The 72,089-nt window shown below is 40.3% G+C and overlaps 1 protein-coding gene across 2 annotated transcripts; it reads right to left on the bottom strand.

The window, feature by feature from the left end:
* Positions 1 to 26,170: 26,170 nt before the first annotated feature.
* On the bottom strand, positions 26,171 to 57,904 carry SPARC (secreted protein acidic and cysteine rich). Of its 2 annotated transcripts, none has more exons than XM_042453723.1 (10): positions 57,722 to 57,904; positions 40,015 to 40,075; positions 38,712 to 38,759; positions 38,084 to 38,168; positions 35,884 to 36,005; positions 33,603 to 33,723; positions 30,384 to 30,517; positions 29,357 to 29,505; positions 27,548 to 27,696; positions 26,171 to 26,887 (listed from the first exon to the last, which is right to left on the bottom strand). In XM_042453723.1, the coding sequence occupies exons 2-10, from the start codon at positions 40,069 to 40,071 to the stop codon at positions 26,859 to 26,861; spliced, it is 894 nt and encodes a 297-aa protein (XP_042309657.1). In that variant the 5' UTR covers positions 40,072 to 40,075; positions 57,722 to 57,904; the 3' UTR covers positions 26,171 to 26,858. The 2 variants fall into 2 exon arrangements, with proteins under 2 accessions (XP_042309657.1, XP_042309656.1); XM_042453722.1 differs by having other exon boundaries at positions 38,712 to 38,762; positions 57,722 to 57,902.
* Between the last annotated feature and the right edge of the window lie 14,185 nt (positions 57,905 to 72,089).

Raw genomic sequence — 72,089 nt, 5'->3', positions numbered from 1 at the left:
GGAGTTTTCTTCAGAGATGTTTATAGAACTGCACTGTTAGTTTGGATTCAACCAACTGACCGAACAGTTTAGAGCTAGTTCACCTTCAATTATCTCTATGGCTTCATTCCCACTTACCTCTTGATTCGCTTCCTGCACCGATCCCTGTATGTTTGTAAATTTCTTTTACTAAAATTTAGAGTAATTTTAAAGTAGTACAGTAAAATCTTTGGCACCACTGGGGTTTGGCTCCTGGGCCTCCCAGATGTATCAAAAATCTCTTCCCATTATATACAGTGGAGTAGTAACATTGCATTCCTTACATAAAATGGCAAAATCAAGATTTGCTTTTTGGATTTTTTTTAAAAAAATGTTTTCACATTGTGACTAGTGGAATCAGTGGACACAGATGCATGGGTATGAAATGCCAACTATATAACCTTCAAACATTTTTCTAAGTCCTGCAGAGGTTATGGTTATTTAATTTTCATGCAAAACTCAAAGCTGCATGTAATAATTATCTTACTAATATTGCATCAACTACTGTATTACGTTAGAAATCCATAGGATACATTTTATCAAGGAATAATGAGTAAAAGCATTTTTAATTATACAAAGTGAATATGACTGGTTTCAATGGGAAAAAATATAATTACCTAAGGTGTCTGTTTATTGTAACGACTTCAGCACAGAATGAGGTATATGGCAAACTTATTGGTGAAACCTTAGCAATGAAATGATAATTAAATGGCCAGTCTTCATAAAAGCTATCAATGAGCAAATATAAGCACTGTGCTTCACCAGGGTAATGTGCACTGTATGTGGAAATGGGCCTCTGTGCATGGATTCACTGTGAGATGACCATTTGACTCTCACAAGTAATATGATGCTTAGATTCGGATTGAAAATGTAAGCACTAGGCCTGAAAGATTAATCCGTATTTATTATTTATTAATTACATAGCTCTGCTCTTCTGTACTTTAACTTCTCAAGGACTCTTGGGGCATGTCTGTATTACCTATATTCCTACTGGGCTGGCTGTGCATTGTTTATACCACACAACCCTCACACCCAAATTTGGGTCCATGCTATTTATACAATACCCAGACCGAATTCAGGGTTTCCACTCCTTGTCCCACACACAAAAAAGACTTATCTCTTGCTTCAGGCTGCTGTCTTCCTATGTGAGTCTTGCGAGCATCTCTGCCAAGTTGTTTTGAGGTCAGAACAAGGTTGGGTGGCCAGCCAGCTTGCAGGGATCACGTGGGAAGACAGCCACCCATTGTTGCCACATTTTGCTGCAGCAGGTCGGCATAGGGATTTAGGTGGAATTCAGGGCCAGAATACTCTGGGAGCAGCTTAGAGTATTCTGGCAAATGTAGATGGGCCTTGAGGTTAGTCACCCAATAGGTTTCATGATCAATGGGAATTAGAAAATAAACCTTTCACATCCCAGTCCTGCTCTAGCTGTCTGACCACTATATTACACTGCATGCTGTCATTTCAAAAATAATTTTCAAAGCCCAGCTATGGTCTGAAACAAGTTATTATGGTTTGTTTATTCCTTTTCTTTTCAACTAGAATATCAAGTCAACATACATTTTTTTCTTCATCAATTTAATCTCCTATAAAGTACAATCTGCCCTCCCCTTACTCGGGGGATCCTTTCTGGATCCCCCTGCACAAGGGAAAAAATGTGGTGCATGTGCACCACTGCTTCTTCCGGCACGGTTTCCAGGGTATGCTGGAAGCTGCGTAAGAGGTGCCCGCGTATGACACAGGCACACTGTAAATTATGCTAAGAGATAGTGAATGGGCCAAGCTCCTCCTCACCATGAACTGCCAATATCAAAAATTAGAGTAAAGCTAAAAAAAACAACAACCTTGTGCCAAAATGCAGCCTGAAGAATATCCCTGTAGAATTTAAATTTAATGGTCTTATAAAAAAAAAAGTTTACATTATTAAGCCTAATTGACTGGGAGCAAGAAGAATTCTCGACTGAAGCCTGGGAAATTGTCAAAGAGGCATTCAAAAAGACACTATCTGCAGACAAAGAGAGGGGAAAGCCTCACTGAATGACAGATTAAACTCTTTAAGCAGTTTGGGAAAAATAAAAAGCAAAAGTAAAGGGGGTGAGAAATAGGCTCATAACCCTAAACACAGATCTTCAATTGCTTATGTGCAGGGACAAAAAGAATTACTATAACAATCAGTGTAGTAGAGAAACAGAAGATGACAGCAAAAAAGATAGAACAAGAGGCCTCTTCCACAAGATCTGATAAATCAAAGGCAAATTTAAATCAAGAGTGGGGATGCTCTGTATCAAGCAGGGAAACACACTGCATGATGAAGAAATAAAAAAAAATGTAAACAGCACACTGTAAACTAATATAAACAACAACAAAGAGATGAAAGGATGAGAGATTTCTTCAAGGAAGAAGCACTTGAAGATGAAACTACAATTTTAAAAAGTGAAGTGGAAGCTGCACTCAAAGCACTTAGGAGAAATGTATCACAAGGAACAAATGGCATCAACTTCAAACTACAGAGACAGAATCTATTAATATTCTAACTAAAATCTGCCAGCAAATAAAGAAAACAAAAGAATGGCCCATAGACTGGAAACACTCAATATACATTCAAATCCTCAAGAAAGAGGATTGCAGTAACCACAGGACCATTGCGTTAATCTCCCAGGCAAACAAGGTGATGCTCAAAATTCTACAACAAAGACTTTTATCATATATGGAGTGAGAAATGCCAGATGTCCAAGCTAGGTTTGGAGGAGGAAGAGGCACAAGTGATGTATTTGCAAACATACATTGGATAACGGACCACTTCAAAGAATTTCAGATGAAATTCTTTAAGCCGTTAAGGAAAGACAAAAAGCAAAGCAAAGCCTTTGTAACAAAGCCTTTATTTGTGTAGATCATAAAAAACTATGGATCACTTTTAAAGAAATAGTTGTATCACAACATAGAACACATTCCAGACTTTAGGAAAGCTTATTTCAGTGAACTTAGGGAATAACTGAGTGTGATCCCATGGTCAGGAATACTAAAGGTGAAGGGAGTTCAGGATAGATGGGAGTTTCTCAAAAGGGAAATATTGTAGGTTCCAATGAGGAGGAGAAATAGGAGGTGCCTCAAGAAACCAGGATGGATGTTTAAAGAACTTTCAGTTGGGCTGAGTTTTAAAAGAGACATATATAAGAAATGGAAAAGGGAGAAAATCACCAAAGAGGAATTCAAACAAATAACCAGTACATGTACAGGTGAAGTCAGAAAAGCTAAAGCACAGAATGAGCTCAGGCTTGCTAGAAAGGTTAAGAACATTAAAAAGGGTTTTTTGTTTGTTTGTTATATTTGTAGCAAAAGGATGAAGAAGGATATGGTAGGGCGATTGCATGGTGAAGATGGCAAAATGATAACAGGGGACAGCAAAAAGACAGAACTACTTAACACTTACTTTGCCTCCATCTTCTCACAAAAGGAAAAGAGTGCTCAATCTGAGGAAAATGGAGCAGATGATGCAGTAGGGGAAATACAGCAGAGAATAAGTAAAGAGCTAGTGCAGGAATAGCTGGTTAATCTAAATGAATTTAAGTCTCCGGGGCCAGAGGAACTATATCCAGGGGTGTTTTTAAAAACTGGCAGACGTAACCTCAGAGCCACTGGCAATAATCTTGGAGAATTCCTGGAGAACAGGAGATGTCCTAGTGGATTGGAGGAGAGCAAATTTTATCCCCATCTTCAAAAAGAGAAAAAAAGAGGACACAAAGAATTACCACCCAGTTAGTCTGACATCAATACCAGGAAAGATTCTAGAACAGACCATTAAATGGAAAATCTGCAAGCATTTAGAAAAGAATGCCATATTCGCAAAAATCAACATGGGTTTCTGAAAAACAAGTCATGCTAGACTAATCTTATCTCTTTTAAAAATAAAATTACCAGCTTGGTAGATGAAGCATATCTTGATTTCACTAAGGCCTTTGACAAGGTCCCCCATTTTATTCTTACAAACAAATTAGTAAAATGTTAGGTGGATTTGCAATTGGTTGACTGGCTGGACCCAAAGGGTGCTCAGCAATGGCTCCTTTTCATCCTGGAGAGAAGTGAGCAGTGGGGTCCCTCAGGGGTCTATCCTGGGCCCAGTGCTATTCAACATCTTTATCAATGACTTGGACAAAAGAACAGAGGGCAGGGTTAGCAAATTTCAAGATTACACCAAATTAGGTGGAGTAGCTAATACCCCAGAGGAGATCAAAATTCAAAACTCAAAATTACTGGAATAGATTAGAAAGCAGGAACAAAATTAACAAAATGAAAGTCAGCAGGGAGAAATGTAAGGTTTTGTTGCACTTAGATTAAAAGAAGAAGAAGAGGAGGAGGAGGAGGAGGAGGAGGAGGGAAAGAAAGGAAAAGAAAGCAAAAAAAAAAAAAAAAAGAAATGCATAGATTTAGGATGGGGGACACCTGTCTTAACAACAGTACAGTGGGGCCTTAGTATCCATGGACTTGCCATCCATGTATTTAAACATCCGCAGGCAGCAAGCTCCTGTTGTCCCGAGTGGTGGCATGTGCAGTCACACCACCAGTGGGGACAATGGAACTTGAGCATCCACAGATTTTGGTATCTGCGGGGGTGGGTGGGTCCGGAACGGATCCCCTGTCAATACTGAGGTCTCACTGTACATGAGTCAACAGTGTGATGTAGCAGCTAAAAAAGCCAATGTGATTCCAGTCTGCATCAATTGAAGTATAGTGTGTAGATCAAGGGAAGAAATAGTTCTATCCTGTTTTGATCAGGTGTCACCTGGAATAGAGCATCCGGTTCTGGGCACCACAATTCAAGAAGGATGTTGACAAGTTGGAGTATGTCAGAGGAGGGTGACTAAAATGGTGAAGAGTCTGGAAATCATGCCATATGAAGACAGACTTAGGGAGCTGGGTATGTTTAGCCTGGAGAAGAGATGGTTAAGAGGTGGTATGATAGCCCTGTTTAAATATTGGAAGGGGTGTCATAGGGAGGATGGAGCCAGCTTGTTTTCTGCTGCTCCAGAGAATAGGACCAAGAACAATGGATGCAAGCTACAGGAAAAGAGATTTCACTTCAACATCAGGAGGAACTTTTTGACAGTAAGGGCTGTTTGACAGTAGAACATACTCCCTCGAAGTGTAGTGGGGTCTATTCTGCTTTGGTCAGGCCTCACCTGGAATACTGTATTCAGTCCTGGGCACCACAATTCAAGGAGGATATTGACAAGTCGGAGCGTGTCCAGAGGAGGGTGACCAAAATGGTGAAGGGTCTGGAAACCAGGCCATATGAGGAGTGACTTAGGGAGCTGTGTATGTTTAGCCTGGAGAAGAGAAGGATAAGAAGTGATATGATAGCCCTGTTTAAATATTTGAAAGCATGCCATATTGAGGATGGAACAAGCTTGTTTTCTGCTGTTCCATAGACTAGGATACAGAGTGATGGATGCAAACTACAGGAAAAGAGACTCCACCTCAAGATTGGGTAAAATGGTAAGAGCTGATTGACAATGGAACACACTCCCTTGGAGAGTGATGGAGCCTCCTTCTTTGAAGATTTTTAAATACAGTCCACCCTTCCCTTATGTGGGGGATTGGTTCCAGACTCCCCGTCCATTTAAGGGGAATTCCATGTATGCTTGAGCCCTATTTAAATTAATGGGGCTTGTGCATGCGGTGGTGCGGCAGCGCATGCACACTATTACCCATTATGGGGTGCACCACCCCTTTTCCCAGTGCGGCTTTCAGCGTATGCTGGAAGCCATGTAAGGTGCACCCATGTATGACGCGGGTGCACTGTAGAACCATCTGTCAGGGATGTATTGCTTGTGTGTTGCTGCATGGCAGGGGGCTGGACATGATGACCCTTGCAGTCTCTTTGAACTCTATGATTCTATTTAATTATTCTAAGGCATAACCTGTGCTCAGGACAAGAGGTTATTGTTATGACAGAATATCGAGAAATTGAATGGTTTCCAGTTGGCAAGGGGGTTAAACAAGGCTATTTATAATCTTTATAACTTGTATGCTGATTATATCATATAGGATTCTATTCCGAAGAAGGAAGTGTGAAAATTGGGGGAAGGAACATCAACAATTTTAGATATGCAGAAGATACCATGATACTAGTAAAATATAGTAAGAACTTGGAAGAAAGTCAATGAAGAAAGTGCAAAGGCAGGTTTACTGCTGAATATTAAGAAACCAAAAATAATGATCACAGATATATAAATTTAAAGTAAACAGTGAAGACATCAAGATAGTCAAAAGTCTCCTATACTTTGGTTCAGTAATTAACCAAAATGGGGGCTGTAGTAAAAAAAAAAAATCAGAAGACAAGGATTTGGAAGGGCAGCTGTGAAGGAACTAGACAAGATCCTCAAGTGTAGGTCAGAATTGTCCATGCCAATCCATTTCCCATTTCTATGTATGGTTGTGAAAGCTGGACAATGAAGAAAGATGGTAAGAAGAAAAGAAACGTATTTGAAATGTGGTACTGGAGAAGAGTTCTGTGGATACCCTAGACTGCTAAAAAGACAAATAATGGGCCCTAGAGCAAATCAAGCCTGTACTCTTCCTAGAAGCCAAGATGGCTAAACTGGACAAAACATGAGAAGCCGTGACTCACTTGAAAAGATAGTAAAGCTTGGTGGAAGGCAGCAGGAAACGAGGAAGACCACATTACAGATGTATCCACTCAATCAATGAAGCCACAGACCTGAGTTTGCAAGACCTGAGCAGGGCTGTTGATATGGAGGTCACCATAAGTGGAAATTGGTATGGTAACAGTTAACAACAACAACAACAACAGGACTATACAGTTTGGTAGATTTTCTGTACATATCCCCCTCCTCAGTAACAGTCAGAAGAAAAGTGTTTGATCTGATGCAAGTGACTCTGGTTGTAAATGCCCTAAAGGCACCAGCTCCAGTCTGATCTTGGAAGCTAAGCAGGGCCACTACTGGTTACTACTTGTATAGGAGACCTCCAATGAATACCAAACAAACAAAAAAACAAACAAACTTCATTTATATACTGCTTCATACCACCTAAGCAGTGTCTAAGCAGTTTACAATTGTAACCAGGTGTTGTAGACTACACTTCAGATGAAGAAATGGGTAAAAGCACCTCTGACTATTCCATGACTTAAAAAACCCTGTGAAATCCATGGGGCTGCCATAAATTGGCAGACAATTTTAAGGCTCACCACAAATGCATATAAGTGACTCTGAAGTTTGATTTATTACATGGATTCCTACTGCCCCACCTACATTTCACATCCCTGTCTAACAGCTAATCTCATTTTGGGGTGAAAAAAGTGTGTTACAGAGAACAAATGGAGTTCTTTGGGGGATTTACCTACATCTGGATTAAATCTAGACACACCAAGTCAATGCCTGTATGTCAGGTAAAGGATTAGAGGAAGGATTTCAGCTTTCATCCACGTAGATTAATCTTGATCCTGACTGCTGGTCTCAACTTCAATTTAAAACAGTGAAATCATACAGTTGAGATTAACTTTGTTTGTCCTATGGAATATATTTTTCTTTATAAATATTTTGACGGGAGAGTAGAAACAAAACATTTGATTCCTGAGCCATAGTTACAACCAGTTTCATTTCTTTCTGGCCTGTGCAGGTACTCTCATGGCCTCCTGTCAAGACAATCTTTCCAATACAAGAAATATATGTAGAAGTGGAGAGTCCTTTTCCTCTTCTTACTGGTAAATTTGCCAACTTTAGCAATAGCAATAGCAAGTACATTTCTATACCATTTATCAATGCAATTAAGCACTCCCTAAGCAGTTTACAAAGTGTAAACTAATTGCCCCCAACAAGCTGGGTACTCATTTTAGCAACCTCGGAAGGATGCAAGCCTGAGTCGAGCTTGAGCCCTTTTGCTGGTATTGAGCTTGCAACCTTATGGATTGTGAGTGAGTGGCTGCAGTACAGGCATTTAACCACTGCCCCATCAGGGCTCCTTTAAAACTGGTTGTGCTCCTATTCTTGAAAGAAACCTATCATGCTCAAGTTTTGCTCATGGCAATTTTGGTACTTACTGGCCCTTGAGGAAAACACAAAATCCATAACTGGGCAATAGCTTTTATTGTCCTTCAGATGGAAGAAGCTCTCTTTCCTCTGGGGCTGTAACGATTTCATCCAGGCACTAGGTAAAAATCACCATATGACCTCAGTTGGCTTTTTTACCTAGTGCATCGTTCTAAAATTAATTTCCAGCTTTGCTTATATAAAGACTGTCATGTTTGTCTCTACCTCTGTTCTGCTGACTCAGGAACCTGTGTGTTTTGCCCAGGGCAATGGACAGATTTGAGTTACAACCAGCCATCAGTTCTATGTCCAACTATGCATTGCTAGGTTGTAACCTGATGCCTACACACCTTCATGATTCATTTACTTATTCAGCCTCCATCTTGAGTATGAGTTTAACATCTGGCCTAATTTTTTGGGGGGGGGGGTTCTTTTCCATCTGCCTAGTCTGCAAAGAGTTCAAGAGAACTCAAACTTTCTTGGTATCTTGGTTGCTCCTCATAAATATGGTTTGAGTATGGATTCTAGTTATTGCAGGCATTGGTTTTTCCAGGACACAAGGCATAACTCACTTGTAACCATTTTCTTTATTTCTGACAGAGGTTAAAGCTGAGAAGTAATACTATCCTGGGTGGGATGGGGATACTCACAGTTCTTCATCATAATAAGCCTATGTTTTTCTGGGGATCTTTTGCAGACAGCTTTTCAAGAGCATCCCCCCTCCCCCACTATGCCCTATGTTCATTCATGCCACCCGCATGCCTCTATTTGCTGAAAGATTTGTGAGATGTAATGCATCTGAGACAAAGAACTTTCAAACACATTTTAATTATTACTTTCAAGGCATGAAAAGCCTGAACAAATCAGAAAACAAGTTCAGCCTGCTTTGGTTTGGGGATTTTTTTTGTACAGCTCTGTCTCTTCACATTTACATAGTTCCCAGATTTTTATTGATCTTGTATCTGCTGTTATTGTTTGTGTATCTCTATGGATGAGCACTGTGCATTGATTTGGATTTGGTAACTGAGATGAAGACATATGGGTGGCATCATGTTAGAGACACAAACAGGCATAAAACCAATTTATGCCTGCCTCTGTCCTCTCTTTTTTTCTTGTGGCAATCAGAATTCTCTTTCTTCCTTGTGCAGTGACCACTATACCTCCTTAGCCATTTAGTGGCCAATGGAAAGTGAGGAATGGCTGAGAAATATCTGGCTATTTCTCTACAGCCAGATACATGACCATAAAGGCACTCACTGAGACCTCCAGAAGTCCTGGAAAAAGACGTCATCATTGTATGTCTGGCAACACTCAAATAGTGGCTGTGTAGCAGGGCACAGGAGGATGGTAAATCCTGTAGGAGGGGAGAGGGGAGACGTTTTATAGTTCTACCACTTTAACAATCTACCTCCCAGTGCAGGATCTTGGCCATCCTGGAACCATCTTACTTATACGTTTCACTGCTAAACTTTGTGTCCTCAACAGAATATTTCTGTGGGCATATAAAGTAAAGCACAACTTTACAACAGGGGGTTATTTCCCCACTTCCGACTGGGAGATAAGATCCTTCTCTTTCAGAAATGAAGAAATGTGTGGCCCTCCTTATATTGCTGGACTTCAGCTTCAACTTTCATCATCCCTTACTCCTGAGTATGCTGTCTGGGGCTGATGGAATTTGCCATCCAATAACATCTGGAAGGCTATGTGTTCTCCTATTCCATTTTAAATAAACTTGTGCAATTAAAGTAAAATGGGAAATGAGAAAATTCCAGGTAACTGAAAGAAGGAACAAGATGTTAAATAAATAAATAAATAAATAAATAAATGTTCGTTCAGTTTGGCTGTAGTCAAGCAACATGATCATCTAATGAACTCTGGCTTATTAGGTATAAGCCATGTTCTAGTTCATGGTACCCTATTACTCCTACTTGCAACAGGACAGGCTAAACTTAATAAGTGTTTTGTTCTAATGGGAATACTGTACTTTCTTTTCTCTGGATTTATTTTCTCCCAGCATGCCAGAGAAAGAATCCAAGACTTGTTTTAGGCTTGTTGGAAGGGAAGGGGACACGTTTGCATTCAGACAACACATGAAAGTGGCAGTGATCAGATGATATGCTGCAAGTGGAAGCCATTGGGGAATGCACATGCTCACACTCATAACCAATATGCTTAGGCCCCCATAGTTTGTTGACTTATCATGTGGTCTTGTCATTTTATGCATGTGTTTAATTTTCTGAAAGTTTGTTCCCTCTATCATAAGGTAAAAGAATCTATTTGGCTCTTATTGAAATGCTTTTCCTGTTGCAATTTCTGACAGCAACCTTCCTAAGAGATTCTGTCTATGAAGGAGCCGAGAGTTTCATACAGGATAGAGGCAGACCCAGATCTCAAAATGGGAAGAAAAAAAATGTTGCTTTTCTTTTAATGCTTTTGTTCCCAGTCACCTTATGAACATGGGGGGCAATGACCTTCTCGTTAAAAATGGTTGCTGTCTGTACCACACTCTGTTGTGGCTTGATCACACATGTCTCTAAATTCATCTGTGAAATGTTGGAGGGTTGATTGACTGGAATGATTCACTTAATAATCACCTTGGGTTGATCAACTCGAGGGCAGTTAACAACAACAAACAGCAACATTTAAAAATAACTGTTAGAGAGTTCTAGCCTGCTTCCCTGGCCCACAGGACAGAATTCAAAGTACTTCTACATAGGATGAAGCCACAGAAGCAAAAATGGTATAAAACTATAGTCAGGGCTCTGTATCCACAATTTCTGTACCACAGATTCAACCATCCACAACTTGAATGTGTGTGCATGCGTGTGTGCATCTGTGTGTATACCAAAATTCCAAAAAGCAAACCTTGATTTTATGTCTGGGGTCTAGCAACAATATCAGATTTGTATCTGTTGCTGGAGTTCAGACATGTGGGTGAGAAAGATGGAAAAATGCAAATCTAATCTAATTTTGCAATTCTTTTATTATTTTTTTGAGAAAGAAAATCTAGCATGAAAGGTGAAAACCTCCATAACAAATAGATATATAGAGGCTTTGTGTTTTTAAAAGAAATTATATTCAATGTTTTGGTTCCCATTTAAGCTCAGTAGAGTCTTTGTGATGTATTTGTTCATTCATCTAGGAACAGATACATCATACAGATTCTGCTGATCACACAGCTTGTTCCTAATGTTTTTGCATTTTGGATTGTACTGACTGGAAGTGAGTTTGTGGGTTATATTCCCCATGCTATATGTGCATCAAAGGCTGAGGTTGTACGCACAGCTTTACTTATTTGATAGTAGCCCCACCATTCTATCTGAAAAGTGTAGGGTTGTTTCCCCCTTCCAAAAAGGTGTATTTGACTACAGGCTCAGGATTTTATCACATCAGCCCTCTGTACCACCAAAATACTGCTAGTTTAAGAATGGAAGCATACTGGTTTGGCATCATGTATTATCACACTTTTTTCTCCAATAGTACTTTGACAACTCATGGTTATGCAATCTCGCTTCTGCCCAGCCTTTATAACCATGCCTTCCTGCCTATGTCCTACCCTTTCAGTATCTTTCGGCGGTTGTTGTTGCTGTTGTTATTATTACCACAACTGGAAATGTGGTGACATAAAAAACATTTAAAAAAAGTAAAACCAAGGGGAAGAAGTACAGAATGATCCCACTCATATCACACGACTGTCTGAGAAGTGGAACTGTAGCAGAAAGGACCTATGAAATGGAAATTCATAGTAGAAAAGCAGAGCAATTGGGAGGCATCGACAAAAACCTGTAAATGAAAAGGAGCACTCCAGCAATGGATGGAACGCAAAGAAGCAGCAGGACAGTCACAGCATCATGTGATAAGTATAGGCTAAACACATTTTTATACTGTTGAAATTCCGACTTCTAACCTCATGTGATAAAGTCCTCAGTCACTTTCTCTCTGTTTACAGAGGCTGATCCTTAGAATTCCATTAGTCCATTTCTCTGACATGATGTTGCTTATGTGAGACACCTGAATGATCTCTTAAATGCCTGAGAAAATAAATATGATGTATCCCTCATACCTCCTCTTCTGGAACCAGAAATGAAGTCAGCAAAGAAGACTGTTATACTGCAAGTATCAGAAGACTTAAGTAATATCTTCTGTGAACTTCTTTCAAAAATGATTTGTGAAAATAATATACTAGTTATGGCACTTGTTATTGTTGGTTAAGAAAACCTATTATTCACAGGTGTATGCAGTGCCAGGTAATGTGGTACAGTGGTTTGAGCATTGGATTATGACTCTGGAGAATGGAATTTGATTCCTCATTCAGCCCTGAAAACATGATCTTAAGTGAGTCTGAGCCCTGAAAACTCTATTAAAGGGTTGCCTTGAAGGCACACAACCAAGTATGTGGTGCAACCCCGTTGCTTTTAATTAGGTAAAAAAGTAAAATTAATTTTTAAAATCGTGCTCTTGGAAAGAAAATTTGAAACAGAAAAGCAACAGCTTAGCTGATGTTATGGAAAATATTTCCAGCTTTTATCTAATGGTTATGCAATCTTTTGTGGTCAAAATTCAGCTCTGGGCCACACCCAACCTACATTTTTGGCCAGCAAAGCAACACCTTATCCAGACTAGTCTCAACTTTAGACTGTGTATGGATGTGGTGGTGGTGGTGGGAACAGAACCACGCCTGCTGGCATAATTTCTGAGTATGAAACTGAAGTTGTGAATGGTCTACATGTACAGAGCTGTAAGTCAGTAGACTCTGTATGTGCATTTAAGAATCTTAGCCTGAATAGTTGTAGAGTCCCAACTAGAGTTTGTTATCATTGGCCTGTTACAGACAGCCAAAATAAAGCTGCTTCGAGTCACAGTCGAGGTATGGTGTTTCAATGATGCATGCATCCTAAGAGTCCAGAATTCGCACCAAAGCCACGCTCCAGCCCTAAGGACTGGAGCGTGGCTTTGGTGTGGCTTCTGGACTCTTAGGATGCATGCATCATTGAAACACCATACCTCCACTGTGACTCAAAGCAGCTTTATTTTGGCTGTCTGTAACAGGCCATCGTTATTTGCCACTAAGTCAGATTCAACCTATGGTGATCCTATGAATGAGGGACCTCCATGACCCATGGTCATCAACAGTCATGCTCAGGTCTTATAAAACCAGGGACCTTTTATTGAATCCATCTATAATTCCTCTTTTCCTATTCTCTCCCAGATTACCAAGCATTATTGTCTTTTCCAGTGAATCTTGACATCTCATACACTTGACCAAAGTACAACAGCCTCAAGTTTAGTCATCTTGTCTTCCAGGGAGAGTTCATGGTTGATTTGTTTTATGACCCATTCATTTTTCTTTTTAGCAGTCCACTGTGTCTGCAGAATTGTGTCCAGCACCAGAATTGGTGTCTTATTTATTTACTTGATTCATATCCTACCTTTCTCCTAAAATAGGGACCAAAGCTGTTAGGAAGTGGGAATTTTCACACATCAAGAAAAACAGAATTCAACTCTAGTATTTCATATATTATCAGTGGCTAGAATGGGAGGAGGGTTTGGTGATCTCTACTGTCAAAGGCTTTGCTATAGTCAATAAAGCTCATTCTCAAGGCTTGGGGATGGAGGATTCATGGTAAAAATTCACTGTGACATAATGTTTAAAGCTGGGGAGTCCTGTCTATATTAGCTATCCACTGTTCACTTCATGCTGCAATGACACTCCTCAGAAAGAGAAGAACGTACCTGAGAGAAATGTGTAAACTGAATCCTGATCTATGGAAGGGCGGTATAAAAATAATAAATTTATTATTTATTTATTATTATGTGAACAAGAACATTGTCTGTCAGTTTAGGAAAGAAAGAAACAAGAGGGAACTTGTTAGCAAACAAAAAGGAATGAAAACTTGTGTGTGTTGCATTTATTTATAACGTAGGTAAATAAGGGGTGAAAAGAAATGTTTGCTTTTTTTCTAGGAAAGAAAAAGAACAAACATTTTTGAAAGCACGGTTTGGGGTTGTTTATTCTTGATTGGCATGAGATAGCGATAGACCAATTTCTGCTTGGGTCAAAATAATTTCATAGACTTTCTTTCCTCCTTTTCTGCTTCCTCTTTCAGTTTGTTTAGATTCATTGCACTTGAAGTTCAGCAAGATGTTCCTTAGGGTGTTTTAAAAAAATGGATCAGACAGTAGTAGGGTGGCTATTCTTCCTGACACATCCTGTGTTCCTGTGCATATTTACTCAAAAGTAAAGTTTCACAGAATTTTGTGTATGCAAGGGAAGATAATTTCTGCTTTAGGCCCTTGGCAGAAAGCATGTCCTCCCTTTCTGCAGGGAACTTTGGTGCTCCTTGCCTTTTGCAGAGTCTATTGGGCTGTGCCCACACATGTTAAAGTTGCAGCCAGAGGCTAAACACAAGGGAAGCCAGTCACAGTTTGAGCATTCCCTGCCCAAACGGAAAAAGGTTTTACTCTGAAGAGTGGCTGGGGGTAGTTAAGCATGGCTGTCAAAGACATCTATGTATTAGTGTATTAGCAGATAGGTAGCTTTACCTGGTAGAGCAGCTGTTCTCTCTCAGAGTGTCAGACCTATGGGGATTTCCTCTCCAATGCACCTCTCCCCCCCTCCCGTGTGTGTGTGTGTGTGTGTGTGTGTGTGTGTGTGTGTGTGTGTATGAGAGAGAGAGAAAGAGAAAGATGGGGAGAAGGAATGGAATTAATCCTGTTCTATATTACAGCAGTGGGAGTGGCTTCCACATTAGTGGAATGGTGAACTGATTCCAGATTTTAGAGCAAGCTGTAAAGGAGTTACACAAAGGGATTAACCTTATCTCCCAAACAGCTTCAGTGCCTTGGAGAACTCTTTTAAAGTTTGGACTAAAACTGGGAGCAGCTACACTATGCCACATTTGAGCCACTAGTTACCACTGCTGTAGTACACTTGGCGCATCCAATCCAACTCAGCACCTCCACAACCACTGCAACTGCCTAGAACTGCTTGCCATTGGTGATTTTGTTTTGGTGCTTCAGAATAATAAGATTTGTGAAATAGTTTCTGACTTGCTGCCTCTCCTCGCTCTTCTCCAGCCTTGCTGGATCACATCCCAAAGCTCATCTTATCCTACCCAGCACTCAGTTTCCCATAGTGACCAATCACATGACTACAACTAAGCATGCAAGCTGGACTTTAGCCCTTAATCTTTTTTCCCCCACTGGTCCCCAGTAAGGTCTATGCAGTGGTATCTGCCTCTGAATACACTTTCCTCAGAGTCATCCTGACTATGGGTGCATCTACATTGACAGGAAAATCCAGTTTACCTTCAAGTTACCCTGATTTACAGTGACTATTGAGGGGAGTTTGGGAGAACTGTCCACCTAATTCTCTCTTTTGAACACATTCTGGTCTGAGAAATCACAGTATGCTGTGGCTACTCCAGGATTTGTCATGTGTTGTGACCAGGCAGCACCTGGCTACAAGGGGAAGAGAGCTATGGTTTTCCTCCTCAATGTCCAGCCACTTACTGATGTTCTAAGAGAGTGAGGTCACTTTCCTTGTCTAGCTTCAGAACTGCAGTTGGACTGCTTTGTGATTGAAAAGGGCTAGTATATCACCATATAGTATTTTGCAGCCTGAAAAGGGCTAATATATCACAGTATAATACCTTGCACAAAGTTACAAAGTTACATTTACTAACATCATCAAACAGAGAGGCTATTTTTAATCTCCTTGTGGCTGGTCCCTTGCCTTTGATCTGGTGTAAAAGCAGAGGTCATTACAGTTATTTTTCTGGACTTCAACTCCCAAACTTCCCCAGCCATTACAAGCAGTGGACATGTTGGCTGGAAGATTTTGGTAGCTGTCATCCAAAAAGGATCTTTTACCAGCTCTGCAAGAGACTGAGACATTTAACCCCATAGAAACATTTTTGAGAACCATCTTCCATGACTGATGTGGGCAGTTTTTTTCAGAAAAGACTAACTTTTTGAATCTCTCTCTCCAGCCAGTAACTTAGTTAGTAACATATATTCTGAACTTTTACTGACACCTTGTGGACATTTTTACGAAATAAAAAGCCTGCTTGCATTGTATTGTTCCCTTGCATAGACGGGAGAAAAGGAGGCATTGTTTAGTAGTAAAGCACTTGTTTGATGTATCCAGAAAAAATAGTTTTAATTTCATTTTGCGAATAACAGGAGGGAAATCTCATTTTCTCCCTGTCTCTCTTTCGTGTTCTTTCTGACATATTCACTAATCTCATCACTGTAACTCTGGAATTGTAGGGCCATTTGTTTGTCTACTTAGGTTCATATCACAACAAAAGTTTGGGCAATGACAGAGACAAATTACATACTCTTCAACATTTCACAGATGAAAACCAAGACATATGAACATCAGTGCGTATTTAAGATTTCAAAAGTTATTTAATTAGGAAGAACACGCCAGCTAGCAGAGGCTGCAGTGGTTTATTTTTGCCTGAGACTCCTGGGAAGAGCAAGACTCCAATCCCTTTTCCCTTCCTACCCCACTGAGTTAATTAGAATTCATTTTGCAGCAATGGAAATAAGACGAAGGACAAAGAGGGAAAGTGAGAGGAGGAGACAGAAACAGGAGCATTTTATATGAAATTGAAAAAGTGGAATGACAGAGATTGGGATTGCCAAATTGGGACAGTTAGAGAGTATGAAATTATGAGGTGTTGTAGAAGTGGTGTCGACACAAGTTCTCTCTACTTTGAAAACAAAGGCTTTGCAATGCAGCAAGTGTGTATTAAAACCACTTCTGCTACACTTTAGTACTCCAAATGTTTTTGGAATACAAACCCCAGCACCCCAACCAATTTAGCCAATGATGAAGAATTTTGAGGGCTTCAAGCCCAGAAACATCTGCAGTCAGCCTTGAATGTGCCTATGATGCTTGCCTAGAGAAGTGGTAAAAATGGCACAAAAGCAATAATAGGTGTCAAGAAACAACACATTTCTGCATGGTAGGGGGTTGAACTGGATGGCCGTGGTCTCTTCCAATTCTTTCATTCTATGATTCTATGATTAACTGTATGGCACAAACTGGCACAAACCCCCAGTCTGGAAGAGCTCAAAGAACTCAACAAACTATTAACTTCAAAACAACTAAGGAAACATTGGGAAGATAAACTGAGATTCTCTGGAGACCTGGTCTGTGTGAGATAACTGTTCTATATTTCTTAAAGCAAAGGGGCTGCCAATCAACTAAGTAAAAGGGGTCCCATCAAATATCTAGAAGTGTTTTGGGGTATCTTTGGATCTTCATTTATGCTGGTCTGCATAATAAGGTTATACCAAACTGTACTGTCTTTGTCAATGTAAACTCATCTCATTCACTGAGTTAGTTTTTTCTAACATGGTTGTTAATAGCCTTTTATGGCATGAGTTTACTGTTTGGTCAGTTTTCCATTCCCTGGCTACTATCAGCAAAAAAGGAAATTAGCTCTTTTTCCAGAACTTTTAAAATTATCTCCTATGAAAATGTAAAATACAGTAATTCTATGCAAAAGTCCCATACAGTTGAGAATTTTTATAAAGCTGAGAGAAAACCTTTTGAACTTGCCTCCTGGGAAAGGACTAGATATTCAAAAGCTTGGAGACTTCTAGTAGTTTGATAACATCAGCAAAATGCACTACCTGGTGGATATGAAACCATGATATTGGCATTTCTTGAAAATTTCTTGTAGAATTAATGCAGTTTGTCATCACTTTGAGTGTCATAACTCAATATTATGGAATGCTGGGATTTGTAGTTTTTTGAAATACAGTGCGCCCTTGCCTTATGCAAGGATCTGTTCCAGACCCCTCCGCATAAGGCAAATAGCATGCATGCTCAAGCCCCATTGAAAATAATGGAGCTTGTGCATGATGCACGGAGTGCACCATGAACATAAGATGAAAGCCGCGTATGACACGGATGCACTGTATTTAGTGTTCTCTGTCAGAGAATTCTGGTGCCACAATAGACTATAAAACCCAGCATTCTATAAGAAGGAGCCATGGTAATTCTGAAGTGTGGCAGCTATCCCCTGAGAGAGTTGCATCACATATTACAGCCTCTGTGCCCTTTACAATCTTGGGAGTCTCTAGGATAGCAAAAATAAACAAAAACAATTTCTATTTTTCCCTAACCAGGGGAGAATTTGATATGGCTTGATGTCATCTGGGGAGGTGACAGAAATGGATTTTATATTTTACATTTACATCCTGTTGAATTCAAGCAGTTGGTGAATTCCTTCCTTTAGCCCATTATGAATCCTAATGATGGGTTTGAATCATGGAAAATCCCTTTCTTGTACTTAGAGATCCCAGTTAGGAGCAGAGGCATCACTAGGTGGTGTGGACAGTGTGGGCCACACCAGGTGACAGCCTAAAGGGGGTGATACCACCGCTTCTTTTGGCAGGAACAGAAATGGATTTTATATTTTTGCTTGCATTTCTTTAAAATGCTGAAGAAATGGTATGAGCGAGGAAAGGCTCAGTGGGAGGAGAAATGAAAAGCCCCAGGTTTTTTTATTCTTAAAATTCTATTTATATTTATAAATATAGATCATAAATTTTATGTAATTTTATATCAAAATAAAGTTGATAAAATTACTTTAAATTCTTTTAAATGTTTCTTAAAAGACATCACATCTTACCAAATTTTCACTTTAACCACATGAAACAATGTACATCTAAATACATTTTGGCTGTGCCTAGGATATTGTAAGTTAAAGGTATAACTTTAATTTTGCTAGTTTTTATGTTGCATCTATTGTCATTACTTTCTGTGATACGTGGCAATTATGATTTATGCATAACATTACTAGAAAAAAAATTACTAAGGATTTTGTATGGTGTTGTGTCAGAGGAGATCAAGGGGGGTGGGTGGGTGACACTATGAGTTCCTCCACTGGGTGACCCCAACCCTAGTGACACCACTGATTAGGAGGATTCTGGGCATGACAATCAAAACCACCCTAAGTCTCCCTGCCCACTTTGCATTCCTGACAACTTTTGATTTGGAAAGCAGATGTGAAGACAATGAATAGTCCACCAGAGAGAGCTCTCTTCCATTTCTCCAGAGCTGCTTACTCTACATGTGTTAAGGGACCAGCTGACTCAGGAGAAGGAAGGAAGGGAGGGGGAAGAGGCCAGGAAAAGTTTTCCTTTAAAGGAAGCCCTTTGGATGGGTGGGGTGGGAGGCGGAGGGATGGAGTTGCTCAGATGGAGTCTTGTTCGCTTAGAGGAAGAGAATACAGACAACTCAGTGCAATGGAATGTTAGCCCTTGTTTTGGCTGCTGCTGCTGGAGATAGATAGGGAGCTCTAGGCTGTGAGGGTGCAGCTGGAGAGCAGGTTGCTGCTCCTCGTTTCTCGTTTCTCTTTTTTCCCCATCCCTTCCTCTAAATCAGAGTTTGCAAACATTACAAAGGTTTGCAACCTTTTTTGGGAGGATGATTCCTAGAACGTCCCATAGCCAGCATAGGAAAGTATTGTATATACTCATGTATAAGTCTAGAAATGTTTGGCAAAAAATTGTCCCAAAACTCCCAGCTTATCCACGGGTTAATGTAAATATTTCAATTCATATTAAAAAAAAAATCCCCTGATGAAAGACAAGAATAGTATCGGTAGCACCGATCCCCCTCTACTCTTTCATCCATCCAGCTTTTAGGGTGAGTACAGTTATGCCTGCTGGACTTTTGTAATCACTTTGGCATTGTTTTCCTTTGCCTCATCCTTTATAGCCTTTGTTACATATCCCTAGGTTTTACCCTCAACTTATCCACAGGTCATATCAAGATCCACATTTTTGGCCCCAAAACCTGGTCTTGACTTATACATGGGATCAACTTATAGTCGAGTGTATATTTAACATTTCCATGATTAGTGGGAAAGCAAAGGACATCGAAGGGAGGCCTGTTTCATTCTCCTTTGGTTGTTGGGTTCCTTCATCAGCTGCATCTGCACTGGAGAAATAAAGAGGTTTGACACTACTTTAGGTATTATGGCTGCATTCTGTGAAATCCTGGAATTTGTAGTTTATTGTGGCACCAGAACTCCCTCACAGGGGAGACTGAACATCTCACAAAACTACAGACCCCAGAATTCCATAGCACTGAGCCATGGCATTTGACGTAGTGTCAAATAGCATTATTTCTGCTGTGCAGATGCAGCCCCTGTCTTCATTGACTTTGAAGCAGACTTTCAGAACCAAGGAAATCCATGCTTTCTCAGTATTTGAATTGGGCTGAATTGGGCTGGCATGATGTCAGAGTATGGGAAGTATGTTACCTCATCGAAAAGATTTCTTGGTACAGCAGCCAATTGATTCAGGCCAATGACAGGGCACTTCAAAAAATTTATTTGTTGATCTTTCTGTTCATGGCTCATTGGTTGCTCAATTCTCAAGGCTTGCTCAGTGATAAAAACTGTGCAGCACACCAGATGTCATTGGACTCCAACTCCCATCAACTCCCCAGCCAGCATAGTCAGTAATGAAGAATGCTGAAAGGGCCCAGCTGTAGCGGTGCCAGGCACAGCCTTCCTAAAACAAGATAGGAGAGCCAATAAAGTGGGGGAAGGAGGGGAGATCCCCTTTTGTGAACAATTTGTGAAAACTTAATGTACAAGTTTTACTACTATGGTGAGGGATCATCTCTCTTTTTGGCCCCCATCATCAAAATGTATTGGATTGTCCAGAACACGCAGCGCTATATAGTTTGCTAGCCATTTTACTTTAGATTTAAAACACATTATGTACTCTCTTTTTTCAGTGCAAGGATAATTTTTTAAAAAGAAATGGTCATAGGCAATGACAATAAAGACCCTTATATAGAAACAATTACCTTTTGAATCAGTGGTTCTAAAACAGTGGTAGAAGGCTTTGGTGGGTCTGGGGGCTACTTTTCTGCCCCGGGACCCCCACCCCTTCCAACAGTTGGAAATGTGCAAAAAATGAAACCAGAATCTACTCGTTTTTGGAAAAGTGTGTTTTTTTATTTTGAAGGGTGGGGGAAGAGGATTTGTGACATGTATAAAAGGGACTCCAGGAAGAAGCAATTTACTTTTTCTTTTCTTGAGGAAAGGGGCAGGAGCACAAAAAAAGCCTTGGAGAGCTGTCCATTTTAGGCTGCATCCGCACTGCAGAAATAATCCAGTTACACACGACTTTAACTGCCATGGCTCAGTGCTATGAAATTCTGGCAACTGTAGTTTTGGAAGACATTTAGCCTTCTCTGTCAGAAACATCTGGTGCCACAATAAATTACAGGCCCCAGGATTCCATAGCATTGAGCCATGGCAGTTAAAGTGCTGTCAAACTGGATTAATACTGCAGTGCGGATGCTGCCCAATCTATGGACTAAGAGGAGGGTCTTAGTATGCTGTAGTAGCCCTTCAAGTGGTCATTAGTGCCATGAATGCTAATTCCTGCAGTAAACAACTTAGACTAGGATCCATCATTGCTTCAGCATACCATAAATATCCCATTACATTACACAATGTCTATATTGAATACCAGTATAGCGCAATGTATGGGAATCAAAGTTTTACAACTCATTGTGCAACTGCAGTGCATCAGAGCAATGCATAGTGTCAGTGCATACTCACATGCTACTATGTGTATTTTAATGTGCTACTTCAAGTACAATGCATAATGGTCCCACTTGCACAATTCCACTTACAATCGCGGGGTACAGACCGCCAGAAAGAGGGGGTTGGTGGCAGCCTCTCTATTCTGTGTAACAGTGCCGCAGCAACCAAATTGTGCAGTGTGGCTACGCGGAAACAAAAGGACTGCTAAAAAGCGGCTCCTTTTAGCGCCACCACAAACTGCCGGGGGAAGCGTGAGCATGTCACTGTTGCGCGTGCCCATCTGGAAGGCGTGCGACAGTGATGTCACAGCTGTGCGTACTGTGTATACAGTGCTGCACAGCTGTGAAGTCCTGGTGACGTCCTAGGTTGTGGGATGTCTGGAAACAGCGCCCCAAGGCAACCCTAGCACGTCACCAGGACATGCTAAAGGCCCGTGTGTACAGGGCCAAAGTTATCAGCTGAATGTGATAGTTGCAGATTGTAAACAAAATAAAGAAACCATTCTACATGTATATCGTAATTTATACCTCTGTGTATTACTAACAGGATGCTAGCCTAAGACTGGGAATTTATGGGTAAAAATGTACCCAAAGTTGTTGTGTTCTTCAAGTTATTTCCAATTTATGCTGACCCTAAGGCAAAACTCTCATGGGGTTTTCTGGGCAAGATTTATTCAGAGGGGGGTTGTCTTTGGTTTTCTCTAAGGTTGAAGGAGTGTGACTTGCCTAAGATCACCCAGTGGGCTTCCATGTCTGAACAGGGATTCAAATCCTGGTCTCCAGGGTCATTGTCCAATGCTCAAGCCACTACACCATGTTGACTTTTATACCACAAGATTCTTAACTTATTAGGAAAACGCTGAATAGATTTAATATTTTCCACTGACATGATTTGGTTGGTTTATGGGGCTCATCTGACTCTACCAAGACCTATTTCACATGGAATTAGTTATACACTTTAGGACTAAATGAGAAATAACTGTAATGATGTTTTCTGCATGAGTTGGAATTCCTGTTTGTGGCCATGCTTGTCAACTATTTGGGCTTTTAGAAAGAGCATGCTGTATATATAGCAAGAGGTGCAGATTCTTGAAAGCTTGAGACTCAAATAGTTTCATACCTGATAAGACTATATATGGGAAGTCCAGCCCCAAATCCTGTTTTTCCATGAGGGCTAATTAGGTGTGTCATGGGATGCATGGGAAAAAATGAGATCCCTCCAGTGCCTGATATTCAGAGGCATGCTGCTTATGATCTTCAAAGTTTTTTTTTTTGGGGGGGGGGGTCTTATCCCTCCTTAAAACTGCCAAAACAGGTACACTTCATCCAGTCTGGCTGAAATGAACATCATGCAGTTTTATGAGCTATTTCTTGTCTGAAGCTCCCACCAGTAGTTTTCACTGGATGATGTCTAATCCAAATAATTCTGCCTTTTCTTCACACCATTCATACTTTTATATGTTTCCATTATGCTATCCTCTTTTTTCCCCATTAGCCCCATAGCTTGTGACCTATCTTCATAAAAAGGTTGCCCCATTCTCATGACTGACCTTTTCTGTACCATTTCAAGCTCTGCCATGTCCCTTTGGAGAAGTGGTAACAAGACCTATAGAGATTATTCTTGGGCACCATTGATTTACAAAAGGTATATGCTTTACAGTATTATCAGTTTTATCTTCCAACCCCTTGTCTATGACTCCCTAGTATAGAACCATCCACAGCTTTGGTGAATAAATGTTTTGCCGTGCCCAGGCATGGAAAGATGTCCAAACTGATGCCAGCATATAGAAAAACTGGAGATCATATTGCTAGATGGAAATGAATTTTGACAGTTTTATATCCTAGATTAACTCATGGTAGTCATCATGGTTGACCATGGCCCTGAGAATCCCAAGTAAATGCTCCAGGAAATGGTACTGACCCAAAATAACCAAGAGTTAGTTTTTATAACCTGTGAGTTTGTTTTCCTTTCCAGTACTTTTTCATATGCATGGAAATAAAAGGGCAGAGAACATGAAAAGAAACTCTGTGTGAATGACATCCTCAAAGTTGCAAGTGGCAAAACAGGAAATGCAAGCAAGTGATACGTCTATCTTCAGCACTCCAGCTGTAATGTGAGAAGCAAAAGTCCTGTGTTATCCTTCAGCAGAAGAATTTCTAGGCTAAGATTTGTTGCACATGATTCACATACAGTATGCTGTATTTGCTGAAGCAGTCACTGTTGAATTTGGTGGTGTTGGCAGAGCCTTGGTACATTTATGAGTGATGTTTGCTATATACCTAGTTTTCCATCAGAGGTACATTTGTGTTTGACTTTAGAGCAGAGCTTGGAAAGTTCCATTTAAAAAAAAACAGAAAGACAGCGTAAATCATCCATAACTGAGCAGTGGTAGAATGATGCTCTGGGACCCAGGAAGTCATCCTTCCCTTATGGCTGGCTACAGGATGTCATAGGTCCCAAACACACTGCAACAAGAATCCAGTTTGAAACCACTTTACCTGCCATGGCTCAGTGCTAGGAAATTCTGGGAATTGCAGCTTATTGTGGCACCCGAGCTATCTGAAGGCTAAATGTCTCACAAAACTATAGTTCCTAGAATTACCTAGCATTGAGTTAGGGCAGTTAAAGTGGTCTCAAACTGGATTATTTCTGCAGTGTGTTTTGGACCATAGTCATTCTTCTGAAAGATTTTTGCTTGTGAGATTTTTATTTGTAAAATACACACAATGGGAGAAATTATGCCCGCATCCTTCCAAAAAATTCCAATCACATATATGTATAAGTTTGTCTTCCAGGCAAAATACCCCAAAGGCACCTGATCACATCTGTTCTTGGAAGCTAAGAAGGTTCCGGTCTGATTAGTACTTGGATGGGGACTGTCAAGGAACACTAGGTGCTGTTGGCTATATGCCAAAGGAAGGAACTAGCAAACTATCTCTGAGTATTCCTTGCCTAAAACCCCTTTATGAAATTCATAGGGTTGCCATAAGTTGACCAGTGACATGAAGGTATGCAAATACATATAAGCTTATCTTCTCATGCTAATCTTGACAAACTATTTGAGCTCAATATTAATAAAATATGTTGACAAGCTCAACCCTGGTGCTCCTTATGTTTATGTGTTGTTATCAATTGTCCCTGCAAAATTAAAAGGGAGAAGGAAACACATACTGAACAGGGTGCTTCATATAAGCACATCAAGAGTGAAACTCTGACAGCATTACTCTAAAATATCGATTGGCCTGATTGATCCATCATAGTTTACTTCAGAGACCAAAAAACTGGAGTTTGATATAGGAGCTGAAAACTCTGTATTGGACAATTTGGGGAAAGTGCAACTCTTAGGACCACACTGAGCTTTTAGGTGCTCTTTTGAAGTCTCCTGGCTTCCCCAGGACCTCAACAGCTCCTACACAACTATTTTTTTTAATTGTGCATTTTATGTTTTCCCAAAAAACAGCTGAAATTGGCTGGAAAGTACTCCATCAAACTGCCATTCCTGGAAGCCTGGTTTGCCCTTTTGCTTTCCTGACTCCCCAAAACCTAAATGCAAGAAAAGGTTCTACTCCAAATCAAACAGAATAACTGGAAGTCACTTCCAGATTCATTTTGGCTACAAGTTGAGTGAAATCAGGATGATGTTCTCTCTGGGGATGTCAAAATTGGATCCTCTACTGAGTACTGTTGCTCACATTGATCTTTTTACAAGACTACCAATCCACAGATTCATTGCATTCACTGCTGTTCACCGTGTTAAATTATGGAATTTAAGGAGAACCTGAATGTTTCAGTCTTAATGAAAGGAGTTTTGGCTGTATTCAGAGACTAGGCATGGAACTGATTCAGTTGCCCCTTGCTCCACTGCCACATTCACATATAGATGGGTCTATTCAAATCTTAGGATTATTTTTACACAGCAGTATAAGTTTCAGCTTCCAGAAGAGGTGTTCAGTAGCAACCATCTGATAATAAAAATGACCAGAAAATTCATGTGAGACAATAAACTCATTTCAGTCTCAATGGTTTCAAAGAGAATAGGGCAAATATCAGATGAACCACACTACAAAATGTATGAACAAGCTGCCCAGAGAATACTGTATTCAGAAGCAACGAATTGTTACATGAGTTAAATTGCTATTTGCTTTTTGATACTGAAAATATTCATTATCACAAAGGCACTCCTTCCATCAAAACACTAAACCACCTGAACCCAAATGCAAATGCTTAATAACCATATTGCATGTTTTTTCTGAATGGAAACATCACTTCCAATATTAGTTCCCAAAGGTAGGATGGACATTTTGAAGTCACCATCAGTGGGGAAGATACAATATGGGGAAATATGATTTTATCTTTCAGGATATATTTCCACTACAAATTAATCACAGCAAGAAAAAAGACCCAGTAAAAAAAACAATCACAACCAAACATAGGTAAGCACCAAATCTAACTTTTTAAGGCATAGTAAACAAAGCACCAAACAGTACAGTCATTGAGTAGCAATGAAGCATGTAGCATTTTAAAATTTTTATTTTAGAGGCTGTGGGCATGTTACAAGACTTCCCCCCCATACATGTCCCATATTCTATTTTCATGACTTTTTTATTAGTCTGTTCCCAATTGTTACATTCAAGAACTGTGGAATCAAAAGTTACCATTCTAAATTTTGCAGGCCTCTACCTTTGTTCTCACTTCCTATTCTGGTAGTGAATCAAATCCAAGTCACCTAAACTTTCAAAAAACAATTACATCACCTGACTTTGTAAAGCCCTGTCTCCCAGCTCCTCTTTTTGGTACACCTTCCTTTACTTGCCTTCTATAAATTAGGGACTGAATCCTCTGGAGTTCCTTAGGCTGCAAGTTAAATAGGCAAACACATGAAGATTTTTGTAAAAGTTAGAAAAGGAGTGGATCAGGAGAAGGAGTCGATACCTTGAATAAAAGCAGATTTTTTTCACTGTACTGATATCAAATCAAAAGGTCAACAGAAATGCAGATGAGTGCGTGAGCAGAGTAATCTAGTGGTATAGATTAGGCTACTAACAACTTTCTGTCTTTTTCTCTTTTTTAGCACCGTTAATATATATGTTTAGATCTATATTAGCACCTTGTCCCCAATAAAACAACCAAAATAAAAACTTCAGACTGGTAAAAATGAAAGAAAATGTTGATTTGTGGATAGCGGATGAAGCTGCTGAATTTAGATCACCAGATCTTTGTCAATATCCTCTGTAAATGAAGAAAAAAGAAAGAGGTTAAGAATAGCTTTCATAACTTTTGCATGATTCTAGTCATTCTCTTAGGCTGCATCTGCACTGCAGTTTCAGTGCAGTTTGAGACTGCTTTAACTGCCATGGGTCAATGCCAAGGAATTTGGGGGTTTGCCATTTTTCAAGGTATTTAGCCTTCTCTGTCAGACAGCTCTTATAGACAGTTGTCTGAGAGCAAGCTCCATTGAACTCAATGAGACTGTGTGGAATTTTATAGGAATGCATTGTTTTCTGCTAGTAGTATTTTGTAGACTTGTTTCTGTCCCTGCAACATCTCCCTAATATTCTTGGTCTTTAGAGATCTTCAGAATTAAGGAGACTGAACCTGTGGATCTCTAGATGTTGTTAGACTTCAGTCGCCATCATCCCTGTCTGACTGGTCAGTTGTGAGAGATGATGGCAAATGGCAATTCACCAGCATCTGGAGAGTCACAGGGCATCTGAAGGAGTAAGTTCAAGTTTACAAAAGCTGATACTACCAACTTCTATTTTTCAATTAGTTACAAAGGTGCTGCAAGATCCATTTGCTTAATTTCCAGACTAACACAGCTATGTCTTTGAAGGACCTTTCCCTGTTTCTCTTCCCAGTTGCACTTCAGAACAGATGTATAATACTTACTCTCCTTAATGCCAAAGCAACTGGCCCATTCCTCCAGAGCGATGTACTTGTCATTATCCAGATCACAAGTATCAAAGAAGCGAGTGGTGCAATGCTCCATGGGGATGAGGGGAGCTCTCAGGGGAGCCAACTCAGTATGGGACAGGTATCTGAAAGGAACATCAAAGTGGTTACAATAGCACCCAGAGGATACAATAGATTGGGGCTTTTGCTAGAGCAGAAAGAGTTCCTGTCATCATTTCCTTTGAGTAAAAATGCTATACAAATGGGTCGGAGTGGGATTACACATGGAGAGAGCTTGTAATAAGGGGAAGGCAATTATCTCATCACATTGGTCTACCACTTTCACTCATCTGTATTCTTCCTTTATAGCAATAGCAACAGCAAAAGCAAGTACATTTCTATACTGCTTACAGGTTTATAGGTTTATAGGTTAGGATTAGTGTCTTTGCGTCTGTTCAATAACTCCACTCCATCATCCTTTGTGAAAATGACTGTTTGTTTGTTGACTTTCTGCTGTGTTGGATCACTCCACTGCAGACATTCAAGCACCTGGTATCATCCGCTTCCTTTTTCCTTTCTTTTTAATATGCTTAAATTTTCATTTGATATTAAGCTAGGTCTGATTTATGTGTTACCTGAGAAGCACAGGTTCCAGTTTTCCACATCTGCAACTGTTTATTTAAAGCTAGCATTTTTATTTTATACTTATTTAATTTTATATTTTGCCATTCCAAGTATGTGCTAAATCCAATGGCAGTCCCAACCAGAACAGGCCTATTGAAATGAATGGAACATACATTACTTGTGACTAACAAGTACCATTCACTGCAGTGGGTCTCTTCTGGCTGAGACTAACATTGGATTTACGTGAATAAAATAGAAAAGGAACTAATGCAAAGACTTTTCACAGGCTTTCTCTTCATCTTGTGAAGTTCTCATTTTGTCAGTTTTATTTAAGCAGCCAAAATGTAGCTCTTGGAAGCAGCATTAACATTGTGTAGGTAATATATGGTTGAAGACTTTGGCAAGAGAATCTCCCATTCTGTGGAGGCTACAATTTCCTGCCTATGTGAGAAATGTGATAACAGTAACCAGCGATGGTGATCTCCTTCCCTAGGAAACATCCCATTATCCAGATATGAAGTACATAATTGTGATGGCAACATAAGAGCTGAAAATGAGCTCAGCACATGTACATTATAACGCTGCCAATGAACCCCTTATTCTCTGGTATCAGAACCTTTAGCAATGTGCTTGTAAGAATATATTTGCTTGTATTTTAAATAAAAGTCAGATATCCATGGAATCAGAAGTATGTATTATTCCTCTGCTGAGTACAAAGTACTTGATCTGTGGTAAAGTTATGCAAGTATGTGAAGCAGAGCTTGGGGGGAGGATGTCCACATCTCCCCAAATTACCCATCCTGCATGCCCTGGGCATGTAAGTGTGTAGGTGTAGTCCAAAAAAAGTAACTTTTCCAAGTTCTCTAATGATGGTACCAATTTGTTACAGTACATTTGTTATCACCCTGACCACCATCACCAACTAGCAGTATCTTTGTACATTTATTGTACAAAGTCATCTATTGACCATGCAATCAGAATTATTTTCACAGCTTACATGCAGTAGAGACTGGTGGTTTGGCTTCTGTGTCTCAGGCCTAACAGCAGCATCCAACCATTTTGCTTGTGAGCAGATAGGTTAATACTAATGTATTAGGTCTAATGCAAACATGACTTGTTTATCTAGGGTTTGAGATAGGCCAGGATAACACACCTCTCCTTTATAATCCTGTGGCTACATACCCATCAATGGGATGCTGGTCCAGCTGGCCAAATTGCCAGTGCACAGGGAAGATGTACATGTTGTAGTTCTTCTCAAAGTCACGGGCCAGCAGTTCCACAGTGTGGTCACCAGCTTCCAGGCGCTTCTCGTTCTCGTGAATCTTCTTCACCTGTTCAGCAAGATAAATTTCACATTTCTAAGAATTAGTCTGGGACTGCAGTTGGAGCTTCACTTCCCCTAAAGTGAAAAATACTAATGTTTCATGTTGGGGCAAAAACAAGGAAGAGTTGTGCTATATGAATTATTCACAGAAATGTGCACCAAGGGGTGTGATATGAGATGAACTGCATGTCTTTTTTTTCCCCAAGAGAAACTTGTGTCTGAAGGGACATACTTGCAGATAAATGGAGTGTCACACAAGGTCTTGATGATAATGTGGGAGAAAGCTTTATGACTTGTGTTCTGCTCCATGTTTGAGCATCTAAGGTTATGGTGCAGACAACATGGTTGATTGCCAGAAATGTACACTTCAATGAACCTGCTGCAGCCCATCCTAGATCTAGCATAAGAGTGGGAAATGGCTGTCCAGATGCTGCTGCACTCTAACTCCTATTAGCCCCAGTAAGCATAGCCAATAGGGAGGGATGATGGGAGCTGGAAATACATCAATAAATGTTCATTATCCCTACTGCACTGGATACATCAGTACAATATATGTTTGCAAGCATATATTAAATGACAACAAAATATTTAAAATGCTCTTGAGATAGGTCAGCTTGCAACAGACCAACACTTCCTAAAATGGTGCTCTCCAATGATTAGCATGGCAGGTCAATCATATCCAGGCTCATTGGGACTTATGTGGGGTATAGTCTCAAACTACTGAAAAGTCCCAGTCTGCATTGGACAGTAGTCTGTGTGCTGTGTTGGCCTTGGTAGAGGAAGATAATAGATCTTGTAACCTCAAACATGTCTAATATGAGCAAACTTCCCATTCTCTGCTCAGTGTAAACTCTGGACAGGTGCTTATGGGCTGATCCTACTTACTCTGAGTTTCTGCTTCTCAGTCAACAGGTTATTGTCTTCATCACGCTCATACAAGGTGACCAAGACATTCTTCAGCCAGTCACGCATACGCAGAGGAAATTCACTCAGCTCAGCATCAAGGCAGGGAGGAATGACTGAAATCCAATAAGAGATCCATAATTCCAGAAACACAATTAAAAACAAGTAGCCAGCACTGTACTGATCACAGGGTCATTTGCAGAGTTTAGAGAAGGGGAGATTGGACTACAATTCCCATGTAGAAGTGGGGGTTGAGAGCTGGTTTTTGGGAGCTGTCTGGGAGATTCTGGGGGCTGTAGTCCAAAAAAGGTAATTTAAAGCTCTGCATATTTCAGTGAACAGCCTGCCTAATGGTAGCAAGAAGATGGTTAGATATGCGACATGACACACTTATCAACAGCTACTTTGGTCCAACTTTTATTTATATTTTTGCCAACATTGCAAAAAAAAAAAAAAAAAAAAAAGCTCTCTTTGCAAGTGGTGGATCTAGTCTTTCCTATAGAAACCTCCAAATGCTCCAAGTGCTCTGACTTTCTGTACTCTGTGCTATCTGAGGAAATAATAGGATTAGCTCAATCCATTGCACTTTTTTACTGATCCACATTTGATACTTTAAAAAATCATTATAAATTACAAAAAACAAACCAAAAACCCAAATCCTATAGGTTTAATGCTGTCCATCAGCACCAAAATCTAACATTCTAAGGGACAGCAAAAACATCAAAATTCTCTTGACTTGTGACAGACCCCTGAAATTCCATAAATTCAAACCAAGATTTCATGAATATGATAAACATGCATGCACCCAGCAACAATAGTGGAAGGAAAACATCTATCTAATTCACATTTCCGTAACTGGATACCTTTTAGCTGCATTGAACTAAAACTTTCATCAGAAGCAGCAGCAGCAACAACAGCCACCACCTCCATGTTGCTGGGGATAATGGGATCCTTAGTCCAGCCCATCTGGAAAGCACCAAGTCAGGAAAGCTTGGCCTGACTTAGTTTGCAATCCCTGTAAACTGCTGCTTTAAAAATATTGACTAGCATTCTATATTGTAGTTACAGATTTGTAATCCAGTTTTGGATCTGTAACTGCCCCAAATTCAGTAGACCTAATAGTCACAGTGGTAGCATCATTGCCAGCATTATAAGTGCCCCCAAACCTCCTTAACAACCAGCTGCTGTACTGACCAGCTGCTGTACTGTGTGTGTGTGTGTGTGTGTGTGTGTGTGTGTGTGTGTATACACACATATACATATACATATACATATACACACACACACACACACCCAACTCCTTTCCAGGCAAGCATTCTCTGAAGATACCAGCCATAGATGCTGGCGAAATGTCAGGAATAAATTCGTCTAGAACATGGCCACATAGCCCGAAAAACCCACAAAAAACTATAGATCTCCTTTTGCCTGATGCAGCTGCTGGCTGTTAATTTGGTGTTGTGCAAGTCAGGCCAGAAGACATTACTTGTTACATACAAGTTGAGTTATCCAGAATTATGAAATTAAAAGTATTCCAAAAACCAAAACTTTTTTAATGAGTGACTGAGATAGTGACACCTTTGCTTTCTGATGGTTCAGTGTACACAAACTCTGTTTTATGCACAAAATTATAAAAATATTATACATAAAATTATCTGTAGGCTATGTTCATAAGGTATACATGGAACATAAACAAATGTTCTGTTTAGACATCTCTAAGTTATCCCATTATGTACATGTATGGAAATATAAGTATTCCAATTTTTTTTTTAAAAAAATCCAAAATCCAAAACTCTTCTGATCCCAAGCATTCTGGATAAAGGAGACTCAACCGATGTATGGATGTAGATCATCAATTCTGTTTTCTGACCTGATGTAATTTTACCCTGCCTGCTCAGGATTTTGGCAGAAGATATGCTTTCAGCATGTTTTCCCTGTCATACTCAAATTTATGCAGCTTGTTAGTCAGACATATATGACTAACTATATGCAGCTAAGTAGCTGATGTAGAATATCAGCAATTATTTAGGTTTAACTTGTTGAGTAGTATATTTTCTGAAATGTTAACCACCAGTGTTTCACAGCTTGGGGAAACAGCTATTAATGTATGTCATCATATTGGTAAGCAGCAGCTTCTTACGTTAGTGTCCACATAAAGCCAAAAATAAAAACATTCTGGCAACGCCTAACACCATAAAGCCACCATAGACCATCCATTCTGTTTTCTGACCTGATCTAACTTTACCCTGCCTGCTCAGGATTTTGGCAGGGGATATGTTTATGATTTATTCAGCATGTTTTCCCTGCCACATTCAAACTTAGGGAGCTTGTTAGTCAGACAGGACAGCTACAGAGAAACACTGGAGAACAGGAAATTATCATAGCCACTGGGTGTTCCACAAACATATGGAGCAGCTGCAGATATCTTGAGCCAGGGCAAGAAATAACTGTTACCAGGAAAACACTTGCTAATAAGAAGCAGTCTCATAGCACTCCCAGCCAGACTGTGGGAGCACAATACCAGGCTGTTGAAGATAAAAGTACCTTTGACTGACCTTTTTGTCACTTACTTAACATCTCAAGGAATCTACGTAAGATACATCACAAAGGAAAGATCCTCCAAGGGGAACTCTTTTAGCAAAGTGAATGAAACATTTTGATTTTTTTTTTTAAAAAAAAAAGGTCACTGTTGTTTTAAAATTAAGCTAGATTGATTTAAAATTGAGCTTGATTGTAGGAGAAGACAGGGCCATTGCACTTTTAATGCTTGTGTAGAAGAGGGAAATATTTGCTTCTCATGCAAACTGCACATTTGCCTTTCTACAGAACTATTAAATATGCAGGAGCCTTGTTCGACCTGGCCATGCCAGAAGAAGGTGGATCTCTCTGGGTTATGCCTAACAGAGAAAAGCAATCTTGATCTTACACCCTGGATTCATTTGACCTGAGGAACTGATTTTCCAAATATGCCACCACCCACCTCATAACTGCTACTATTTTGTGTGAAAGCATTTACAGACAACTAGGGTTCATGGTGCCCATCATGAGAGTTACGATGAATGTATACAGAGCTCTTGCTGGATTTGTTTGTCTGACACATCACCATCCATATAAGGATGCAGCTTATTTAAAAAGATGACAGGCTACAAGCTGTTCTTCATGAATTATTTTATACATGGATTGTTCTGTAGCCTAAAAACTTACGTTTGCAAGGTCCAATATAGTCCAGGTGGAGCTTGTGTCCCTTCTTGGTTCCCTCCAAAGTGCATTTGGTGGCAAAGAAGTGGCAAGAAGTGTCATAGGTCTTGTTGTCTGTGGCACACACCTTTATGCAAAAAGGAAGGTTACATTAGTGAGTAGAAAATGTTCAAATGCAGCATGTTTTCTCCCCACCACCACAACCCTTTCAGGATGGGTTAACTAACATCTCTTCAGACACAGGTTAGCTCAAGTGTTGTCATGTCCCGATAAATCTTCTGTTTGTTAGCCCTCATCCAGTCCACAAGTGAAATGAGGATTAATTCCAGGACTCAACTGATAAACAATCATTTCAGCAACTGCATTCAGATCCGAAAGAGCATTGAGTTCAAGTTGGAACATTACAATGCACCTTGAGACAGATGTTAGGAACAGAGTAGCACTCATCCAGTGTTGCCCTTTGGCATGGGACTCAAGAGGTAGAGAAAAACCATGGGCAAGCAGTGTCACCTACCCCATCTACCTTAAGCAGTCTTGAAAGTTGGTGATCAACCTTCAGATGACATAGTTTTTTGTGGTTTTTTTGGGCTATGTGGCCATGTTCTAGCATAGCCCGAAAAACCCACAAAAAACTATGGATGCCGGCCATGAAAGCCTTTGACTTCTCATCATGACAGTCTGCATGGTCATACCTGCTAAGAAGAGTCCAAAAGGCAAGCAACTGTGATGATCCTTTGAGAGGTTCAGAAGAATTTTACTGCCCTGGTTGGTATGAAAAGTTATTTTTATCCCTAGAGGTATCCCACTTCTTCCCATGAAGCAACCTGTTCCAACAAAAGCAATGTTGACACTGTCGGAGCAATGCTCCGAGATTGCCAGTTCTTTCAACACTTTCCTCCAGCAACCAGCCAGTATACTGTATTACCCAGGCTGGGCAAATTTTTGTTAGCCAAGATAAGGAAAACAGTAAGTAGTGTCTTCAAACTTTAAAGAATCCAGTATACTTTTGTGGGGCAGCAATTGTAATTTCCAGTGGCTTGGAACCAATTTCCTTGGTTGCTTCTGTGTGGCAGTAGAATCTGCTCTGTGCTCTATGAATAGGATTCAGCACCTTGAATAGTTCCTTTAAAGTTCATGACGAAACCCAGAACACCATTCCATTGATATAAAAACCACACGCCACCAAAGATTGTTTTTTCACCCAAACTGATTCTATTGACTCACCAGTGTCTTGGAGTCTGTGTGAACCATAAGCAAAGTAAGGCAACACAATGTATTCAGGCAACAGATCCTGGGGGAAATCATTGGCATCTCCCCAGCTGTTGCTCTTGGGCTCCTCAGACATTCCCGTCTCTTAGAGGATGGTGCTCAACCTGTCCCACATCCCTTAATTCAGACATCTGCCTTCAGATGGGGTAGAGGATGATATCCAGATGCCAGTATTACAGAAAGATTCAAGTTGGCTTCTGAGGCTATATTTATATCTTTCCTAGAATTATATGGTTGCTTTTATCCTATAATAGCTACACAACTTTGCTTTTAATGCTTGAAATTTTGATCTGTATTTCCATAGGCTGGATTGTACAGTTACCATTCCATAGTGGAACCAGGTCTTGCAAGGTGAAATTGCCAGGAAATGTTTGATTGACAGGGATGATGTCATCTTCTGTCACCACAGTCCCATCAAACTTTGCTTTCATTTCTGAGATGGCACTCAGTCCTCACAGCACCAGGGTGGAAATGGGAGTTTCCCAGCAACAGTGAATGTTTAACCAGTTTTTTTGCTGTATGAGAGAGGTTCAGAGGAATTGAATGGTTGCAAGGAGGGGTATGTAGCTTGCCAGTTATTCTGTCCTTATCCCTGTTGTAGGCATCACCAAGCACAAACTCAAATAGGTAGAAACCTATTCAGGTTAAAATATAAACAGACCTACAGGTATAAGGAAGTCCATAGGCTGCCATGGTATAATAGTTTGAGTGTTAGATTGGGACTGTGGAGAACAGGGTTCAAATACTTGCTCAGCTATGGAAAGCCACTGGATGACCTTGAGCAGGCTATACTGTTTGAGACTCATAAGAGGAGCGCAATGACAAGCATCCCTTGAATGAATCTTGCCCCCCAGAATCTCCAACCCTATGGGAGAGTTGCCATAAGTCAGAGTCGATGTGAAGGCACATAGCAAAATAAATAAGCAATCACTGTTTCCAAGGCCTCCACTTTTGACTATTTGCTGTACTGGCCCAAATCCACTCCCATCCTGGCTGTGAATCTAAAGCCTCCACTCACCTTCTCAAATACTGCAGTGCTGGCTGGGCAACTGGAGGGATCCTGGCATACACACATAGGGGTGTTGTTCTCATCGAGTTCACAGACTTTGCCGTGCTTGCAGTGATGGTTCTGGCAGGGGTCTAAGCAAGAGGAGAGAAGTCATTTTAGAAGTAAAAATTGTCCAGTGATGCTTCATAAAGACCTGGAGGAACTAGTCATGGAAAAATGTATGTAGTCATTTCACTCAGTGGTAGTGTCTGAACTACACAGCTCAGTGTTTTCTTAGCTTACCAGGAATAGGATATGGTAACATCAATGTTTATGGATGAAGACCTCAATAAGTCACTGGGGGTGTCAAAAAGTAGGGGAGCAGAACTCTTTAGGTGTGAAGTGGCAGCAATTTCTTCTGCTTGCCAACTGATACTGTCCTGAATGTCATAAGTATTTCAAGTCTTCCCTCTTCAGTTCAGTCAATAGTAACAAAACAGTGCTTGGAAAAGTTGGGCTGGAATTTCCTGAATCCTCCAGCCAACAAAGCCTGTAGTCTTGTTGACTGGAGGATTCTGGAAGTGTAATCCAAAGAAGTTTTTGGGGCTCTAAGAATTATAAACCTGTAAAATGAATGCAGAATTGAAATGAGAAAAAATGGAATCGGAAGTATGTTGTCTAAGGACAATTCCCTTTCCCTATGGCCCTTTAAACTGATTCTCTCTTAAAGTTTAAAACATCCTAGAGCTCTTGGGAGGTCTGTAGATCAAGGATTAAGAATCTAACATACTTAGATACCATCAATACAATTGGAAATAGTGCCCTTGATACACAGAAAGACTTGGGTCCCTTCCCCCTCTTGGATTTTTGTTTTTGCAAAATCCACATGTGTTATTTACTATATTTTTTTAAACATGCATTATTTTGGATTACTATGATTATTTAATGAAGAAGGTCATCAAGCAGGATTGTTTCATTTGCTACAGATTACACAACAACATATTCCAATTTCAGCCAGCTAATGGCTGGCATCCTGTTAGTTAGTTACAATGTCAGACTTGTGCATGTGTGTGTCTTCAAGTTGCTTGTCAACCTATGGTGACCCCATGAATATCATAGGGTTTTCTTAGGCAAGGAATACTCAGAAGTGGTTTTGCCAGTTCCTTCCTCTGAACTATAGCCCACAGCACCTGGTATTCATAGGCAATCACCCATCCATGTACTAATCAGTGTTTCTCTGAAGATGCCAGCCACAGATGCTGGCGAAACATCAGGAATAAACTCTTCTAGAACATGGTTACATAGTCCAAAAAAACCACAAAAAATTATGGATGCCGACCATGAAAACCTTTGACTTCACAGTGTTGACTCTGTTTAGCTTCCAAGATCAGATGGGATCTGGTGCCTTTATAGTATTTAGGCTCTTATCAGTGTTATGACTGCATAACATTTCCTAATCACATGTACAATTGTGGTATCATTGCCATAGTTGTAAATGTCCTTAAACTCATCTTAAAAGCCAGTCAGCCATGCCAAATGAAAGAGTTCTGTAGTGCTGCCAAGCAGGGCATTGTATGATGAAATGACCAGGCCCCTCCTACCAAAAAGTGACAGTGCAAGGAGCAGAAGCAGGGACCCCTTGTATAGTCCTGTCACAATTCTTTGTCACATTATCATTCACTGGCAGAAGGCAATTAGTCACATCATCCTTTAGTGCTCTGTTCACCAGCACCACAGAACTCCATTGCTAAGGATGGCTGAGTGGGTTTTGGAGGTCAGACAAGGAGGTGAAGTGTAGCTACAATAATGCAGTTATACCTCTGATGCAGGTTCTTGGACTGACATTTATGTCTGCATAAAATGGTCTTTCTTATTCAAGAGTCAGAGATCTCTTGGTGATTTATGCTACTCTAAGGGGAGGGGTTATGTTAAGAGTACTACTTTTTATGATGTTGAGTTAGAAGCTATCCACGAAACTGTTTCTTCTATGCCAGACTGTACAGTACTTGTCAGAGGGCACCCAAATGTAGTTTTCCCTCAGTGGCCACTGAGGAGGTGATGTGGAGATACTGGCAGCCATTGCTCTCCCAAGTCTCCAATGTCTATATGCTGGTGGAACATGATACTCTGACAGGCCACATAGCTCAGTCCTAATGCTTACACAGAATTTTCTTTTAGGAATTTATATAAAAAATGTAATACAGAAAGTACTGAGGATGACACCACTTACTTTCAGCAACAACCTCCTCCACTTCTTCAACAGGCTCATCAAACTCTCCAACCTCCACCTGAACGGGATTGATTCCCACAGGTTCCTAAGGAGAAGGGTGGAAAGGGTCAGTTAAAGCCATGCATTGATTATTGATCCTGAGATGCCACTCACAAGGCCAGAGCTTGGAAAATTTGTTCTTTTGGTATAAGTCCAGAATTCCCTAAGCAGCATGGTCAGTTAAAAATGTAATGTTTTCCAGCTCTGCAGAAGACATAAGAATATACTAGCCATCTGTTAATGTGGTGCTCTCTAGGCCAGTGCTTCTTAACCTATCTGATGTGGGGAGACTGGAAGATATTTCCTTCCCCTCAATGTGCCAGGGACCAGCAATATATATTTCCCCCATGGGCTTCTTGGTTTCCTGGAAACCTACTTTGGCCTGGCAGCTAACATCTCAGGCTGGCACCAGTTCATGGGCCACCACTTTGAGTAGCACTGTCCTAGACAACAATTCCCATCACCCGAGCTAGTACATCTGCATGGAGTCAGGTGATGACTATAGGCAAAGCCAAACAATTATTTCAGTGCAGCCCTTTCCGGAAAGCACTTGAAAAGGAAAAGGAATCACTTTCACACCAAGTAATACCTCTGTGGCAGGATCCTCTATTACTTCCGTCTCATCTGGCAGAGCCTCCTGCTGAAAGGAAGAAGAAAGGAGGAGGTAAGATGCTGCACCCAGTATGAGCTATTCTTTCTGTTTTCAAGCCTCACTCTGACTGCAGTGATTATAGAAGTCTGTGGCCAAGCCTCATTTGGGCTCCCATCCAAGTGCTATAACATGAAGCCCTCCACTTGTGGCTGAAATGTAGTTCCCATGATCCCTCTAGGTCTGTAGGCCAGCATAGTGGGTTAAGGCTCCTAGGAGTACAGTATTTTCTAACATCTTGAGGAGAGCTTGGGAAAGTTAATTGTTAAGTCAACAACTTCCAGAAGCCGGTTGACAGTGGGGAATTCTGGGGCCTGAAGATCCAAAAATGGAATTTTTCCAAGCTCTGATCTAGATAGCCACACATTCCTCACCCTCTAGTGTAAGTAATGCTTCTCTTTGCCACAGGTGACACTAATGTAGTTATAGTGTAGCTCCTTATCTGGCCACCTTGTTATGGAAGGCAGCCTTATCTTATCTCATACCTCACAGGATGGGAGCATCAAAATTGAAGACATTCAGATATCCTAGACCTGGCACTGCAGACAGACTACCCACTGTTTTGGTAGCAAAGAGATCCTCACGTATCACTTATATTGAGCTAGAATGGTGTAGTGATGGGAGACCACCACAATTTGAATCCTTGCTTAGCCATGGAAAGTCAGGGGGGATCTTGGGCAAATCACTCCTTCTCAGCCTGAGAGCAAGACAATGGCAAACCTCTTCCAAATAGAAGAGCAGAAAGCCAACCATTCAGTGAGATGAAATTCTGAGAAACTGCATAAGACCAGGCTGTCTTTAAAGCAAGAATGGGAGTTGTGTGGCTCTCCAAATGTTGTCAGAAACACTTCTTATCTGCCCACACCAGCATACCCAGTCATGAGGCATGATGGCAGTTGCAGTCCAACAACATCTGAAGGGCAGCCTGATTCCCATCCCTGCTTTAAAGCAGCTCTTGAGAATTCAAGAATTCCTGCTGCTTGTTAATGGTCTTGCAAACTCAGGGCAGCCATGGTTTCCTTGACTGAATCTGTGGCGTGGTCTGTATCTTTTCCTACTGCTTTCCACTGTAACGAACATTATTGTCCTTTCCACTGGAATGGGGTCAGCAGTTGAAGCTTTAGTGAATATGGGCCCCAAAATTCTCCTAACTGTTATAAATAACTGAATGGGAGTCTTTGAAAGAGGAGAGATTAAAATTCATTCTAGAAAAAAGATTTGTAGGGCTGGGCATGATACTCACTGGTGCCGCCAAGGCCTTGCCTGCAAGGCAGAGGAGGAAGAAAACCCAAGCACGCATCTTTCTATGGAAACAGAGAAGAGAAAAAAGGATTAACAATCTTTGGGAAATTATGTGTTGTATTCTGTTGAATTGATTTGTCTGAAAATTGCAAATTTTTTCCCATGACAATTAGATTATTATTATTTCCATATATTACATTGCATTCCACCATTCTTCCAAGGATTTCAGGGCAGCAAACCTGATCAGACTCTCTCAAAACTTTATTCTTAGAACAACCTCATGGGATAGCCATGGGGTAGGTTAACAGATAAAAGAGTAACCTAATATTATAAAATTACCCTTTATTATTGTGTGAGGCTTTAAGCCTTGGTTCTAAAAATACACACTAACTACTGCACAATATTACTACACTACACTAAATTGACATCTGGATTGTTTGTCTTCTCTTTTAGCAGGGGTATGGATTGTGTGAATCTCTGTATGATGTAGAACTGTATTACCCATCAGCCCTAGTTTGAGTAGGCAATACTGAGGAATGCTGGGAGGTGTAGTCCTACAACTTCTGGAGGGTGGCATAATACCCACCCCTGGTTTAAAATAAGTCAGTGGTGCATAACCAGGGGGCCAGGCAACAGCCAAAAGCATGAGAATTTTTACAGTGCTAACGTTAATTATCTTGAAGGTCTTTCTGTGACCACCTTCTCTGGCCAAGGTACATGGCTATATATCACCTCCAGTATCAAACAGTCTGCCTCTGAATACCAGCTGCTAGAGAACATGAACAAGAGTTTCCACTTAAGATCCATTTATGGGTTTCTCATGGACATCTGGTTCACCACTGTAGGAAAGAGTGTTGGACTATGTAGGCCTCTGGTGATCCATCAGAACTCTTCTCAAATTCTTATATTAGAAGAACATAAATCCCATGAAAACAGCACTGCTTGTACTTGTAAAAAAATTCCCAAAGGAAAAAGAAGCATAGGAGTGTGGGGGACATATAGGGGGGGTGATACAATAGCTTCTGGAAGAAGTGAAGTCATGTTTTATTATGACTCACAGATGTTCATCTGGTGTGTTCTATAACCCAGTTGTGAATTTCAGACATAAATGAGTGGAGTTCTCAGATATGAGACCTGTAAACACATTTGATTATTTGAATTTTGCAGCTGCTATTCCAAGCAGGTTACACATCAAGAGTACCCATGAAAACCCTTTTATCCTCTTGGGATATCAGAGTAAGGCACATTAAAGAATCACTTGGTCAGCAAAACAACAGAAAATAATGACTGGATAGGTTAGTTTTCATATTTGGAAGAGGGATAGGCAATTCCACATATTTCGGGCAACAACCTCAATCAGTCCTCAAGAGCATGGCTAATAGCCAGAGATTATCACTGGCCAGGGTGGATGACCACTCCACCAAAATACACTCCAAAATACTGTGAACCATCAAGTTGTCACTTCCTTTTAACTTCATAGTCCTTCAGATAACATAGACACAATGACAGAAATAACAACATGAATAATGACTTCTGCCGTGATCTAGCCATGGTTTAAGAATGATTTAATGCAGAGGATGGATGCTGACTATCCTGCTCTCCCTTACACTCTCCAGAGTGTTCAAAATATAACTTTTGTGTCTTCTTTTGTGGTCAGATGCACAGGCTGTCCTGATGTCAGATGTCTGTATCTCCCACTGTTACTGGAGATACAAAATTCAGTTCCAGACACTACAGATAAGATGGAACCAAGGGAGACAGAATAACATGTGCTTCCTATTCTGTTACATAATGCCCAAAGTCTCTCTTTGCTTTCATACCCTTGCCCCACTATTCATGTTTGCCCAACCTTGTTCAACCAAGTCTTTGCAAAAAGAAAATCCTGAGAGATTACATTCTTTGCTTATCTACAGTCTGGCATACATAGTGAAGAATACAATGGTAAAGTCCTCATCTCAGATTACTATTCTCAGCTGTGATGAGTCTTCAGGCCCTGATTCATACTCTTCCTGTTCTGTTACAGAGGGGTAATTTTTCCATATGTTGGTAATTTTTTCTGCCATCACATAAAGTTTTTAAACTTCAATATCTGTGTTAATACAAAATGGAATGACTATAGTGAAGAAGGTTGCGTCTAGCACCAGGCAAGAATCTGAAGAGGCAGACAGTGAGATAACAAAGGAATTCTTCATGGGGCTGCCTTGACAGCTAGCAAGCCATCCAGGGTCAAAACCTGGGGACTGTTGCCATGCTGCTCATCAGCCAAGTTGCCCAGATAGCATCTATTGTGGAATAATCACTTCCTTCTTATATCAGAGAAGGGATCTCCATGGCAGTTAGGATTTTGTATTAAGATGGATAAAATTGCAGAAATGATCTTTCCTAGAAGGTTTGCATGACAAGACTGGATTTAAAAACAAAGACAATACCGACAGCCAGTTTTTCAGATGTACAGGTTGAGTCTACCTTATCCAGAATTCCAAAATCCAAAATATTCCAAAAACTGACATTTTTTTTTCATGAGTGGCTGAGATAGTGATGCCTTTGCTTTCTGATGGTTTGAGGTAAACAAACATTGTTTCATCCACAAAATTATTAAAAATGTTGAATAAAATTACCTTCAGTCTAAGTGTATATGGTATATATGAAACATAAATGAATTTTGTGTTAGGACCTGGATCATCTCCAAGATATCCCATTATGTGTGTATATGCAAATAAAGGTATTCCAAAATTTTAAAAAATGGATAAAGGAGACTCAAGCTGTAGTACCAACCTGGCTTTTCTCTGACTTTGCAAATAAAAATGCAGGTCTACATGTGAAAAAACAGGCCTATCCAACCCACTGCAGTTGCTCATCCCCTGGCCTAAATTAACTTTCCCTATCTAAAATTTTGAGCACAAATCAAAGTTGAATTTTGGAGGACTAAAAAATCATATAAGAATTAATGTGTCTATTTCATTTAGTGTAGGAGCAAGACCTCCAATACTGATTTTCCTCATGGTAACTGAAATTTAAGAGAAAAGAGAAAAAGATGCTAGTTTCAAATACTGTATTTACATTGAAGTACAAGTTAGGTTGGTGGGAGAAGATTAGCTTTTTATTCTAGTGCAGTCTTATGCATATTCATTTGTAAATTGGTGTCACTGGTTTCAATTAAATATCAAGAAAGTAAGTGTGAATCACATTAAAACCTCACTCATCCAAAATTGAAATCAGGCCTCCAACCCAGAAAAATTCACTTAATGCCACGTTTTGAATGCCAGCTTGGGGACTTTCAAAAGTTCACCTTTGAAACTACGTACATGCAGATTTCATCACCACTTGAAATCTGAGACAAATGTGGGCAGATTTTTCCCATCCCATAATATATTTTAGGTTTAATAAAATATACAAATGCAAATTTCTGACAGACTGCAGTATAAGCCATTTCAACTCACTTCCCTCCCCATTTGAATGTGGGACCACCTTCATAGAATCATAGAATCATAGAGTTGGAAGAGACCGCAAGGGCCATCCAGTCCAACCCCCTGCCATGCAGGAAATCCAAATCAAAGCATTCCCAACAGATGGCCATCCAGCCTCTGCTTAAAGACCTCCAAGGAAGGAGACTCCACAACACTCCGAGGGAGTGTGTTCCACTGTCGAACAGCCCTTTCTGTCAGGAAGTTCTTCCTAATGTTGAGGTGGAATCTCTTTTCCTGTAGCTTGTATACATTGTTCCGGGTCCTGTTCTCTGGAGCAGCAGAAAACAAGCTTGCTCCCTCCTCAATATGACATCCTTTCAAATATTTAAACAGGGATATCATATCACCTCTTAACCTTCTTTTCTCCAGGCTAAACATCCCCAGCTCCCTGAGTCGTTCCTCATAGGGCATGGTTTCCAGACCTTTCACCATTTTAGTCGCCCTCCTCTGAACATGCTCCAGTTTCTCAATGTCCTTTTTGAATTGTGGTGCCCAGAAATGGACACAATATTCCAGGTGGGGCCTGACCAGAGCAAATACAGTGGCACTATTACTTCTCTTGATCTAGACACTATACTTTTATTGATGCAGCCTAAAATTGCATTGGCCTTTTTAGCTGCCGCATCGCACTGTTCGCTCATGTTCAACTTGTGGTCTACTTGGACTTCAAGATCCCTTTCACATTAGTCTCATTCAGCCAGGTGTCCCCCATTCAAGAATGTAGGAGGACCACATAGATGCAGCAAAACTTTCATTTAAGTTTCCAGTCTTTGTATCCGCTGAACACAGTAGGCTTGTACTCATATTTTACACTGAAACTGACAGAAAATGTTCACTACACAACTTCTGTATCAGGAGCATTGCCTAAGCATTGACATTTTCCCATAGAGCTGGAGCACCCATTTCCCAAATGTGTGGGATTGCATCTCCCATCACTCCCTCAACATCTGGTTAGCAGCACCCATAGCAATAGGGTAGTGAGTCAGTGACTCCCTTTCCCTTTGACTTGGCCACTGCCCAGTGCCTGCAAAGCCTTTCCCCCTACCTACCCATCCATCCACCCCTGCCGCTTTCCCTCCAGCCCAGTACACCAAGTTCCTTCCTTTCTCCTTTATTTGCTCTGGAGGCTGCTAAAAGCATTCTCCATCACTGCCAAGACTTGAAGCTGAGGTCAATAGCTGTTCCCCTTTTCAAAGAGCATTTTTAGGATGGAAAAGTACAGCTGAATCTGGCTGCTTCCTTCATCTCTGACTTATAAGGAATTTTCTTTTTCATCTTGCACTTCATTTACCTAGCTGAGCATATTTCTCTTATGTCCTAGCTATATTTAAGCTAAGGTATGATAGTGTAATTGAGGTTCAGCGGTACATGAGGGGGGGTCAAAGTGAGGGTATACATTTGAAAAACAACACCCCCTCAGATATCCCTGATCAATACTGGGTGAAAATCTCAGCAGCATCCCTTGCACCAGAGAAGATCAGAACCTGGTTGTACTTGGGTATTTGGAGTCCATCTGACAACAAGCCAGCAAACACTCAGTGCTGCTGTTGTTGTGTTTGGAGGTAGACAGGGCACGGATCAAATTTAAGCAAACAGTCTTTACATAAACGTCTGTCGCTGGAGACAAGAAACAAGGTGATTTTTTAAAAATGTAAAAGAAAAGCCTCATTAACCAAAGTTATTTCCAAGAGAGTTTGCATTAAAACTTTATCTTGGAAAGTTTTAATGTGCGACTCTCCTTTAGTGAGGGTTGGTTAAATAGCTACCACCCAGTTATCTGCGGGGAGAAAATATGGGCCAAGAAATGCAGACTGAAGCTTAATTTGAGCATCAGGGTAGAAGTATCATGGATGCAGCCTCCTGCACCCCAAAAACACGTTTTTTCAAAGGTGGAATAAATCTGTAAAGCAGATGGGTGCATTTGGAAACATAGGTTTGAGGGTCTCCCTGGGCAAACTGTACTCTTTGGTGACCATTGTTGGGACTTGGCAGTCATTGCAGTCAGCAGTAAGTCATGTCAGGTGACTGAGAGATACCGTTTTAATTTTCCATAATTCATTAGAGTAAGGCAGAGTTGGAAACAATATGGGAAACAGCAGCTAAACTCCACTACATCATTAGAACTGGAGGGTTAAAAAAATTGGATCCTGAGCATGTTAGTTGTAGACCCTTTCAAACATTGCCAGGTGCAGGGCCTGGAAAAGTTACCTTTTTGGACTACAACTGCCAGACTCCCCCAGCAGCCATGCTTATGGGGAGATTCTGGGAAATCATAAAGTAACTTTTAAAAGTTCTGGCGAGGTGTTGAAACTGACTCTGTTTGTCAACAGAAAACCCCATTATCCAGTCTCTGCATGTCTTCTTTGTTGGGAGTGTCATTTCTACTTGCTTAATTGAATTAGCTACCCAGTGAAACATAGTTTCTCTTATGATTCAACTGCAAAATCAGTTTAAAAAATCAGGTAGCTAAATACCTCCTCAATAAAGGCACAGAATGAATGAATAACTGGTGATAGTGAAGCAGTTTTAAAATTCTGGTAAAATCAATAGCCTAACTATTGAAGAAAGAGATCCAACATACAATTACAGGAAAAGTTCAATACCTATGCAGAGGTGTCAATATCTGATAGGTTTTTCAACACTTTCCTTTAACTAGGTTTATTTTTTCTTTGCATCAAGTCTCTAAGCAGGAACAATATAATTTTTTTCTCAAGAGTAAATACATCACAGCTACACCCCTTTCACCTCTGTCTTCCTATAGGAAAGAATTTCCAGGAACTAATTTCTTTATATATTTTTAGCATTTTTTTTTCTTTTTTAAAAAATAAATAGTGATGGTTGCAGGACATATTTTTATGTGACACGGGTGGCACCCAGGTAATTTGAAAGCATACTGCAACTAGGAAAGACAGGAGTGGGAATAGCCATGGTTATTTTTCACATTCTATTTAGATATGTTCAGGCAGTTTACATCAGTTAAAGCTATGTGCAGGCAATTATTCTGGCATCCAAAGAATCTCAGCTTTCATTTTTAGAAAAGGCTTCAAGTCCTTAAATTTTTGAAGATTATTAACTTTGCAAACGTGTGAATGCTGCCTAGTCAAATTAAAAAGAACCAACAGTTCCTGTTTGAAAAGGACTTCTGAAACTATGTTATTCCTGTGCTAAAGGGAAGCAGAAAAAATTATGCCAGATATACAAATATTGCTTAATTATCATGTACCTCAGCTGTACATGCTTGCTTTTCATGATGCAGAATGTGGATTATCTTGGTGAAGGTTTGTAATCTTAATTGTAGAGTACACACAGCCATGTCTATGGTGAGCACATAGCTGTGTCTGTCGTACTCATACTGTAAAAAGGGAACATGATCTCTCTTCTTCCTTCTCTTCTATATACACATCATGCAAACATTCTTTAAGATTTGCTGCTCATTTGCAGTGAATATAATCCCCTTCTCAGCCACTTAGGCTTCTAGTCAAGAGCAGAGACAAATCCCAAGGAGCCCTGGTATTCAAAGCCAGGAGTTATTTCTTGAAATTCTCTGCAGTTTTCTTTTGTTCTTTTCTATGTGTCTCTCTGTAACTATGAGGATCACAGCATTGTGCTTTTTTAAAAAATGACTGCTGAATGCATGCGTATGCACTGAATTTAGACCAGGCCTCTGAATATTCAGCCTTTATTTATCAACTGCCCTGGTAATAGTTGTGATATAAACAACTAGCACAGCCTATTTACATATCCATAGTTTCATGTGGTTAAAGTGAAAAATTGGTGGTTTTAGTGCTGGAGTAGGACTTTAGGAGACCAGGGTTTGAATCCCTGCTTGGTAGAAAGGTTCTCTTGAGCCCACCCTCACATTTTTTCAATGTGTGGAGAGACAAAGGGTCACTCCAACCAGAACTAACTTCATCACCACTGAAGCTTTTGAAGAGATTAAAAAAATACAGCTTCAGGTGACTGTAAAATCATTGTAATCAGAAATGTACCCTCAAGAGATCACATCAAGAGATATGTCTTTCTTGGTTCTGTTTTGACTCTAACTGAAATATGTACAGGATGTATTTGCATTGTCATATGCTGTCAATGGCTACTAGTTATGATGGTTATGTGTGGCCTCAAGGGATGGTAGGTAGTATGGCTTTCAATATGAGTTGCTAGGGAGCATGAGCAGGAAGGTGCTGAAGGGTGCAGATCCTACTTGTGGTTTTCCTATAGCAACTACATACTTGGTCACTGAACATTTAACTAGACAGGACTTTGTCTCAATACCTCACTATACTGTCATAGCACTATTATTCCCCTTTTACTCCTACAGCTACCTTCTGTGGAATTCTGGGATTTAGGGAAGGGCATTTAGACTTCTTAACCAAAGTGCTCTTAGACCTCACTAAACTACAGGCCCCAGAATGCCACAGGAAGCAGACATAGCAATTAAAGTGGAATAATAGCACAATAACAGTATGCTAAGATATTGTCTTGGTCTCATTCAGGATTGCTCTTATGTTCAAAAATTTAAGCCACTGATGTGATAAGGCTTTGGATAAAACATTTTTGTTATGGATTCCAAGAGGATTTCCAGAGGCAGGTGTGAGAACTGTTAAGAGACTGGCACTGATTTTATTATGCAATAGTACTAAAACATAAAAGAAAAGGAATGACCAAGCACCTTGTCTGATTTCTAGAATAACTAATTAACAAAAAAGTATCTAAAATGCCTTCCAGTGTATTCACAGCAAATACTTAGATAGGATAGTATGGGTGGTTCCATTAGGAACTGAAATAATTACATTTTTGATTCATTGTATTGTTAATTGTATTGTTTTTAAATGTTGTGAAGAGGCTCTGAGTCCCAGCTCTGGGAAAACAGCAGGATACAAATAAATATAATAATAACATTTTTTTGATTCAGATGGTTTATTTCAGGCTATAATGTTTATAAAAGGTAAGACATACATAAAATATATCTAAAATTCATACAAAATCCTTATTGTTTATAGTCCAAAATACCTACATCATATTTATTTTTATATTAGAGAAGTTGAACAAAATAGTCTTGATTCCCCCCCCCCCATTTGCCAACAACAACTGGATAAAAGAATCCATAGCCTCCATGCTCTTCTGTACATTTCCACTCTGTGGGTTTCATACCGGCAGGGGAAAATGTCTGAGATCATGAAAACTAAACAACTTTTTACAGTCATTACCTGGAAATGTCAGCACAGTCCATATGGCAAGAGTCCTGGTCAAACTTAGGCAACAGACATCCATATAACTGTTTGGATTCAGATTTAGTTGCACTTAAGAACAGATCCAATTAAATCAAAAGAACTTCAATTAGTTATGAAGTCATTTTGCCTTCAACTGATTTATTGTAAGTATGATTAAATCTGGCACCTATTTGCTGCTTGTTTTAATAAAAAGGTATGTGCACATGTGTGTGTTTGTGTGTGTGTGTGTGTGTGTGTGTGTCCCTTTGTTTGCCTTCATCTTAGCTCCAAAGCTGTGACAACAAGTCATGAGAAACCTGGTATGGGACCCTAGGGGTGTGTGCTTAAAAGTTGTTGTTTTAATGGATTAGTTAATTTTAATTAAAACTACCTTTAGCTTGCAGAGGGCTTGGTGTAGTGGTTGAGTGTTGGACTAAGAGATTAGTCCAAGAGATCATTAAAAGATCACTTTGGAGATCAAGGTTCAAATCCCCACTCAGGCATGGAAACCCAGTGCATTTTTCAATCAACAATAATGGAGAACCAACTTGGTGTAGTGATTTGAGTCTTTAAGTCATTTTCAAATTATGATGATACTAAGGCGAACCTATCACAGAGTTTTCTTGACAAGATTGTTTAGAGAAGGGGTTGCCTTTTCCTCACTCTGAGGCTGAGAAAGTGTCATTTGTCCAAGGTCACCCAGTGGGTTTCCATGGCCAAACAGAGATTCAAACCCTGGTCTCCAGGGTCACAGTCCAATGCTTAGACCACTCCAACAACCTGGCTCTCACTATTATCTTATACCCCACCATTACAATTTGATCTCATGAATTAAAATTGGCCCATAACCAATTTGTGGAACATGTTGGTTCAGAGTGTGGTAGAGTCCCCTTCTTTGGAGGTTTTTACAAAAGCTGGCTATTTGTTGGAAGTGCTTTGATTCTGTGTTCTTGCATAGCAGGGAGTTGGACTGATTGACTCTTGAGGTCATCCAATCTATAATTCTATAACAATTAAACTAAAGCTAACAATTCAAGCTGATATGCTTGATACACTTGAAATTAAAATGAATACTTTCTTAGATTTTATGTTTAGAGTTGTTTCTGTTTCTTTAACTTAATCTCCCATGTGTTCAAATGTCCCATCAGACAAAGAAAGTACTTGAGGCTGGAGAAAGTGTAGCTGCAACCTGGAATTAATTCTAGGGGACACTGGAAGTTTGAACCAGATTTAGGCTGCATCTGCACTGCAGAAATAATGCTGTTTAACACCACTTTAACTTCCATGTCTCAGTGCTATGCAATCCTGGGATTTGTAGTTTGTTGTGGCACCAAAGCTCTTTGACAGAGAATGGTAAATGTCCTACAAAAATACAAATCCTAGAATTCCAAAGCACTGAATCATGACAGTTAAGGTGGGGTCACACTGCACTAATTCTTCAGTGCTAATGCAAACACGGTCATAGTATAACTCTGATTAAGGCAATAGGATTTCATACCATCTATCATTTCACAGATGAAAATTAGGAGATGGGTAGTCAAGCAACATCATACTGAAGTCAAGATGGTAATCAGTATTAATGAAGAACATAGAAGGTATGAGAAGGTCCAAAAGTTTCTTTTTGCTAAGGCTTACTGAGCAGGGCAAGATTCCTCCTTGTTTTCTCCTCTCCCCCTGCTGAGTTCCATGAACACCAGAAATACCCAATTTCACACAGTTTAGAAATCTCTTAGTTCCCCCATCCACTCCAATGATCCTTCTTTCTCAGCTAGCCAGGTACTGTTTCTCTCCACTCAACTACTGATCCAAATTATCTTCCTTTCCTTTTACTCATCCACCTTTCCCCTCTCCCATGGAATCACTTGATTCTTCTCTGCTCACCTATTCAGTTGCTCTTTTCCCTCATTCATATGTCCAAGCGCTCTTTCTTTTTTTCCCTATGCTATTTATCTTACCCTCACAATATTTTTCTTTCTCTTCTTCTATGCTGGTACTCTTTTAGTACCCCACTCTTATCCGCCACCAAGATAATCATGTCATTTCTCTCTGTCTCTGTCTCTCTGTCTCTCCCATCAATTTTTTGTTAAGTGTGAGGATCCTGCAGCAGGAAGCAGAAGTTGCGTCAAGCATGCGCTATTCCACTACCACCATTCATGCCCCTGGCTGCAGGTTATACCATTTGTGACTGTAACTTGACAGAAAGAGGCAGAGAGAGACCATGGCACCTAGTGACTGAAAATAATATTGCAGGCTATTGTTGTTGCATGTCTTCAACTCATTTCTGATGTATGGCTATCATAAGACAAACCTAACAAAGGTTTTCTTGGCAAGATTTGTTTAGGAGATGAGGGTTGCTTCTGAGTCTCCCCTGAGACTCCTTTGAGACTGAGGGAATGTGATTTGCCCAGGATCACTCAGTATGTTTCCACATGGCTAGTCACAGCGATTTGAACTCTAGTCTCCACAGTATAATCCAATACTCAAACCACTACACCATGCTGGCTCTCAATGATGAATTCTTCATCAAGTTGACAGCCATATTCACCTTATAGCAGCTCACTCTTATGGAGTAGATGCATGCAGGGCGAGACAGTTCTGTGAGCCAGGGACATCACTGGGGATGTGTGAGGAATATGGACCACACTGGGTGACACTTCGGTGGAGGAGACACCCAGTCATACCCTCAGGCTGATGCAGCTACTGGAAGCACAGGGGCAGTGCTTCTGGGTCTGGTTGGCAGCACCAGCAGCATAAATGGTGCCACGGATTCCTCCCCTTCCTGCCATCATCACCTCCCTTTCCTGCATTGCTGGCTGCTGGGCAGTAGCAGCAGATCATCGTCACCACTGCCACCACTCGTCACCACTGCCACCAAGAGACCCAAGGCTACAGAGAAGCAGCTGGCAGTGGCACAAGCCAGTTGCAAGCTCACCACAATTGCTGGTACTTGCCTGCACATTTTGTGAAGGTATAGAAACTTCTAATTTTGCATTTGACAGCTGATTGTCCTCATTATCTGGAAGCTGCCACATATTCACTTACAACTGAAATCTTTGGTTCTCATATTCTGCTGCAACCTTCCAGAAACTGTTTCCCTCCAGACATTTTGGAATGCAACCCTCATCAGGCACAGCCAACATAGCCAATGCCCAAGGATGTTGGAAGTTATAGTCCAAAACATCTAGAGGGATAGGTTGCAGAAGGCTTCTCAACTATAACCAGATCTAAGAATGCGTGTATGTGTGTGTATCTTCTAGACTTGTTTTCTATCACTTGCTCTATGATCTCCCATGTATTGAATTAAAGAGTGTAAACAGATTGGGCAGGGACTAAGTCCCTACACAATTATGGCACTATGTTGAACATTCTGAGGACATACACACACTGGACTTCACATTGCCATCTTCAGAATCAGGATCCCTTGAATGTATCCAAATGATTCTGAAATAAATTTTGCTGACCTTCTAATGGATACAGCCCAGGTTAGTATGTGTAGATTAGGATAGTGGACATGAAAGAGACCTCAGTATTACAATTCCAGAGAAACTGGTTTTTATTTGTGGTTTCAGGACACAAAAACTTGCCAGGAAGAGGAACAAGCTCCAAATTTGATAACACACTGGGTTAATGCCCTTTGGTAGGCAACCTCTACTTTTCATGTACCCTGACAGGCTAACCTGGCACTGGGAGTAATAACAACAATACTTCAAGTACCGCGGGGCAACTAAATCTAGCCTAGTATTGCCTGAACCCAGCACCCTACCCCAATAGATGTTGTGCAACATCCCCATCATCCCCATTATGGCCATGGTGACTGGGGCTATGAGAATTCCAAGATATTGGGGGTGTGACTGGACTAGCCACCATTTTGATTACCCACAATGCCTGGAGAAACACAGTACTTAAGGCAGAACTCTTTAATAGTCATGAATACACAATATAGTACTTATAATCTGTGTATGGTTTTAAAAATCTTTATCCTTTCATTTTCTGTGAAGTCAACTTTATATCAACAGTTTTACCATTGAGAACGTAATATAAGAAATAGCAGCTTGCAAAAGATCAATGGTCAATCAGTGTCTTTCAGAGGCCAGACTGGCTACAGAGTGCAACAATAGTGGCAAAGAGGAATGAATCAAAACACTGTGATTGCCATCCTATTCCTGACTGGCTTCCTGTTCCAGGACAGTATGTTGTTTCCTGCCCTTCTCCATCATAGCGGGGTATAAATAAATTGTTGTTGTTGCTGTTGTTGTTGTTGTTATTATTATTATTATTAAATGGAGGTAGATTTATATTCTCCATCTGTTAAATGGACTGTATCTATCTGCTCTGCAGGACAGGTGCCATGAATGTATCACTATTTTATTGTTTGATTTTATTTTTAAAGAGGAGCTTCTTGCCATCCAATAATTGGTTTGTCAGTGCTACATGTATGGTTCCATACAGTTACTGGCCTGTCAAAATATCCATTGCTTAAGGGCATCAAGCCAAGTTTTAAGGTACAGACAAGAAAAAGTATTCTACAAAGTGATTCCTTCCTGATCCAGAATGCTTGGGACCAGAAGTGTTTTGAATTTTGGGTTTATTTATTTATTTATTTTAGAATACCTGTATTTGCATATATATACATAATGTGATCTTTGAGATGGGATCAAAGTCTAAACACAACATTCATTTATGTCTTACATATATCTTGTACATATAGCCTGAAGGTAATTTTAGTCAATATTTTTAATACGGAAACAAAGTTTTTGTACACTGAAGCGTCAGAAAGCAAATGTGTCACTATCTCAGCCACCCATGGGAAAGGTTTTGGTTTTTGAAATATTTTGGATTTCAGAATTTTGGATCAGAGAGACTCGCCCTGTATAACCATAATATTAGTAAGAAAACAATCTAACTTTTCAGTGCTAGTCCTTGGCTGCACATGCCAGATTTCTTTCTAATCCGGTTTAGCAAATAGTTTCCAAAATAAAAGCAGATCACAGGCTTTATTATGATATTTCATGAACTGGGACATCATTCCAACTGAGGTGATAGACCTAAGACTAACTAAACCACTTTAAACCAAAGTTTGGGGAAAATATTTTGGGACTACAGTTCTCAGAATCCCCCAACTAGCATGGCCTGTGACCATGCTGGATGAGCAGTCTTGGAAACTATAGTCCATCCCCCCCCCCAAGTTCAGTTTCAGATTGCAGTGGGACCATCTTGTTTTGTATTTTTCAGGACTCTCAGACAAGTCTTCTTAAAATGTGTGGGGCTGGAGGGTAGTTTCAGCCTGCAATGAAGGATTGGCAGTGATAGTACTTCCTTCCCTTGTAGATCCATATGCCTGCTGGGCTGATCTCACATTTCTGGTCTGCCAGCAGAGAAGGAATTGTAGCACAGTTGCCTTGCGTTCCTTTTGGCCCAGCCAAAACCAGCCTGCCCCCTGCCTTCATCATAGGGGGAAATGGAGCACAAGAGAGTTGTGCTCTGTTGCTTCATCTCACCAGAAAGTACCCAATGACCTTTTATGTCGGGTGCACAAAGTGTAGTCCTCTAGGTGTTGTTGTAGTGCAACACCCAGCAGCCCTAGGCAGCACACACAATGGGGAGGAATGTTGGGAGATGTAGTCCCACATCATCTATTTGACTGGAATTTGTACATCCCTGCCCTATGTCATCATGGGCACCTCTGGGGTCAGGTCCCATATTTTGGATTGCTACGTGCTATACTTTACAGAAGACAGTCCTCTGTTGTTTTTCTGTTTCAAGGGCCCTCTAGTCCATGCCTGGTTTAATTACTGTTGTGTGCCTTCAAATTGTTTCCAACTTATACCAACCCTAAGGTTTTTGGGGACTGTGTGACTCCTCAAGATCACCTGGTGGTTTCCATGGCCAAGCAGGGAATCAAACCCTGGTCTTCAGAATCGTAAACACTCAAAACATTACACCAAAATGCTTGTGTGATTGGGGTGGAACTCATAAAGATGAATGTTCCTCTATGCAAAAGCAATTCTCTGTAAACAGAAACCCAATATGTAAGGGAGAAGGCCAGGCCAGAACACTTCACCCCAAAGCTAATTAGCTCTTTATGTGCAGGACACTTCCCCACTCAGGCTGCATCCACGCTGCAGAAATAATCCAGTTTGACACCACTTTAACTGCCATGGTTCTTTGCATTTCTACAGTTATGTGAATTGTAGTTTTGTGAGATATTTAGCCTTCTCTATCAGAAACCTCTGGTGCCACAGCAAACTACAAATCCCAGAATTCCATAGCATTGAACTGTGGCAATTAAAGTGGTGTCACACTGGATTATTTCTGCAATGCAGATACACCATCAGGGAGCAGTCAGTTATGAGCATGGAGCTCCTGAATACAGAAGTGGTAGAGCCCAAAAACTTCAGGGGAGAGTTGGACTAATGATGCTAGGCATGGGAAATGAAGGCTTGTTGTGAATGTAATTTTACAGCTAATTTTGGTCATGTTATCATATAGTTTCAGTGGTGCCATCAAAGCAAGCTCAGCTGTTAAAAAGTCACGTTGTCACCTCTTAGCACTGTGTTCTAAGGAAGAACTGACCGGAAATTTGGATTGGACAGAAGCCCAGACAGTTGCCACCTGTGAAACTCCTTCAGTTCTCCCTCTTCCCCCTCCCCCCCATATACACTAATGCACAAATGATACAGCAACCATTCTTAGTGGTTGCTGTATGATTAAGCTGTGAGCCACACAATCAAGTCTAATGAAGGGCAAGTGTGTTCAATCATAGCCCTTTGTTTTCAGCCATAATCAGATACTGCTGGCATAAATAACCGTGTGCTTAATTGATGTTCTTTCCATGAACAATCAAACAGCAAGCAAAGGGCATGCTGGGGAGAACCTGACCCCTTGTTCTTGAACTAGAGAAGCAAGAGACAGACAGTAATTAGTGACAAAAGTACATTATGTTCATTTTTCTACATTTTATTCCCCATATTCCAGAATGGAGCCCAACAGCTGAACACAGAGATACTGAGTAACCAAATCATGGTGATGCCTGGCACAAACTAAGCTCTGGGTTTGATGATACTGAGTTAAATTCTTTTACTGACTTAATGGTGCACTATGCATTGGATTAGACTGCATTTGCTGCCCATGACATATCTGTTTTTATTACTTTCTTTTTTATTACTGTTTTTATTACTGTCTTTTCACTCTCGCACACAAACACACATTCAAGGGGGCAAGCATGGTATAAGAGTTTGTTGGACTTAGACTTCAGGAGAATAGGGTTCAAATCCCCATTTGGCCCTGGAAACTCACTTGGGCAAGTCACAAAGTTTCCTAAAAGGAAGGCAATGGCAAATGTCCTCTGAAAAAAAAAATCTTACCCAGAAAACTCTATGATATGGTTGCTATAAACTGGAGTCCACTTGAAGGCACATAATAGCAGTGACTTTTCACCTCTCCCAAGATGTGCATAATAATAAGAAATAATAAGCAGACAGGCTATTTCTAATAAAAAATGTTAATAAATCAAGATACAATCTACACAAATATTTCTTTAGATGTTGCATAGTGGGACAAATTCAGAATCAAGACAACACTATTTCCGGGGGGGAAACTTTTGAACTTTTCACCATCTAAATTCTTCCATTAGGGGAAGGAGAAAGGGGAAAATGCTTTCATCTGAAACCATCCTTCTTTTTCAACTTCTGAGGCTGTACATCTCCTGAACCAGAAGTCCCTGAATGGGTTTCCATGGGAGCCGACATTCCATTGTAGGATAGTCACACAAGAGAAGAGAGTTTTTTTCCCCCCCAGAGCAGGCGGGACTTGGCAAAAGTTTGAAAAGTTGATATCTCTCTGCTCCCCCTCCTCTTGCCTATGTGGCAGACAATGGCTTTGTTCAAAGAGCTTCATGAAACTGTGCATGCATTTACTTTAACCCTCCCTCCCTCTCTCTCTTTCTCACACACACACCATCTCTCTTCTTTCAAACTAAAAATGTTTCATTTCTTTTCCTTCCTTCCTTTTCTTTCTTTAATGTTACTTGAGAAGAATAAAACTAGTCTGGCCAATGGAATTCTTTTTCTCCTTCTTGGCACTTAAATTTCTACCTGCATTTTACAGTAAACTGTTTTAGTGAAGTTTCTGGAACAAAATCATAGCTCCAAAAAATAAAAGAAAAAGAAAAAAAGAGGAAAGATGGGAAGATGGGAAGCAATTGAATTATATTTATTCTCCATGGTTTGGAGCGGAAGAGGCAGCTGCTGCCTTTAAAGGCAATAAAGTTCTTTTTGAGCAACAGCTCTTCATTTTTAATAGGTTTGCAACATCCTGGCTTGACATTAATTCTCCTTCTGGTATGTTGCCAGTCTTCCAAACCCTGTCCTAGGCAAAACACCAAGCAAGTAAGGATGATGATATAGAGGAGAGGGTATTTTAATACTCCCTAGTCCTTTTAATGGGCTTCTGAATGGGCTAAATTTGCTAAGATAAAATCCTCTTGACAAGTTCAGTTCCTCAGATGCCCTGTAGCTTGACCTGCCCAATGACTGGGTGTATTCCATGTGCCAACTCAATTAACTAGCCAGGGAATTAATTGTGAAATCTTTGAGACAGAGTAACAACTTCTTTAGAAATTACTGTAGCCTCTTCCAAGAGAGAGAGAGTTTGTATGTATATGTATATGATGAGCAAATTATATTGATGTCGAGGCAGAAGAGACCTTTTAAAAAAAAAAAAACCTTTGCCAGTCTAAAGTTATTAACATGCCTCTGCTATAAGAAAACACTTTTCATGCACTGCATACCAAAAGTAGGGCACAGCAAGCAAAAGACTCAAGAATGCATTTGCAAGGAAAAGTAAAACACAGAATACCCCCACACATAATACAACTGCCTTTCCTCTGTTAGTTTATAATTCAGATGCTGATCCTAGTTTTTTGCACATTATCATTTGTTTGCTTACTCCTGAGAAAGGAAGTTGAGCAGTAAGAAATAGCAGAAAGCAGGATAATGGAAAGAAAACAAGAAAGGAGGATTTTATGCCATACCTCAGGGACAGGGCGATGGAGCTGAGAAAACTTCAGTCTCTTCAAGGGTCTGAAGGAATCTAAATGTCTTTGAAGGTGGCAACAGGAAAGTGTTCCAGAGGATGGCTGGGCTGGGTTTCTTTCTCCTCCTCTATTTTCCAAATCTGTGTTTCTTTCTCTCTCACTACAAGTGGGTTGGCTTTCACCTCCCCCACATCTCCCTAAATATATTCTGAGGCTGTGGCCAAAAGCTAAAATGATAGACCAGAGCAATCAAGTAATGGCAGAGGAAAAACACTGCCTTTAGAGAGTCTCTAAAAGTAGGATAAATAGAGGATATGAGGTGATGGCTGCATTTCTAGCAGAGACTGCTGAATGTCCATATTTCAATAGGATGATTTTGTTACTTTCTGCCTCCAAAAGAGATCTAATGACTTTTGGAAATAAATATTCCCCAGAAATCATGCCAGTTTGAGGGACACAGTTGCACAGTTGTTTATGCAAACAAGGAGGATGCAGAATAGTGGAGATAGCTGTATATTGGTGTACAATTGAGCTAAAAAAATCTGCAGTTGTGGCCTTGCAAGTGAATAAGGGCCCAAATGCTGTTAGTTCTGACTAGTGTAGCCATGTTGAATCAATGGGAATTATATATGGATTGCTTAATCAACAACTGATTCAATGTATGTATTCTAGTTGGATTAACCAACAGGATTTCAGCCAAGAGTTGCTGTTCAGCCAAACAAATCTGCAACAATATTTATTTGTTTTTGTAGTTGTTGCTTATTTGCTTTATACACATTTCCCCTCCACACTAATAAAATATGCATGTTATGTATGCTGCCCAAGAGGGTCTTCATTTGCTACAGTGAAGCATTTTGGTTAGGAAGCTAAAGCAGGCCTCCCTCAAATGTTGGGGCAGAATTAACAGTTGTGACTGAGCTTCCTGACAGTAAGGGCTGTTCAACAGTGAAACACACTCCTTCCTCGGAGTGTAGTGGAGTCTCCTTCCTTAGAGGTCTATAAGCAGAGTCTGGATGGCCATCTCTCGGGGATGTTTTGATTGAAGGGAGGGGGTTGGACTGGATGCCCCTTGTGGTCTCTTCCAACTCTACGATTCTATGATTCTATGATTAATACACAAACTAGGAGAGGCTGCAGTAGTTTGCTTTGCCTGAGATTACTGGGAAAAGCAAGATTTCAACCCTTCTTCTCCATCTCCCACTGAGTTTACTGAATCCAAATTATTTTTGCACTCTGAATTCTGTTTTTAACAAATGAAGTAAGCTGAGGACAAAAAGGGAAAGTGGAGAGAGGAGAAAGAAAGTGAGACATTTTAAAAATATTTGGAAAAAATAGGACAATAGAGAATTCATAGGGACTGTCCCTGCCAAATCAGAACAGCTGGAAAGGCTGCCCGTTTGTTCTCTCTGGGTAGTATCTTGTATGGAGATTTTGTAAGGAATCAGCCTAACCCTGAATAGGCCTTCATGTGTGAATTGGCCCTAGGGGTACAAGAGAGCAGTATATCCGTTCTTACAGGAGAAGCCAATTTCCTGACACACAATAAAGCTGCTCTGGTCTTGTTTACACATTGCAGCAACAAATCCAGTGCAGCTTAAATCCATTGATTCCAATGGGCTTAAGGGCACTAATTCTGTGTTGAGTAAGGGCCAGACAGTACATAATGAGTGATCGTGCATCTCTTCTAATGCGAACTAGAGTCTGTCCATTGTATTAGTAAAATGTAATGTAAACATGATTGGTAGCTAGCTCTATTTTTTTCAGCTGAAATGTGATAATTATGCTTTCGGACCCCTCTCTTTCGAAGTGGAAATGTTAGTAGAGTTTGCATCAGGAGACATGTGGCCCTCCAGTTGTTGCTGGGCTGCAACTTCTCTAGCTAGCATAGCCAGTGTTAAAGGATTATGGGAGTTGCAGTGGCACAGCAACAGCTGGAGCGCTGGCTGTAATTGCTCATCAGTTCAATAATTCAAGTAATTAACAAATCATCCCGTCTGAACACTAATTTATTCAGATAATAAATGATGCATTGCCAGGAAGTTTTTGTTCCTTGCTGTATTTCAGACACTGTGTCTATTGTCTGTGTGCATTTAGAGCTGGATCTCACAAACAAACAAATTCCAGCATCATAATGATGGGGACAGTAACAAACATGCCCAGCATCAACATTTGGGCTAGTATGGGTGTGCTGGGCACCACCCAGGCTTATGTAGTCACTTTAGATGCCTTTCTGTATTCATATTTTGAAAACACAGGGGATAATTAATCTGACAGGTACATGGTTACTGGTGCTAACTTTACTAGTTTCATGTTAAATGTAAATGATATTTTTCTACAGTAAAGTGATCCTTATTGACAAGGGTCCTTTCATGCTACACAATCACAGCCCTTCAGAAACACTTTAACTGTCATGGCTTCATCCAGTGGTAACCTGGGATTGGTGTAGCACTAGAGGCTGAGCATGCTAATTTTTCATGAAACTGCAACTCTGAAGGAATACATTGGATAGAACCATGGTAGTTAAAGTGGAATTACCCGAAATAGTGGAATTATAGTACTATTTTAAAACCTTTAAATCTGTTTTTAATCCATTGTGATGGTTAAAATATTTTTAGCTTATTTATATTATTTTATTGTTTTAAACTGTTTAACTTGTTTTAACATTATTTGTAAGTTGCCCCAAGATCTTTTGATATAGGGCAGGCTATAAATATTTAAATAAATAAATAAAATAGTGTGAAAGGTCCCTAGCTAAATGTGAACAGCATCAGGAGAATAGAAGCAAAATCCCTTTTATTCCTATAGTCCTGACGGTGCTAGGATTCAAGTGAGTGTATAATATGAAATTGCATATGTTTAAGAGTATTACTTTTTATCAGGGTTACTGAACAGGATGCATTTTCATCCTATGACCTCTCAGGAATGTGGAAGCTGTTGTTAAGCACGGAATGGTTGCAGGCATGTGGGAAGAGATATGTTGGTGGTGTACTTCAAAATAAATTAACATATATGGTCACCTAAAGGGAGTAGATTATAAAACCATTAAATCTGGGTTTTAAAATTACTGAGGCAGGAGATCCCATCTGATCTTGGAAGCTAAACAGTGTCAGCCCTGGTTAGTATTTGGATGGGAGATTGCCAACAAACTCCAGGTGCTATAGGCTCTATTTCAGACTGACAAAACCACCTCTGATTTTCTTTGCCTTAAAATACCTTTTGAAATTCATGGGGTCCCTATATGTTGACAGGTGACTTGAAAATACAATGTAGACATGCCACTGTCTACTACATTACATTATCATGACCAAGTCAAAAGCCATATAAGGGACCAGTAATGCTCCCAACAAAAATTGTTCAAGGAACTTGCATAGTGCTCAATATGGCAGACTGCAAAAAGTACAAAATATATGGGGTGTTTTGTCTCTCTGAAATACAAGTTTCAGTTCTGATTGGGTCTTCCTTGCTTGTGAGATGAAATGTAAAACTTGAGAAGGGAGGTGAATCCTTACTGGACTTTTAAATCATGAGATTGAATCATAATGTATAGCCCAAATGAAAGCTGTAGCATGATCTGCCTAGCCCTAGATAATTTTGGGGAGATGAGAGAGGGACCAGCAAAATTTAAGTCTTAGTAGCTGTGATACACAATGATGGCTGAGGAAATCAGAGAACTGTAATTGCAAAAGCAACATTTATGAGCTCTGGTACAATCTTAGCTAAAGTGGTATCAACCAGATTACTCACAAGGCTTAGTCAAGGGGGATACAATTAGTAACTCACTAGACTAGTGGTTAATTTTTTTCTGGATCTAATATTTATGGATGATTATTCCAGAACAATGGTGGTTCACACATTCCATTCCACTACCTGTAATGGCATTTACAGGGAGTGCAGACCTATACATGTCTACTCAGCAATAAAATTCACTGAGTTCAACTTGCCTTAAAAAAACTGGGAGAGTCAAACTTCCTGGCACACTAAAACAAAGCACTTCTAAATATGCCATTGTTGACCTTAACAAATATGAAAACCAGGAGGTAACAAATATGAAAATAAGGAGACAATGGTGCTTTTGAACAGTCTCTCATAAAGCATCCAGTCACCTCCCTCAAGGACCTCTATAGACCTCAGACAAAGAACTTTGGGTGGAAAAAAATGTTTAAGTGCCCTTTTTTGTTCATCACTGGCTTCCTAAAAGTTCCATTATAAACATATCAAAAAATGTTGGGGGAAGGCAACTGGTATTCAGGAACTGAATAAAAGTCAGCTTTTTCAGAGAGAATATATAACACTCTGTGTCAGTGGTTCTCAACTATTGTTATTGTATATGTCACCAACATTTTTTCCAAAGCACCTGGGTGATACTATGATAGAAACCAAAAGGCCTACTTTTTCCAAGAAAGACATATATATATTTATAGACCTTTATAAATGTTTATATGTTTGCAATTTATATTTATAAGCTTTAATAATATAAAAATATCAGTAGTATTGTTTGGAGTAAACACAAACAAACAAAAACAATAATTCTATTACTAGTTGGAAATTGTTCTGAAAATCCTGTGTTGCATCTACTTTTGTGTTCCTTTGGTGATATGTGTACATGAGTTGAGAATTCCTGTTCTATGTATCCATCTGAAAGAAAATTTGTACAAACCACTGTATCAATGATAACTGGCGTGCGCACACACACACACACACATAATGAAGAAGATTTCTATAAACCAATATTTACACATCATGCAAATGTGGACAATAGCAGCAGACCAATGTGATGATCATTGTCTTATAGTAAAGTGTTTTGGATCCAAATAAAAAGGATGATTTGATCTGATTAAATATTTGAACTTGAAATAATGAAGTTAGAACGTAGTTATTTATAGCTAGAAATATTTTGCAGTGGTCTCTAATGTACTAACAATTGCTAAGTTTGTTAGAGCTAAGAAGTGGAAAAGTACTAATATCAGGAGTGTATGAGTAAAATTAGGCAATTAGCACATTTAAGTCGCGATGCTTTCCGGTGAAGCTTTTCTTGTACATTCACTCTGCCTCATTCTCTTAATTTTACTGAGGATTCAGATGTAGATTGGTATCTTCCACTTCTCCTCCTCCAGTGTTTCTCCACAGATCACCCTCCTTATATATATATTTCTACAAAATACATTGAAAAGAAAAGATGGAATAGTTGCACAAGAGCTGGTTTTGATTGCTAATGCTAAAAGCTTTCCATCTGTAAGCAGCATAAATTAAGCTGCATTCTTCGCATACTTACTTGCGAATAAGTTCCACTGAATGGAATTGGGTTTGCTTTTCAGTAGATATATAGACAGAATTGTACTGCGTGTGATCTTGTTAGACCAAGAGATGGAAAGCAACAGAAGTCCAAATGTATGACTGAATTATATTCTCTTATTGAACTTTGGAAGGATAACTAATGCTAATCCAATTTGTAGTGGCTTTTCTAAATTGTAAGCATGGAATCTTGGATTTTTCAGTTTAATGTCTTTTAGGGATTAATAACACTAATTACCTAATTGTAATATTATTTAATTGTAATTGTGATGTCTGTACAGTTTTGACAATGTGTAAGAGTAACCTTTTTGTCTGCTGCTGCCTGCTCTAAAGTCAACTGTGGAGTTTATCACATGGGAGGCAAAGTGACCAAATCCCATGCATAAATGGGGTTTAAATCCCAGAGAAATCCTGCAAGAGTGGGTTTTTTTGACATGTCACATGAATTAAGCATTAATGTGACATTAACCCACTGCTTTTTAATTTTGTGATTTTCCCGAAATTAAAAAGTGAGGCGATTTTGCCACTTTTTACACATGTTAATATTGCATTAATGCTTATTTTGAGCGATGTCATCTAAAAACAACCCCGCTCTTGTGGTTTTTTTCCAGATTGAAACCTCGTTTATGCACCAGATTTGGGCACTTTCCTCCCATGTGATAAACTCCTTTGATTTATAGCAATCCTATCAGAGGAGATTTGCCTTTGCCTTCCTCTTAGGGTGAGAGAGTGTGACTTGCCCAAGGTCACCCAGTAGATTTCCATGACTCAGCAAGCAACTGAACCCTGGACTCTCAGAGTCCTAGTCCAATAATCGAACACTACACCATGCTGACTTTGTTATTCTCCTTGCTCTGTGTGTGTATATGTCTGCATTTATATATGTGTAGGTGTGGGTGGGGGGTGCGTGGATGTAATTAAAATATCCAGCACAGCTATAGCAATTTTCAAAGGTAGTGAGTTGGACTAGCTGGCTTTTGCAGTCCCTTCCAATTCTATGATTCTATGTCTACAGAAATTATTCTATGAAATGGTAGGAAAATTGAATTTACTCAAAACTGAATACAATCCAGAGTTGGAACAAGGTGTCACTGTTACTGTACTGGTGGAACAGCACATCAAACTACTGCACTAGCATTGTATCTGGGACTGGGATGGTACTAGCACCATTGTGGGCTGAACAGGACCAAAATGGAATGTATCTATCTAAAGAAGAAAGATGGAACATGGCACAACAAATTTACGTCTCCAGTGCTTATATGCCAGGCTTTGTTATAAGTTAAAGCCACTTTGTATAGTGCAGTGGTTCTCAACCTTTGGGCCTCCAGACTTAAATTCCCAGAAGTCCCAGTCAATATGCTAATTGTTCAGGAATTCTGGGAGTTGAAGTATCAAAAATCTAGAGGGCCAACAGTTGAGAACCACTGCTATAGTGAGTTGGTCTTAAAATGGGGAGGTTTGAGTCTGTTCATTTGTGAAAGATACTAGAAGACTCCAGGTTGGGGGAAGGGAGTGCCATATCTTACAGAGGGTGGTACTCTATTCAAGAGTTATCAAAGGACAGTCCTCATTTTGAACATGTCCTCTTTCTAAGAAACTATACAACCTTATTTTGGGTTAAAGATAACGAATCATAAGAGGCTTCAGTTGCCTTGAATTTGCCTGTTAGAACCAGAGCAGCAGCCGTAACAGGCACACTTACCCATCTGGCTTGGCTGCAATCTGTTATCATCTTTTTGATGATATATTCTTTTTTTTATTATTATTATGAATAGTGACATTACATTATAATTCAGCCTAACCTATCTCACAGTTACTGTGAGAATAAAATGGAAGATACATGTATGTACAGTCCTGAACAATGTGAACATACATATGTGATAAATAAGTGTCATAGTGAAAACAAACAAACAAACAAAGCACACACACACACACACAATCAGAGATGGCTAATAACTTGTATGAGGATGTTAAAAGTGTTATAAAGTAGAACATTTAATGTTATGAGCTTTTGAGTTTTCCAGAACTGTTCATGAGGTTGGAACATGTGCTTTATCTGTTAGTGTCATTGTGACTTTGAATTGTGGTCTAGTGCTAGCAGAGTGTGACAAGCACCTCAAGAAGAAATGGCTGGATGGTGTGGAAGGGACAGCTGTGGGCTCCTCTTGAAGGGACTTTTCCATTGGAAGACTGCACCACGCTGCAGAATTAAAGTACTTTGACACACTTTAACTGCCATAGTTCTATCCTACAGAATCCTGGGACTTGTAGTTTGGTGAGGTATTCAGCCTAGTATGTCAGTGCCTCACCAAGTTACAAATCCCAGGATTCTGTAGGCTAGAGTCATGGCAGTTAAATTGTTTTAATTCTGCAGTGTTGTTACACCCAGAGTTGTACCTTTCAGGTAACCTGCTCTGCAGCCCTTGTGCTGTCCTTTTTTCCTCAAGTGAGCAGGAAAAGAGTTTCCCAGTACTGTACTATAGTTTCAGTAACATTTGGCTGCCAGTCTCTTTGCTTTCTGTAGGTGGAACCATAGGTTGCATCTACACTGCAGGATTAATGCATTTTGACAATGCTTTAACTGCTGGCTCAGTGCTACGGAATTCTGTATGTACAGTGCTGTGTAAATCTACAGCACTATATAAATAAAGTACAATAATAATAATAATAATAATAATAATAATAATAATAATAATAATTCTGGGATTTGTCATTTTGTTAGAGTGCTCTAGTGCCCCCACCAAACTACAGTTCTCAGAATCCCATCAGATGGAACAATGACAGCTAAAGAAGTGTCAAACTACTTTAAATTATGAAGTGTGGCAACAACTTCAGTGGAAGACCTGGTGGTATCTTGTCTTTCTCCTCAGGTACCAAATGGCTTAGACCAACCCATTTAACAGTAATTGGGCACAGAAATTTAGCAGATCTTTTCTGTGGAAGTAAGATTTTTTTTTTTAAATGGCTAAATGTCTGCATCTCAGGCTGCTTTTAAAAGTACAGGAATGAGGATCAGTAGATGGGTGGTAACCACAATAGATGCTAATATACAGTACTTTTTCAGCTGCATTGCAAGGGTGGGACTGAATGTTTTCTTCAGTAGATTAGTTATGCCTTTTGTGTTAAGGTCTTGAAATGGTGCAGCTGCTGGAACTTGTCTTGTGAAAGACAAAAACATCTGGAAAAGTTTAAGGAGTGGAACCACCTCTCCTTATACTTGCAACGTGGCAGCTGCTGCATAACGTTCCCGGATTCTGGCCTGAAGGAAAACCTTCCCTGAAAGAGCACCAAATGACAAGAGCCAGCCAGATAATTATAACTGTAATTTCTTTACATACGTGGCAACCAAATGCAGAGCAAAAAGGCAAAACGCCTTATTTTACAATTGCATGGTGTAAGGGAGTGAACAATAGACTCACAGTTCAGTTCTATCACTGGCAAATTCCAGCACATGGCATGCCATTTGGATTATGAATAGCCAGATCAGAAAAGTTGCTGCACTGGCTGTAAAGAGCGGACAGCACCAGAGTCTAGACCCTGGCCCCTTTCAGCTCTCTTTGCATAAAATGTTCCTGAAGTACACCCTTAAATCTGGCTTTCATTTTATGGGGAAAACCTACCATGCCAGCAAAACCAAGGTGCTGATGAAACTGGGGAATAACTTGGCTCTTAATAGAATGGAAAACACTGTATGGTTCTGAACTAAGGAAGAGTTCTTATGAATAAATTGAGTATTCCTCCCTTATAAAACAGATCAGTACCCCCAAGGAATGACAACATGCAACAATGCTTACAATGTCACTCACTTTCTTGGCTGGCAACAAATGGAGCCTTCATTTTCTCTAAGGCTGCATCTAAACTGCCTGGTGCGTAACAAAATCACAGCAGGGCTTGCAGTGGACAACCCTACACATGCCTTGCCAGAAATAAGCCTCTCTGAGTTTACCAGGATTTACGTCCAAGTAAGAGTGTGCATATAGCCGGGGTGGGATTCATACATGGCAGATCTTGTTGTAATCTTGTAACTGTCATCATCACTCACCATTAGCTGTGCTGGCTGTGGCTGTTGGAACTACAGTCCAAGAACATCTGGGGGGCCACATGATTCTCACTCCTGATATAAATGGAATTGCTCAAAAGGTATGTACTAGAGAACTGAGAACTGCATGGGGTCTTTTTCTCCTAATTAACAATCACTATAATTCTGATTGACAATGAGGGAAATGAACTCTGCTAACACTCAATCTAAATTAAAATCCATTATTCTGTCATGTGATTCACCCTCTACAGTAGACATTGATTGTATTTGCAAGACCATATACAGTTTGGGAAACAATAGGACATGTACTTGTAAACATCCAGGATTTATCTCAGCACATCTCAGACACAACATTGGTTAGAATTTTAAAGTTTGGGAAATGCAAGCAAGGCAGTAAGAGCCAGCCCAAAGTACGGTAAATATGAATTCCAGATAAGTTCCAAATTGTAAAATACACCTTTCTAATTGGTGGTTCTTGTGGCAAAGTATTATGGTTACTAAATAGATACAGTCGGCCCTTCTTATACATGGATTCAAATATCCACAGTTTGAAAATGTTCAAAAAAGGTATAAATTTCAAATATCACACCTTGATTTCACATTTTTTATAATGGACACCATTTTGCTATGTCATTATATTTAATGGGACTTGAGCATCCACAGATTTTGTTATCCACAGGGATCTTGGAACCAAACCCCAGCAGATAACAAGGGCCCACTGTACTATTCGAACAGTGGTTCTCAAATGGAGGACCAGTTGTGTTGGAGTACAGTTCCCAGAAGATCCAGTCACCATGAGAGATGGTGAGAGATTCTAAAGCTGAAGTCTAAAATATCTGGAACACCCCCCCCTCTAAAAAAATGGAGGCTTGCACTTATTCGAGCCCCATAGGCTTGAATCAAGCATGCTCCTGGGCGCGCACATCATTGCAAATAGCGGAGGTCGCCCCTCCATGCATATCCAAGAACACGGATCTCAGATCTGCAAGTTAGGAGGGGTGACTGTACTCCCATTATCATGCCTCATCCTAGGTCAGACTGGATGAGGCTGATGGGAGCTGGAGTTCAGCAACATCTGGAGGGCCACAGGATCCCCTGGCCTTGACACAGAGGGTTTAATAGATGCATAGAGAGTAAGAAACCACAGAAGAATATCACCACAGGAAGGTTTGGTCATATTTTCTTCTGTTTTATGTGTGAACAGAGCAGACACTTGAATGAGAAATTTTCCAACATATTTACTTCTAGATACAAGCAAAAGTAAGTTAACCCATTTAACTGGAGGTGTTTCTTCCAGCCTTTCAGAAATTTGTGGGAGGAATTCATAAATGCATGACTTGGCAGTGAATCATGATGCCTCAGGAGAAAATCTCTAACACATCTTACACAGAGAGGAACACAAAGGGAAAATTTTAGCCATGGAAGGTAGTCTTCTGTTTGAAACCGTCCTCTGGGCCAGTTAGCCCAAGTCTGGTTCAAAGAAAAAGATGCATAAGAGAGACCATGAAATTGTTCACCTTCAAGTGGACAACTGAGTGGGCTGGTAGGCTCACAGATCACCTGGTTAGTCTTCTCCAGTGTAAATGAGAGATACATTGCATTTTTATTTGCATTATAGCAGTGGTTTATAAACCTGCATTTATACGTATAAATTAGCTTATGCCACTCTATATCCTCTTTTTCCCTCTTTTTTGTGATGTGCAAGCTCATACTCTATGGCTGTTTGAGAGTGAACAAATTGGATTGGATAAGAATTAACAAACTGAACCTTAATCCATACAAGACTGGTCAGTAATAACACAGATCAGCAAACAGGGGGTTACACTCCCCCTGAAATCTCAGGTTCACAGCTAAGGCATATTCCTGGACTCAGAACTGAACCTGGACACCCAGCTTTCAGCAGTGTCAGGAGTGTGTTTGTACACAGTGTAACTAGTGCGCCAGCTGTACTCTTTCCTTGAAAAATCAGGTCTGGCTATGGTGAGACATGCCGATAAGAGGGAGCTTACATCTGGCGTCCCTCAAGGAGCTATTTTGTCCCCCATGCTATTTAACATTTACATGAAACTGCTGGGAGAGATCATCCGGAGACATGGGGTGTGGTGTTATCAGTATGCTTATGACACTCAAATATGTTTCTCTGTGTCTCTGACTGTTGCAGTGACTAGGGATGGCATCTCTCCTCTAAATGCCTGCTTGGAGTCGGTAATGGGCTGGATGAGGGAAAACAAACTCAGTCTGAATCCAGAGAAAACGGAAGTACTTGTGATAGGCTCCCTGGGTCTGGGTAGTGAAATTTGTCCACCTGTCCTGAAGGACTCAGTTCGCAACTTGGGAGTGCTTCTGGACTCGTTGCTCCAATTGACATCTCAGGTGGATGCGATGGTCAGAAGCGCCTGTTATCAGCTTCGGCTGATACACCAGCTGCGACCCTATCTGGGCTGGGGGGACCTTGAAACGGTGGTACATGCTCTGGTAACCTCTCGATTGGATTTCTGTAATGCGCTTTACATGGGGCAACCCAGAAGCTTCAATTAGTGCAGAATATGGCAGCAAGACTGGTTGCTGGATGTTCCAGGACTGACCATATAACACCTGTTCTGCAAGATCTTCATTGGCTGCCCATTCGCTTCTGGGCACAATACAATGTGTTGGTTATTACCTATAAAACCCTAAATGGCTTGGGCCCAGGCTACTTGGAGGACCGCCTCTCCCCATATAATCCGCCCCGCACACTCAGGTCAGCTGGGAAGAACTTGTTGAGGGTTCCAACCGCGAGATATGCATCAACCTCGCAAAGGGCCTTCTCCATCTCAGCCCCTAAAATTTGGAACACTCTTCCCGATGAGCTCCGTTCTATCACTTCCCTGGATTTGTTCAAAAAGAAGCTTAAAACCTTTTTTTCCCACCAGGCTTTCCCCCATATCCCTTGATACTATGTGGCTTCCCCCTATATGTACTGGCATCATGGATTAACAATTCAGCTGGCTTTGATTTGTGGTAATTGGTTTTATTTGTTTAATGTAATGTTTTAATATAGTGTTATTGCTATGTTTTTATTGAAATTTTTATTCTGTATTGTTTTTATTGCATTTTCTGTACACCGCTTTGATCATCGCAGAAAAGCGGTATAAAATAAAATTTTATTATTATATTATTATTATTAAGCTTGATTACATCTCATTTGGACTACTGTGAGGCATGTAGAATGCATGGGTCTGCCTTTAGAAACTGGAAACATCTGCAAATTCAAAATGATGTGATCAGGCTGTTGACTGGGGCTGGTTACAGGGATCATGTGACACACAGGAGATTATCACATGAGGGAACAGGACGTCCTGTCTCTGTCCCATCCTTCCTGCCCAGTTGCGGGAAGGACTTTCACACATAACCTATATTTGACCTGTCTGGGAAGTGCTAGTGAAAGTGATGGCACTAAACATTTTCACATGAAAGCACCATGAAAAGTGTTTGCAGCATCAGTGAAGTGTAATTCTCCTCCTATTTGCCATCATTTTGTATTAACAGAAGAACCTGTTAATACAATTACACTTCACTGATAGCTGAATGACAGGTTCAGTGTGCTTCCATGTGAAAGTGTTTAGGGCAAATGCTTTCACTAGGGTTATGGATGGGATAAGGAAGGGGGAGTGATCCCATCCCTGTGTGATAATTTCCACAGAGACCTGTGAAACAGCCTCACTGGCTTAGCTTCCAGTTTGTTTCTGGGCACAAATTCAAAGTGCTGTTTTTGACCTTTAAAGCTCTAAATGGCTAGGGTTCAAATTATATGAAAGACCTTATCTCCATTCACAAGTCAACATGAGCTTCACTATCTGTAGAGGAGGGCTAAGATTATCAGATGGGGAGGGGGGGAAGCCAGGAGTAAAAGGCATACTCTTGGAATAATCGTGCGATCACTCTGAAGAATTTCAGACAATGTCATGCTCATCCAGGACTTATCCTGTGAAGGAATGCTCCAGCAACAAACTATTCATGGCGAAGTCCTGGGAATGGTTTATTACTGGAGCATTCCTGGATCTTCACAGGATAAGTTCTGGATGAGCATGACATTGTCTGAAATCTTCAGCATGATCATGCGATTATGCTGGGAGTATTCTTTTTACTCCCGGCTTTCTCTCTGCCATCTGATGATCTCATTCCCACCACCTTCACAGACACATTTTGTGAGAAGACAGGAGAGACCCTTCTTCATGGCTTTTCTCAGGATGCGGAACTCTCTTCCATGGGAAATCTGAAGGATCCCCTCCCTGAGAGAGTGTGCTTTGCTCATGGTCAACCAGCTGGTTTCCATGGCCGGTTAGTGATTTGACACCTGGTCTCCTGAAGTCCTAGCACAACAGTCAAAGCTCTACACCACTCTGGTTCCCATGCTTGTAAGTATACTATTGAAATATAATTTTATCCTGCTGGTGTTGTCCAGAAGAGATGCAAATAATCATATACATTTTTTCTCTTCCCACTTCCTCTTCTTCTGTCAGAGTTTGCAAACATGTTTCCTGTGTACATATAAGATTCTCCAAGCAGCCTATGCACCATACTCAGCCTACAAGTCAATCCATGGCATGCCAGTGAGCAGTGCTACAATGTCTGGACTTTGCTATAATGTATCAGCAATGCAGAACATTTGTAGCGCATGGAAGGGTGATTAGTACAGGCATACCTTAGTTAACAAATCCTCTGACAAGCCCCTTTTATAAAGTCAACTTTCTTCCTTGTCCTCTGTCTAACTAGAAGTATTTTTAAGCAGCATCAGTAGTGGGAGGATTGTGAAGGAGAGATGGTGCAGCACAGGAGTTTATCACACGGGAGATGAAGTGCCCAAATCCCATGCAGAAACGGAATTTAAATCCTGGAAAAATCTTGCAAAAGCGGGATCATTTTCAGACTCATCAAGGGCATTGAGCATTAATGCGAAAATAACCCACACAGAAACTGGACAAAGCCAGCTGCTTTCTACATTTGGGAGAATCCCAAAAGTAAAAAGCAGCCAATTTTGTCCCCTTTCTGTGT

This window comes from Sceloporus undulatus, chromosome 2 (genome assembly GCF_019175285.1).
Source record: "Sceloporus undulatus isolate JIND9_A2432 ecotype Alabama chromosome 2, SceUnd_v1.1, whole genome shotgun sequence".
Lineage (NCBI taxonomy): Eukaryota > Metazoa > Chordata > Lepidosauria > Squamata > Phrynosomatidae > Sceloporus > Sceloporus undulatus.
Note: the sequence above shows the minus strand (reverse complement) of the source record. Positions and strands in the feature narration are given on the sequence as shown.

Excerpts from the sequence above, each read along its gene's own strand:
- SPARC (XM_042453722.1), bottom strand. The coding sequence starts at position 40,071 with ATGCGTGCTTGGGTTTTCTTCCTCCTCTGCCTTGCAGGCAAGGCCTTG. Across the intron at positions 38,763-40,014 it reads GCAAGGCCTTGGCGGCACCA|CAGGAGGCTCTGCCAGATGA; the intron begins GTGAGTATCATG and ends TCTTCCTTTCAG. Across the intron at positions 29,506-30,383 it reads CTGAGAAGCAGAAACTCAGA|GTGAAGAAGATTCACGAGAA; the intron begins GTAAGTAGGATC and ends CTTGCTGAACAG.